This window comes from Salminus brasiliensis, chromosome 23, assembly GCF_030463535.1.
Source record: "Salminus brasiliensis chromosome 23, fSalBra1.hap2, whole genome shotgun sequence".
Classification (NCBI taxonomy): domain Eukaryota; kingdom Metazoa; phylum Chordata; class Actinopteri; order Characiformes; family Bryconidae; genus Salminus; species Salminus brasiliensis.
The window spans coordinates 23,513,216-23,574,163 of record NC_132900.1 but is presented as its reverse complement, the minus strand read 5'-3'; the positions used below and the strand labels follow the sequence as shown (position 1 = coordinate 23,574,163).

Here is a 60,948-nt window from a genome sequence, read left to right as displayed (position 1 = left end):
ATACAAATTAAGTAAGGGCCTGAATCGTATAGCCATAGCAGGGGCCCTCGTGATCAAGGGTCCTCTAATGGTATGCCCTGCTCTTCTCTTTGTGTTCTCTGGCAAATGCCAATTGCCCTGCATGGTGTTGGCTTTCATACCATCCTCATGGAGTCCTTTTCTGACAGGTTTAGTATTATTATTAAAATGCAATTGAGACACATTTCTAAATATACTAACAGTAGTGCACTTGATTAGCAGCCTGATTAGCCCTTTCGTTTGTGTACAACTCTAATATTCAGCTATTTTCAACACATTCCAAAAACAGTATTTTTTCAGGAGAAAAATAGTAGGAGAAATAGTAGTTTTGTTTTTGTTACATTGTTTGGATTGTTGGATGTCTCAAAATCTATAGAATTTGGAATTTCCTTTCACAGATGAGATGCATTTCATTCATTTTATTTATTAAATGTATTTCATTTTAGATTTTTTTGGGTGGAGGGGGAAAATTAATATCACAGCACTGACCCACGCATAAATTAAAAGAAAAAAAGAGAGAATTCATGTCTTTACATAATCTACACTTTTGTTTAGTCTTTCTCAATATAAGACTACACGGTATAATTTGTTGCTGCTGTAAAGCAGCAACAAATTATACCGTGTGTCGTGACGTCATTGATCAGATATTCGACATTGCTTTTTTTTCTTTTCTTACGGATAAAAACATGATGACTTTAACTCATATAAGCGAACAGACATCAAACTGTCGTCTGAAACTAGACGTATATGCTCTTTGTTCAGAGTTCCTTCCCAACCCCCTGTTTCCTCTGCGCTGGCGGAAGTTACTCTGTAAGCTGAGGCCTCTTATTTCCAATGGCGACCGAAAACTGGCTGACCAGAAAGCGGATCCAAGGCCGAAGTGAATAAAAACACACGACAAACTACAATTTTACATAGTTTCCGAACAGAAATAATAATCGAGCTGTGGCTGACGCGATGGACAAAAGCGGGGGTATTTCGTCTCTTGAATCGGGTGAGACACAAAAAGTACCGCTGGAGAAATGTTTACTTGCTGTTAGCTACCGTTTTGCATTTCATTGCATTTCCAATTAATGGTTTATTAAATGTTCTTCTCTTTTGTAGAGCTATATTTCCTGATTTCACGTTTTTTGACAACTGGTCCTTGTCGGAGAGCGGCTGAGGTAGCTAGCTAAGAGTGTTTGTGTGACGTGTGCGGCGCAATGTGCTTATTGTCCTTTAATATTATGGTTAGTATGAGAGCTCATTAAACTTGTCCTGTTATCTGTTGCAGGCTCTCGTCAGTGAGCTGGAGGAATATCAGGTGCGTGTAGGTTTGTAAGTGGTCGTGTAGATTGCTTGTGAAATCTTGTTCGATATAGACCGGTTGGATTTACTGTTTTTTTTTTTTTTTTTTTTTTTTTTTTACTGATTACATTGCTCTCAGTAGATTATTATTGTTGTTGTTGTTATTATTGTTGTTGTTGTTATTGTTGTTGTTGTTATTATTATTATTATTATTATTATTATTATTATTATTATTATAGCCATCAGCTAATAAACTTAATTTAGTCCGTAATCTTATTGTGATTTTTAAACTGGCTGTTCTCCTCTACAGCTCCTACCACGGAGGCTGGATTGGGAAGGGAACGTACACCCGAGATCATACGAAGATTTAGTAAGTGTCGAAGCATTTAGAATTGCATAGTGTATATTCACAGTGGCGAGTATGTTTAAAATATGCTACGGTAACCAATGCACATGTCTGTTCTCTTGTATGCCTTTTTCCTGTTATTTGGTTATGATTTAGTGTTGTAGTACAGTTAGGGCTGAACATCGAGGGGGCATGGCGACATCACGCTTAAACTGTAGCTACAGTTTGCGGCTTCAGAGCTGCGTTGACTTGTTTTTAATCGTGACCTGCGTCTCATTAGCTGATGAGGGAAACGTTTTTGCAACCTCTGAATTAAGATTGTTTCTGTTTCAAATACATTGTAAGAGTTTATGTAGGTCAAGAGGGTCATGGCTTTTCCTAAATGAGATGTACTGAGTACATTTATTACTTATGTCTAGTCCTTAATTGGTTTACTGTAATTTGTTACCAGGTAATGTCTGAAACCTGAAATGTCTAAATCTTGCTAATCATGTTTCAGACATTACCTGGTTATCCAATGATCCAGATGTATGGACAATAGCCAGTGTACTTTAACAATTTATTGTTAAAGTACACTGGGTATTGTCCATACATCTGGATCATTGAATTGCATGATCAATATAGACCAAGTTGAATAAACTGAGTTTGTAATAAACAGTATACCAATCTATAAGTGCTATTCTACAATGTATGATGTGAAACTAATCTTAAATGTTTTTTTTTATTGATGTGTTACTATTAATATGGCAGATATTTAACCTATTATTGTGTTGATATTTTTACTGTTAATATTTGGCTGTTCTGTTACTATTGTCTATTTAATTTTTTTTACAAGCTTTAGAAAATGAAATATTGTGATGCATATGTATCCTTAAAAAGTACTGATTTTTGTGTGGTTATATTTTTGTTTCACAAGATTGCTGCCAACAAGCATATTGCGCCAGACCACTTACTGCAGATATGTAAGCAGATTGGTCCAATTCTGGACAAGGACATGCTGTCTGGTGTCCCAGGAGCACGTTCTCTTTTGGGGGTGGGAAGACACTCCTTACTCAGCACAGCTAAGGGTAAGGTCATACTTGTTCAAAACTTTTTATTCTATACTTGTGTACCTGAAATGTTCTCACCCATCATGCTATTGTCTTGTTACAAAGATTGCAGCACTAGGGTATGGAGAGGCTCGTCCTTTGCTGCACTCCACAGAGGGAGACCACCAGAGAGACCTTTCTGCTGCAAGGATACCCCTAATTTAGGTGAGTTCTTTCAGTTTTATTAAAAAGCTATTTTGTTTTGACTTTTAGCCACTAATAGGCAAACATTTTATGATGCAAGTAATTAGTTAATGTGGCTTGAATGGCAAAAGGAACATTTGATGTGAATTTTATTTTCCCTAGACAAACAGCAGAATTTGATATTCTGACCAGTAAAAAATATAAATATTGTGGAAAAAGTTCAAAAAGGTAAACAATCATATTTTATATTCATTACACAGAAAGTGTTGTAATTTTGTATTAGTATGGCTTATGAAAAATACAAATCCAGTATTAGACATTATTAGAATGTTTGTTTCATAAGATAAAACAGAAATGGCTGTACAATACAGAAATGTCCAACTTCTGATGAAGTATGTTCATTCATACTCTCTATACTTGGTTGTGGCTCCTTTACCATGAGTTACTGTGTCGGTGCAGCATGGAATGGAGGCATTCAGCTTGTGGCACGGCTGAGATAAGATTGCTTTGATGGTGGCTTTCAGCTCAACTGTATTGCTGGGTCAGGTGTTTTGCATCTTCCTCATGACAGAACATTATGGATTCTGTCTGGGTCCGGTTTGGTCTAAATTATCTGACCAATCACACACAGTAATATTGTCGTCAGCAAACCATTAGGTAGTAGTTTTGACATTGTCCTGCTGAGGTCATCAGCATCTTAACCTGTCAGCAGATGGAAGCACAAAGTGCTCTAAAATGTCCTGGTAGATGGCTACGTTGAATATGGACTTCCAGTCCAATGGACCAACACCAGGAGATGACATGAAACTGCACAGACTGCGAAAATGCTGGATTCAGATATCTTGAATTCTGTGACTCTCCACTTTTCCTCCAGACACAAGAAAGTTGAATTCCAAATAAAATTCAAAATTTCTTTTTGAAAGAGGACAGTATAAATAAGCAGCAGTCATTTTCTCCCTAGCCCTCTGGTTCAGGAGGGGCCTGATATTAGAGATGCAACAGTTGTAGTCCTTTTTCTGGAGATGTCTTTCTGTGGTGGCTCTTTCAGGCTTGACATTTCTTGAGGTCAAGCCTGGTCGTCCCTGTTGCTTACAGATTTTCCAACCACATTTTCTGTTTTTCCAGACAATTTCCAATTAAGATGCTTTGATTCAGTACTTGAATGTTTCAGCAGTGACCTCCTGTGGTTAACCTCTTTGTGGAGGGTGGCCATGATCTGTTTTTACAGACAGACAAACAGTCATTATATTACATTGTGTTAACATTGGTATCATGTGGTAATGTGGCAGCAATGAAACGGCGATATAGCATTTTATTCTTTTCTGTGGACTTGAATAATAGAAAAATAGTGAACCAAATGTCTGAACCAAAAACCTGATCAATTGAATGTTTACATGTTTGGGGGAGAATAATAAGCAAAGTCCATAAAACCATTTTTAATTATTTATTTCCAAACTCCACTGATTGAGCGCATTGACAAATCTGGTTCTGGAGTTAGATATTTTTATCCCCAATATGCAGTGATTTGTTGTAATAAAATATTAACATAGCTGCTAATAAAGATAAAAAGTTTCAATCTAACTGCCTGATTGCCTGTATGTGCTTATATGCAAAGAGGTTTAATGAGTGGTCACCTAGTGTCACTGTCTTCTACTGTCCAACCTTCACATGTTTGGTATCAAAATACTTGGTAGAGTCTGTATATCAATAATTATAATAGTAAAAGGTAATTAAAAGTTTACATTTATATACAGTATGGCCACCATATGCAAATGAATCCTTCTGGATCAGAGCCAAATTTTTCAACAGCCATTACATTTGAATGCTCAAGCAGCTTTCAGCTAAACCTGAGGCTTGTCCACCACATGATGCTATCCGGGCCAGTCAAGTTTGGCAGACATATGCCAAAAAGAGTCAGGGCCTTTAATGTAATAAGATTTTCAAGGAGAATTTGATACATCATTGATTATGGCTGATGTCAGCCAATTCAATTCAAACAGGCATTTCACTGGCTACAGAAATTCAAACAATAGCACTGCAATTTCTGAAGAGTGAACATATTGACACACATTTTCCTTGTGCTTTTTTGGCTAAAGTAATTATACATTACAATAATATACATTGCAATAATACAACCCACCCACTTTCTCTTAGTGTTTCAATATGAAGCTGCTTTCTGTCGCACACAATACACTGGATATTTTATGTCTGGTAGATAATGCCGGACTTGATACAATTTCAGGATTCCAGTACCTTCAGTCATGGGTGCGGACATGGGTTAAACATTGAGGGCATCCTGTTTGAGTTGGACCCATTGAGTTGGAGCATTGACTTAAGAGCAGTAATTGTGTTGAAATATATTATGATTTATTTTAGTTTTTGTTAAATTACATATGCTGTATTTATTAAAAGTCTTAAGTTACTGTGCTTGCCACTGAAGAGGAGTGTCTTTCTTGAAACTTACTAGTTGCTCAAACAAGCCCAAAAAGCATGTGTGAAAACAATGTTTACAACCATGTAAAAAGTGTTTGTTTTTTGTTTTATTTTTAAATCCAAAAATTGCTCAAATCACCATATTGCTCTACAGTGCACAATACTTGATTTGAAATTATTCGCCATAGTAGTGTTCTTACTGTGTGTTTTGTTTTATAGTGGAGGTGTTTAGAGGCAGGGAGCTGACGGGGGCTCAGCGGTTCAGCTTTGTACATCCAGTCAGCAACTATCAGCACATGAAAATGCACAGGAGAATTTTGGGACACCTTTCTGCTGTTTACTGCATTGCTTTCGATCGAACAGGATCCAGGATTTTTACGGTAATTTTTTTATTCAGCTTTCCAATGTTTGCGTCTGACAATTTTACAAAAAAGGGCCTTGAGGTGTGGGAAGAATTGGAGCATCATTACCCATGAAAACATCGTGATGTAGAATTTAAAATGACAATAAAAAAATAAATGTAATGATTTATAGCAGCACCTTAATGACTCATTTAATGTATAATTTTGTATTATTTTCCTTCAATAATTTTGATGTTCTTCAGGGTTCAGACGATGCCTTGGTAAAGATTTGGTCCTCTTATGATGGGAGGCTCCACTCCACTCTTCGAGGACACCATGCTGAGATATCAGACCTTGCTGTAAACTTGGAAAACACCCTGATTGCAGCTGGGAGCTGTGACAAAACCATCCGCGTCTGGTGCCTTCGTACCTGTGCCCCAGTGGCAGTCTTACAGGGACACAGTGGATCCATTACCTCTTTACAGGTGTAGTGTTGTTTTTTTTGTTTTTTGGCCAGGTCTACGAATTAAATTATTGGGGCTCTCTGCATGATATGTAAATGTATTGAACAGGCTTTATATTCAAATAAAAGTTTGTGATTGTTAACCAAACTGAAACTGCCAGATCAGGACAATGTCAGAGCATATGGTGATTGATGGTACTGTAGCCATGGCAATGTAATGTAAATAACTCCACAACTGCTGATGGTGCTGGTCTAAATGCTTAAAACTGGTCAGTGTTTATGACTAATTCAAGTGGAACCTCAGCCAGCATATATAAAACACTGTAACCCTAGCTTTCCAAAGCCCATTTTAACTTTGCACAGCAGACAAAAACATTGCTCACTAAAATCTCCTTTTACATTTTGGTGGAAAAACTTAATTTTGTAGTAGGGTTGAGCACAAAAGAACAGCAAACAAGAACTGAGGAACTCACCCCTTTTAAGGTTGTTTTTCTTTATTTTCAAAGGTAAAATATAAAGTTCAAAGACAGTTTGACTTTATTCAGTTCCCCTCCCCCTATAGTTTTCCCCATTTGTCAAGGGCTCGAAAAGGTATATGGTCTCCACAGGAACTGATGCAACTGTGTGCTTCTGGCAGTGGGATGTAAATAATACTAGTTTCAGGTAAGTGAGTGATAATTTACAGTCTAAATCATACCCCCCCCCCAAAAAATAAAATAAAACGATGATCCAAGTTGTAACTCCTTGTAACTAATGGTTTTCCAGTGATCGTCCCCAGAAGTTCACAGAAAGGCCGAGACCTGGTGTTCAGATGGTGTGCTCCTCATTCAGCCCTGGTATGGTTAAAGGATCTTGTGCTTTTGTGGCATTCATTTATTTTGTATAGATTTTAAATATATATTTGATATTTTAAATATTTTCCATTCAGGTGGAATTTTCTTAGCCACAGGCAGCACAGATGATATAATCAGGATTTACTACTTGGGCAGTGGAAGTCCAGAAAAGACAGCTGAACTTGATTCACACACAGTAAGAGCTTTTATTTTAAGTCACATGTTTTACATTGGCTACTTTTATAGACAAACTGATCTACACTACAGTGACAGAATCTGGTTCTAGCCTTCTACCCACAGTTTTTGTTGGTTTCCTAGGACAAGGTTGATAGTATCCAGTTTTGCAATACAGGAGAGAGGTATGTGGAGATTTTACAGACCTGTCTGAAAATACAATTTTGTTTCTTTTGAAGGGTTCAAAAGAAACAAAATTAAAAATTGAAATGCACTTTGCTTTTTGCGCATGTTTGTTATAAGTTTTCTCTGAATGGTAGATAGTGGCAGTTTGAATTGTTTGAAAAAAAAAAACAGTAAATAAAAATATGGTAATTGTGGCTCAGCCAAAAATTTTATTTTTTGGGGAAATTATTGTAAAGTCATAAATTGAACTGTCTCTCAGGTTTGTCAGTGGCAGTCGTGATGGCACTGCTCGCATCTGGCAGCTGCATCAGAGGCATCAGTGGAAAAGCATTTTGCTGGACATGTCAGCTACACTGCCTGGGTATAAGGTTTTCACAACTCTTTTCAATTATGTTCTTCGTTTCATAGACATGACTCTAAAAGTGTGTGTATATAATGTAACCCCTCCCCGGTCTCTTGGATTCACCACAGCTCTGTACCAGCAGCAGAAGAATGTTTTTTCAAACCCAAGGTCACCATGGTGTCATGGGATTGCCATGACAACACTGTCATCACTGCTGTCAACAATCATCTCCTCAAAGTGTGGAATTCCTACACAGGGCAGTTGCTGCATGTCTTAAAGGTAAAACTCAAAGTATCCAAAATAAACTACTTGAGTTCACAATTACTGGTGGGAGATAATGAAGAGTGACCACATATGTCACTAAAAGATGTTAATGTTAATCTTGTAAAGCAGTAATTAATTTGCATCATGAATCCTAAGAAAATAATAATGTTGGTTAGGTAGCTAGCTAGCTCGCTCTTTGTGACTGCTGATTACAGCATTTGTGCCACAAGCTGTGCAAAATACAGTATCAGTAAAGACCGCAACTTTTGTGGTAAAATTAACCGTAAAACATCAAGTTATATTAATCCTGTGTGGATTGGCATGTTGTGTATATTATGTGGAAAAGGAGCTTGAGCAAGCTTTAGTAGTTTTAGTTTGTTTTATAGCAAAACTGCAGCGCAAACACTGAAAATCTGCACATGGTCGTCAGGAGATGGATGTAAGAAAATCAAGTATTTGGGGACCTGTTGCTTCAACCAATCTTGACCTTCTATGCAGCCTTGGACTGCTACATTGGCTACATCCAGCAGCCTGTGGTCCTGGAATCTACCATTCCATCAGTCAACTGCAATCTACTCATCCAGAGGCTTTCATTGTGGCATGGGACTTTAATCACACCGATATGATCGGTGTTGTTCTTCATTGCCATCAGTATGTGAAATTTGCAACCAGGGGAAAGCACACAAGTCCTGGCCTGCAGCAATTTAAAGAGGCATTCAGGGCAATACCCTACCTGGATACGGCGAAGGGCTGAAAAACACTGAGGAGAGTGAACTCCCAGAAAGTGGCGGCCCCCGCCAATATTCCAGAACGGGTGCTTAAGGAATGTGCCGATCAGCTGTCTGAGGTTCCCTCAGACCTCTTCAGTACCTCGCTGGAAGAGGCTGCTGTACCATCATGCCTACATACTCCTACAATCATGCCAGTGGCCAAAAAAATCCACAATCTTCTCACTCAACGATTACCGCCTTGTAGCACTTACCCCTATCAGGATAAAGTTTTTCGAGAGGCTGGTAAAAGACCACATTACTTCCAGAATCCTTCCCACATGTGACCTGAACCAGTTTGCTTACTGCCCAAATCATTCAGAAGAGGATGCTATATTCCCTGTACTTCACCTGAGCTTAGAAGAAAGAATACACAAGTACCATGCTGTTTCTGGACTTTAGCACAGTGTTTAACATGATCATCCCTCAACGCCTGATAAGAAAACACTCACCTTCAACACTCACCTGTGTAACTGGCTGTTATACTTCTCAACAAACAGACCTCCGTCTGTGCTGGTGTGCACCAACTTCTCGAGTGTCCTCTTTAAGCACTGGCTCCCCTCAGGGCTGTGTCCTGAGCTCATTGCTGTTCACTCTGATGACCCATGACTGCGGGCCCAGGTCCACTACCAACCACATTGTGAAGTTTGCAGACGATACAACAGTTGTGGGCCTAATCCAGGATGACCTGGACTACAGAGATGAGGTGAACCATCTGGTTGACTGGTATAAACTAACAACCTGGCCCTGGCAGTGGAGATGGTCAGCAAAACCAAGTTTCTGGTGTACAGATCAGACACTTTGACTTGGTCCACTCACACTGAAGCCCTGGAGAGCTCATCGGTGCATGCACTTCCTGAGATGGATGCGAAGAGCAGACCTCCCCCTTGATTCTCACCACCTTCTACAGAGGTACTATAGAGAGCATACTGACCAGTTCTCTGTAGCCTGCTGTACTGGAAGTCCCTGCAGAGGGAGGTAAAGATACCTGAGAAAAGTATTGGGACTTCATATCCTCCCATACAGGATATTGCGACAAGACGCTGTTCGGCCAGAGCCCATAATATACACAGAGACCCCTCCCACCCTCACCATGGACTGTTTTTGCTGCTGGCCTCTGGAAAGCACTTTTGTAGTCTTCAATGCAGAACAGCCAGGTTCAAAAACAGCTTCTTTCCACATGTCATAAAACTGCTGAAGTCTACATAAAAAAGCTGCTCCATTTCTACATATTTATTTGTATACATATTTATATATACTTTGCACTACACTAAATATACAGTGGGGAAAAAAGTATTTAGTCAGTCACCAATTGTGCAAGTTCCCCCACTTAAAAAGATGAGAGAGGCCTGTAATTGACATCAAAGGTAGACCTCAACTATGAGAGACAAAATGAGGGGGAAAAAAATTCAGAAAATCACTGTCTGATTTTTTTTTTTTATTTATTTGCAAATAATGGTGGAAAATAAGTATTTGGTCAATAACAAAAGTTCATCTCAATACTTTGTTATATATCCTTTGTTGGCAATGACAGAGGTCAAACGTTTTCTGTAAGTCTTCACAAGGTTGGCACACACCGTTGGTGGCATGTTGGCACATTCCTCCATGCAGATCTCCTCTAGAGCAGTGATGTTTTGGGGCTGTCGGCGGGCAACACAGACTTTCAACTCCCTCCAAAGGTTTTCTATGGGGTTGAGATCTGGAGATCTCCAGGACCTTGAAATGCTTCTTATGAAGCCACTCCTTTGTTGCCCTGGCAGTGTGCTTGGGATCATTGTCATGCTGAAAGACCCAGCCACGTTTCATCTTCAGTGCCCTTGTTGATGGAAGGAGGTTTGCACTCAAAATCTCACAATACATGGCCCCATTCATTCTTAAGGACCAGTCGTCCTAGTCCCTTTTTAGAGAAAAGGCCCCAAAGCATGATGTTGCCACCCCCATGCTTCACAGTTGGTATGGTGTTCTTTGGATGCAACTCAGCATTCACTCTCCTCCAAACACAACGAGTTGTGTTTGTACCAAACAGTTCTACTTTGGTTTCATCTAACCATAAGACATTCTCCCAATACTCTTCCGGAACATCCAAATACTCTCTAGCAAACTTCGGATGCACCCGGATATGTATTGGCTTAAGCAGGGGAACACGTCTGGCACTGCAAGATCTGAGTCCCTGGCGGCGTAGTCTGTTACTGACAGTAGCCTTTGTAACGTTGGTCCCAGCTTTCTGCAGGTCATTCACTAGGTCCCCCTGTGTGGTTCTAGGATTTTTTTCACCGTTCTTGTGATCATTTTGACCCCACGGGCTGAGATCTTGGGTGGAGCCCCTGATCGAGGGAGATTAGCAGTGGTCTTGTAGGTCTCCCATTTTCTGATTATTGCTCCCACAGTAGATTTCTTCACAAAAAGCTGCTTGCCTATTGCAGATTCAGTCTTCCCAGCCTGGTGCAGGTCTACAATTTTGTTTCTGGTGTCCTTCGACAGCTCTTTGGTCTTCACCATAGTGGAGTTTGGAGTGTGACTGTTTGAGGTTGTGGGCAGGTGTCTTTTATACTGTTAACGAGTTCAAACAGGTGCCATTAATACAGGTAATGAGTGGAGGACAGAGAAGCCTCTTAAAGATGTTGTTACAGGTCTGTGACAGCCAGAAATCTTGCTTGTTTGTAGGGGACCAAATACTTATTTTCCACCATTATTTGCAAATAAATTCTTTAAAAATCAGACAATGTGATTTTCAGATTTTCTCATTTTGTCTCTCATAGTTAAGGTCTACCTATGATGTCAATTACATCTCTCTCTTTTTTTTTTTTTAAGTTGGAGAACTTGCACAATTGGTGACTGACTAAATACTTCTGAAATACTAAATATTTCCCCACTGTATAACACTCTATTACAGCTGTTGTTGACTCCTAACCAGAGCCAATGAAAAAAGCTTCCACCCAACTCTGAAAGGGCATAGCATATAGTGCATGCGGTGCTCTAGCATAGCCTACAAGTTCATTGCAACACAAGCTAGCGTTCTGTCTATGAATGACTGGAGTTAAAAATAAGAACAAACTGCTTTAGGAGACAAAACCCTGCTAGTCTGCGTTGTTGGATTTAGTTGCTAGACATGTCCTCACTAGATTGTAAGTGGTTTTGCTTTGAAAAGGTTTCACAGAGGTTTCTCAAAAGACTGCCTTCTGCAAACCATGTTGAAAATGGGTTGCAACTGAAGTTAACAAACATTTTACCATCTGTGGACTAACCACCATGCTGAATATGAAGATAAAAAAAATTGGGAGTCTGCTGACTCAATCTGCTCACAACACATAATCTACATAAAATGCCCATGCACGCAGTTAGAAATCTCAAACTACCTTCTGAGATCACATAATTTGGTGGTCACAGATTATGGTCCAACAGGTCCTTGGCTGGTTTCAACTTGTAAGGACAAATGAGTAGCGGTGACTGTGTTGTATAAGACAGGTGTATCTTAGTCTTCGAGCAGGTCAGGCTGTATGAGTAGGTAGCCCTTTACTCAGAGAAGGTAAAGAGACTGAGTTAGTTCTGAGTGGATTTATGGAGAGCAGAGAATGTTGAGCAATATCAGTTTATATCAGATTTATATGGTCCATATTTTAAGAATGAAGTTTTGCTGCAGGCATGGGTGAGGCCACTTTTATTGTTTGTGGTGTAGTAAGCCATAGGCTATTGCCACGGTTATGTTGCTGATGTGAAACAAACAGTAACTTGATTCACTCTTTACAGGGTCATGAGGCAGAAGTATTTGTGGTAGAGCCACATCCGTATGACTTCAGAGTTATGCTTTCTGCAGGACATGATGGGAATGTTTTCATATGGGACCTTGTGAAAGGCACCAAGACCCAGCATTACTTCAACATGGTACAGTATCCCAGTTTAACCCTGCATACATTTGAAGTTTATTCATGTGGTTTACAGTTGCCTATAGTTTTTAAAATCTGTATTTAGCAAGTGAGTTTACCTTGAAGGTATCAACGATCAGGGGCATGATAGGAATAAAATGACCAGTTTGATTCAATACACAATACTACATTCTTAGAATATTTTGAGAAGAATCGCAATGAAAAAAATACTGCATTTAATCTAGCTTTTAAAGGACCTTAGAATGTCATGTATTTTCTTGTTCCTTGTTTGGCGCATGGAACTGACATTCTGTAACCTCAAACACTTTCTTTTTCAAGAGAAAGTAAGACGTTTTGTTCCTGTGCTCCCTTACAGGTGGGGAGTGTAATTCACTTTTTCACTTTTAGTCCATTGCAGTAAATGCAAATAGAGCTTTTAATTTATTGAACTTTGAGAGTATTAAGCTGAAGTCTTTTTAATGCTTTCTGGGCAGATTGAAGGGCAAGGACATGGTGCTGTATTTGACTGCAAATTCACTCCTGATGGTCACCGCTTTGCCTGCACGGACTCTCATGGTCATCTGGTGATTTTCGGGTTTGGAAGTTCTAGGCCCTATGAAAAGGTTTGTTTCTTTACAATTTATTACAAAACCAGACTGTTTAGATCTGTGTAAAACATGGGTGTCCAAACTTTGGGCTGTTTGCAGCCCGTTAACATTTTGAAACGGTTTGGGAGGTATTTCAGAAAACAAAAGTGAAAGTTGGCTCACTACTAAGCAAACATGAACACTGGGTCACTTTCATGTAAAACTGAAATGGTTCCCATCTCCTTTTCAGAACAATAACTACATTTAATGTTTCTGATCGTTTGGGTACATGTAGTGGCAAATTTTACTTAATTTGAAATTTATGAAAAATTATTTCCTTCATTGACTTTGGAGTTGTTAATAATATAAGGCATATACAGTTGTGCTCAAAAGTTTACATAGTTTACAGAATGTTTTTTTCAGAGAATATGAATGATAACACAATTTTTTTTCCCACTCATGGTTAGTGGTTGTGTGAAGCCATTTATTGTCAAACAACTGTGTTTTAAATCATAATGACAACCAAAAACATCCAAATGACCCTGATCAAAAGTTCACATACCCTGGTGATTTTATCCTGATAACATGCACAGAAGTTGACACAAATGGGTTTGAATGGCTACTAAAGGTAACATCCTCACCTGTGACCTGTTTGCTTGTAATTAGTGTGTGTGCTGAGTGAGTTTCTGGGATCCAGACAGACTCTTGCATCTTTCATCCAGCCATCAATTCAATTTATTGAAAAAGCTATTGAAAGAGACATTTAAGTGTTCTCAAGCCCTTTCTCTGTTGATGTGGAAGGAGTACAGGAGGAAGTGCAGTTGGAACTTGAAATGCTCTTCTCAGTCACCACCAGATTCTCCCACTCTTAGATTTTATCTGGTTTATTACATAGATCTGGCCCCCAACAACAAGAGTTTGGACACCCCTGTTTTTTTTTTGTTTGTTTTTTGATATAATTTATTATTTATATAAATAATTGTTTTAATAAACTCTATTAGCAAATAGTTTTTCACAGTTCTTTTCTGTCCTGTGGTTTGTGTCCATAGTTTTTCTCCCAAATGGCTGCAGTGCTATGTAATTTTACCCACATCTTAATATTGTGGTGCAAAAGTGGTACACAGCTTAGATTTCTTGAATCTTGGCCTGCATTTTAAATGCTCAGCCAGAACATTAAAACCACCTAAGTAATATTGTGAATGCCCCCCTTAAATAGTTAAGTCATGGACCCCAAAAAACAATCTTTTCAGCATTTGTGCTAAAGTAGCTCTTCTGTGAGATCAGTGTGCAAGACAGAGCAATATACAGGTGCTGGTCATAAAATTAGAATATCATGAAAAAGTTGATTTATTTCAGTAATTCCATTCAAAAAGTGAAACTTGTATATTATGTTCATCCATTACACACAGACTGATATATTTCAAGTGTTTATTTCTTTTAATTTTGATGGTTATAACTGACAACTAATAAACCCCAAATTTTAATTATTTATTTTATAAAATATTTTTAGAAATGTTGGCCAAATGAAAGTATGTACATGAAAAGTATGAGCATCTACAGCACTCAATACTTAGTTTGGGCTCCTTTATCCTGGATTACTGCAGCAATGTGGCGTGGCATGGAGTCGATCAGTCTGTGGCACTGCTCAGGTGTTATGAGAGCCCAGGTTGCTCTGATAGTGGCCCTTAGCTCTTCTGCATTGTTGGGTCTGGGGTATCGCATCTTCCTCTTCACAGTACCCCATAGATTTTCTATGGGGTTAAGGTCAGGCGAGTTTGCTGGCCAATAAAGAATAGGGGGATATCATGGTCCTTAAATCAGATACTGGTAGCTTTGGCACTGTGTGCAGGTGCCAATTCCTGTTGGAAAATGAAATCTGCATCTCCATAGAGTTGGTCTGCAGCAGGAAGCATGAAGTGCTCTAAAACTTCCTGGTAGATGGCTGTGTTGACCTTGGACCTCAGAAAACACAGTGGACCAACACCAGCAGATGACATGGCACCCCAAACCATCACTGACTGTGGAAACTTTACACTGGACCTGAAGCAACATGGATTCTGTGCATCTCCTCTCTTCCTTCAGACTCTGGGACATTGATTTTCAAAGGAAATGCAAAATTTACTTTCATCAGAGAACATAACTTTGGACCACATAGCAACAGCTCAGTCCTTTTTGTTGGCTTCTGACGCCGTCTCTTGTTCAAGAGTGGCTTGACACAAGGAATGCAACAGCTGAAACCCATGTCTTGCATACGTCTGTGCGTGGTGGTTCTTGAAGCACTGACTCAGTTGCAGCTGCAGTTAGGGCTGGGTGATATGGGGGACGGGGACGGGGACTCTCGATATGTCTAAAAGAAATGGCGATATACGATACGATGCGATATTATGTAAACCATAACAAAATATAATTTAAGTATTCCTGTTTATTTATAACACAAAAAAGAACATGCTGCATTATCTAACTCCAACCCACCTGGTAGGAGACTCTGTGATGAGTTAGTGCGCAGGCAGACTAAGATGTTGATGGAATGTACTTCCATATTTATCAGATACCTAATGATATCTCACCTGGTGAAACATGAGTATTTTTTCAGAGCAGGTTGCCAAGGCACTGTTTACTTTAGTCATGGAGAAGTTCCAGTATTATAGAATGTTGCTGCTAGCTCTCTCATTATAACTTGAGATTAATGTTACTTACCAATTGCTAAATGCAAGCAATGACCAAAACACTGTAACCTGATTTGTTTGTTCAAGCTGATGGCTTTAACAATGTTGCTCGCATTATATATGTGTAACTATGTAAGTCGCTCTGGATAAGAGCGTCAGCTAAATGCCATAAATATATTGTCCGTTGTGATACAGACTTGCTGTTGCTCTTGTAATCCCCAGAATTTTAGAGCATCTTTTAGTCCTTGTGCAGTGATTTCAGCTGTGTGGTCATTTGGAAAGTAGAAGGTTTGCAGGCAGTAACTCTTTAGCGTCCAATCTTCAATGTAATGTACTGTAAGGCTTATATATGGTTCACATGTTCTACTCGACCACAAATATGTGGTGGTGGTGAAGTACGTAGCTCGTGATGACGCTTGTGAAATCTCATTTTGAACGTCATTATGCAGTTTAGGCAGTGCCTGCTTCGTAAAGTATTTACGTCCAGGAAGCTCGTACTTGTAGTCAATAATTTTAAGTAACCTCTTGAATCTTTCTTTATCCGTTGTGCTTTAAAGGCACCATGTCTCTAACCAAATAGTATGCCACACACGTTATTTCTTGCCACATTTTACTGGTTTTCTCATATGGTATAACTCTCGAAAAAGAAGCTGCCAGTGTTACTTGCTTTCCTCTGACAGAGGAGGGGGTTTTATCTGACTTGGTCTGCTCCTCTTCGTGGTATTTCACCGCCTCAACAAACTGCTGTGGATGGTGTAGTTTGAGATGATGAAATAAATTTGTTGTGCTGCTACCTTTTGTTGCAACGTTTTTACTGCACTATTTGCACAAAATACTCTGTTCAGCATCATCCCTGCAAAAGCCAAACCACTTCCACACAACTGACCCATGCATGCGCTTTTTTGGAATTAAAGCTTTACCACTGGTTTTATTTTTGTCCATTGTTGACTTACTCACAGTTATCAGAAAGGCACACCTGAGGGAGTGTGATAAATGTGCTGAGAACCTCTACCGCGCCATACATGAACAATAGAAGGGCAGCGTGGTTTGAAGGGGCGAGCGTATGTGCGTATGAGCTGAACAGGACATTTGTGCACTATTTTGAACGTACTGAGATGGAAACCAGCGTATCCTCGGCATACTCGATATAACGAATATGGTCATTTTCAAAATCGTGTACAAAATACTATCGACAATATCGATATTTGTCATATATCCCCCAGCTCTAGCTGCAGTCCACTCTTTGTGAATCTCCCCCACATCTTTGAATGGGTTTTGTTTCACAATCCTCTCCAGGGTGTGGTTATCCCTATTGCTTGTACACTTTTTTTTTTTTTTTCTACCACATCTTTTCCTTCCCTTCCCCTCTCTATTAATGTGCTTGGACACAGAGCTCTATGAATAGCCAGCCTCTTTAGCAAGGACCTTTTGTGTCTTGCCCTCCTTGTGCAAGGTGTCAGTGGTTGTCTTTTGGACAACTGTCAAGTCAGCAGTCTTCCCCATGATTGTGTAGCAGAACAGAACTAGACTAAGAGACCATTTAAAGGCCTTTGCAGGTGTTTTGAGTTAATCAGCTGATTAGAGTGTGGCACCAGGTGTCTTCAATTTTGAACCTTTTCCCAATATTCTAATTTTCTGAGATACTGAGGTTTTCATTAGTTGTCAGTTATAACCATCAAAATTAAAAGAAATAAACATATGAAATGCATCAGTCTGTGTGTAATGAATAAATATAATATACAAGTTTTACTTCTTGGATGGAATTACTGAAATAAATCAACTTTTTCTTTCTAATTTTATGACCAGCACCTGTATTACTTTTCGACTAAAATCACTTATCTGATTCAAATAAATTAATTAAACCCTTTCTTTTGACCAACAGAAAAGTATATGTTAACAGAGTTTGGGCGTGTGTCTTAACTGTACTGTAAATCTTAACGATACTGATGGCGGCACATTTCGGAGTTGTTGGCATGTCTGAGTTACTGTGAACAACCTCTTTGTTAAACATCATGATTACAATGCCTCACCAGATTTGATTGATTGATTGATTGAGTTATTTTATATAAACATTCTTTAGCTTCCAGATCAGGTGTTTTTTCACACTGACTACCGACCATTAATCAGAGACTCCAATGGTTTCGTCCTGGACGAGCAAACTCAGCAGGCTCCTCACCTCATGCCCCCACCCTTCCTGGTAGATGTGGACGGTAATCCTCATCCTCCGAAGTATCAGAGACTGGTGCCAGGGAGAGAGAACTTTGCAGATGAACACCTGGTTCCACAGCTGGGTTATGTTGCAACAAGTAAGACATTGCAGAAATCTGTGCTCATAAGTTGATAATTACGCTATCAACTTATCCTATGATAAATTTATGATGTTGGTAATTTTGGACGACCTCGATAACGCTGTTGTGTTTATTTACTTGAGACAGACAGACAGACAGACAGATACAGACTTTTCTGTGTATTAATTAAAAAAAAACAACAACTTTAAAATAATTTTTGTGTTCGATCATCTGTTTTTTTTGTTACTTTTCCTGATGTTTTTGGTTTTTGCTGTATCATTTCAGTTTTTTTATTGAGATGAGTTTGGTATCATGACAACACTACTCTTTAGTGATCATGTAGGCACGGTTGTGTTTGTGGTACTGTGATTGATGCTTTTATTGATTGACACATTGCTCATTGTAAATCCTCCAATTTTGAGATCAGTCAACACAGTCTTGTCTGCAACTGGTTCAAAATGCAGTAGTCTTTAGAATGTTATGGTATTTACAAAACTTCTTCATATAATTCACATCATGTTGGTGCAGGTGATGGTGAGGTGGTGGAGCAGGTAATCAGTCAGCAGCCAGCTGAGAGTGAGGAACTTCAGGCTCGCCGAAGCATTCTTGATGATGCCATCCGCCAGCTCCAGGAGCAGCAGGATGGGCAAGCTGGGCAACAGGCTGTTGCTGCCCCAGGTACTCCCAGAAGAGGTACTTTTCAGCCCTTTTGATTATACAGTTGTTAAAGATTTTTACCACTGAACTGTCTGGCTGCTGTTGAGGTTAAACAAACTTTACAGAACAGTCCAATATATTACGATTGGGATTAAGCTTATTAAAAACTGGGGCAACACCTCAATTTGCATATATTTGCAGTGTTCATTCCAAATGTTTATTTTCATATGTTAAAACTTTTAGAATAGATTGGTGTACTATGTTATTTTTGTTATGTAGACAGGGATGAGGTTTACATTAGCCAAAATGGAGAATATTTGTGGGCAGAGCGTAGATAAAGTGTAATTGTGAATAAAAAATATTGAATTTGTGTCTTGGATGAACCACTGTTGAGTGACTGGTATAGCTTGCACCTGCACATTATGCATATCATATGTAACCATTTTTCTTTGTGTTTCCTGTTGGCATAGCTTACTGAAACCTCAGGTTAATTTGGCGGTTACTTCACCCCTAAGGCAATGAGAAACTTGACCGCCTTAAACAGTGTCTAGTTGTAGTGTATAGTTAAAAAAAAAAAAGCTAAAACTTTACTTTAAAACCAAACAAATAACATGGAAGAATGCCGTTCAAATGGTTTCAGAAATGTACTGTTTGGAGTAATGAACAACGTTTTAACTAATTTTAAAAAGGTCTGTGCAAAGTTGTATATTTTGTGTTTAAGATTGTGTTTCTGACCCCTAATCCCCCCCCACCCCTCATGCAGTGTCTCTAAATGAACGTTTGGAAGTTCAGTCTCCCCCTAATGTTGGGCTTCGGCGCAGTGGCCAGGTGGAGGGGGTGCGGCAGATGCATCAGAATGCCCCTCGCAGTCAGATTGCTACAGAGAGAGACCTGCAGGCCTGGCGTCGCAGAGTTGTGGTGCCTGAACTAACTCCCAGTGCATATAGGTAGAGCCCCCCCCCAATGCTAACCATCAGCCGATCTTTGTTTTTCTATAAATAATACCACCCCACTATTGCACTGTGCCATTACAAAATAGAAAACACCAGTAAATTCACTATTTTTGGTAAACAGTTTATATAATCTGACATTCTAAACTGACTTACTTTGTTTTGTAGCAGCTTTGTGACTGTTTTAACCTCTATAGGTTTAATATATTGATGATTAATATACATGACTGACCAAGTTGACTGACCTACATCTCCCAGTTCCATTAGAATCAAATCAGTCGAATCACAAATCCAGTGTTAGTGCATTAGCCGCCTTCTTGGATATGAATGCACCTTTCAGAGCTGGTTTAGGACCAAAGAAAGAAGTATACATGTTGCACAGCAACAACCAACAACCAAACTGGCATACTAATCCCCTTCTGACATACTTAAGATTTAACTGCAATCCTAAGGAACAATACCAACAGACATGATCTCCCACACGCGTAGGCACACATGCAGGCAGACACAGTGTGTCCCAGAAGTGTCCAAAATCAACAAATCAAATCACTATCACTATTTTTAAAAGCCACAGCTTTGTTGTTTCTAGCAATGCAGTACATTTTATATGTGTTTTAACATTACTCAATAAAGTAAAACAAAAAGTGCATCCTAATGCCTTTTTGTCTCTCCCACATGAGATGTATGGTTTATTGATTCATGAATGGTATCGAAATTGGTCAATGTGCAAAGTTTGTGTCGTAGATGTATCGTTTCTCACACATTAAATGTGCTCATTTGGAGTGAACTGTTTTAGGAGGACTAGAGATTTTTTAAGAACCTGGTAATAGTGTAATATAGGATTTACGTTAATATTATGTTTATATTATGTTTCATGTTCAAACAAAAAACATCCATGAGTGAAATTACTTGTCTTGAAGATGTCAAATGTATGTATGCATATGTTTGATTTCTGAGATGCAGTTTTTTCATAAACTTTGTAATTAACTGATGAGTTCTGTCATGTGTTTCAGAGCAACAAATCGCTAAATTACATAGCAGTGTAGCCCTTAAGGCTAAAGCAAAAAAACTAAAGATATGTAAAGTTAACCACATACATATCTAATGTCTTTTGCAGGGCTCAGGAGTCTTATCGGATCGCAAAAGGGGAAGAGGAGATTACTCTCTACAGTATAAAAAAATGCAGAATAGTACACGGGACATTTAGGGTAAAAATATTTTTCTATATAATGCTGAAGTAATACAAGTAATGCACAGCTGCTATCATAACTGGAATTGAGTAGTGATGTTACTGCAATTGAGGGCTGATTTATTCTTTAACAATGCTGGAATATTCTTAATGCATGCAATTAGTATTCAATTAGCTACATTTTGATTAGTACCTTGATTTGTATGTGTCTGTGTGATTACTGTTCCTGCAGGATGACTCTGATGATGACGGAGTGTGGACTAAGCAAGCTCAGTCCCGTAAGCGACCAAGGCATTTGGTGAGTAGAGACGGTGTGAAGGAGTTTATAGAGTACTCCTGTGAAGAGGGCGAGGAGACTGCTACCTCTGAGGTACAACACACTTTCACTTTTTTCACTTTTTTTTTTCCTTCCAAGATTACAGCTTTATTTTTTTTTTTAAACAGTTACATTAATTTTATAATATCTAATTAATTTTATTTACATTTAGAAATATCTACAGTTTTATTTTGACCAAAAGAATGAGGACATACTTTGTGTTATGTTATATATTTCCTAAAAAATAATTGTTGAATTGCTAGCTTCAGATTAATTAATTGCATCTTTTTGGTAGTATTTAGTATCTAGTTGTGCTGAAAAACGTATTGATATGCTGATTATGGTATGCATCACTGTTTAGGATAATGGAATGGAAGGTAGTGAGATGGACTCTTCAAATGAAGAGGAAGAGGAGTGGAAAAGTGACAGCTCAAGGTAAGCATACAGATTGTATGTTTTAGAATACTAAAGACAAGACAAACCCTAAATACAAAGATTAACTATATTACTTTTTGTTCTAAATCCAGCAGTGATAGTAATGTGTTTTCTTTTTTCTTAGTTTTTTCCTTTTTTAATTTAACAAAGTTACTGAAGTAGATTTACGTAGAGTATGGAGCCAGGCAAAGACAATGCATTTATCCCCATCTGGCAATGTTGGCACTTTCCAAAAGATTTTTGGAATTAGAACTGTTAATGTCTAGGAAGACACTAAAGCTAAAAAATTCCAGATGTTCAGCAAAAAGTGTTTTGTTTTGTTTGTTTTTTCTTCTAACTAACTGGTTTGTGTGTTCTTGACTGAAGCTGCTCATCCAGCGAGTGTTCAGACTGGATGGCTGATGCTGGAATCACTGTACATCCAGCTTTGGCCTCCCGAAGACGTGCACGCAGACAAATTAGCAGTTCGGAAGAGGAGGACGAGGACGACGGCAACCAGGACGACACAGATGCCGACGATGATGACGCAGATGAAGACAAGATATCAGAAGAGCAAACAATGCAAACCAAGGATAAAGAAGCTTCATCTCAGAAGCTCAAGAAGATGATGAAAAGCAAAACACCAAAGGTGAATTGTTTGGCAAGACACACTGGTAGGGTAAATGGGGGGGGGGGGAAGCAAATTCTAGAACATTGTGTCTAAATTTGTCTTTAGTATATGAGTTAAAATATATAAGTTGACTTGCTTGTTTTCTATGGAATTGAAGGTACCAAAACTACCACAGCCATCAAAGATATGAAAGCTTGTGATTTCTAAGCCTACATGTACATACAGGAAAAGGAACAGGTCTGCTGCATTGCATTACAAAAAATAATGAGATATATGTAATAAAATCAAAAAGTCTAATGATCAGGGGTGCTACATCCCTGCTCATAACAGTAGCGGGCCATTAGCAAGCTTTGAAGTGTCCATACTCTATGCACTGGAGTAGGTATCGTTTCAGAGGAATCTCGTCTTCCTTAACTCTTGTTTCTTCTAAAAATCTCAGAGTTCAAAACCAAGGCCAGCTGTGAACAGAGAGGTGTCTAGCGAGTTCCGTCCCTCTGCCTGGATTACTGACGTTGTTCCTCGGAAGTCACCCTTTGTCCCACAAATGGGGGACGAGGTTGGTTTTCACTGGCCTGCCGCCCTTATGTGAAAATCAGTATAACTTTTTACATTAGTATAAATGTTAGTATAAATAAACACATCTTATTATATTTGAGTGTTTTGTTGTTTGAAGGTGATCTACTTCCGTCAAGGTCATGAGGCATATGTGGATGCTGTATGCAGAAGTAATCTTTACCCCATTAACTTGGATAAGCAGCCATGGAGAAAGATGCAACTGAGAGTATGTGTGTTTTGTTTTGTTTTTTTAAATACTATCATATTCATACCTTTTAAGTAAACCAGTTACTCCAATTGAATGAGTAATATTACAAGCTGTTACATGTTGTGATTTGTCACAGTTTAACATTCTGGCCTGGCATGGTTGTCATTTAGTTTTAGCGATATGAGGCAGGGATATTATACTGCAGTATCTTCATATCCTTAGTTAAAAAAGCATTTCCAGCTCCTATAATGATCTTTATACCTTGTTTAATCATCAGGATCAAGAGTTTGTTCAGATAACTGGGATCAAATACGAAGTTTGTCCTCCAACTCTTTGTAGTTTGAAACTGACACAGATCGACCCTGGAACGGGCAAAATAACAGACAAGTCGTTCTCTGTGAAGTAAGATTTCTACTTTTAAGATTGATTTGTTTTATACTATTAAAACTTTGTGTTGATGACTGTGTAATGTAATGTTTCTGCAGGTACCATGATATGCCAGATGTCATTGATTTTTTTGTGCTCCGCCAAAGTTATGACGAGGCATGCAACAGGGTCTGGAGGCCAAGTATGTCAACAATGTACTTATTTTGTACTTATTGTATTTTTTACTCATTTCTTATTTAGCTTTCTATAGTTTGTTATATCTAGATTGATGTTCAATGTTTTTCCTGTGGTGATGCCTATTATTAGTTGGCAAAGCAGCCAATAACTAATGGGCTACTTTTATTTTTAGACTGCACAGTTCTTCCGTTAACATGTTCACACACCCAGTGAACATACAGTATGGCATGTGTTGGAGAAGGCGTGTGTTATGTCATTTCCGTATTAGTGTCGGGAGCATTGCTACTGCCATGGGGAGTTATTAATGGGTGGGTTAATTGGCAATGCCAAATTGGGGGGTGGGAACAAATTGACAAAAACAACAAACGAATATTTATAGTATATTTAATGTTTTGTTATTCTTTTTTATTAGGGACTCAATTCTATTTGTTATATTCACTTCTTTTTCTCTTCTTCATATGAACCTGTCGAATGGTAGTATGCTCTGGTGCTTGACGTGAGCTTGATCAGCTGCAACAATGTCAATTATTTCTAAATTCCATGGACTAGAGACAATTTTTACCTAATGCCTTGGCTTAAAAAAAAAAGTATTGTATTTTGGACTTTTAGTAAGTAAGGAAAAGTTTAGTAAGAACCCCTACTTTTTTGTTGTCTAATCCTTACAAATCTGGTATTAAACTACATGCAAGAGCCTTAACATCAACAGTCTACCAATGCACAGAACTATATTGTTATGAGTTATATTATTTTGGATTTTAGCTTTATTCTTATTTTTCTGCCTGATAACTTGTATTGTGGTTTTTGAGATGTTGACATCAGTTCCAGATTGTTTGAGGGAAATGAATGGGGTGCAAACGTTTCGGCTCTCTTCAGATGTCACAGAGATGAATCATTCAGTGTTTTTGGGGCAGGGACTGGGGCCGATCAATACTGATTGAGAATAAGGGAGACTGTTTAACCTTTATAGGCAAAGTTGGTAAGGATTGTTGTGCAGGGCTAATAATGTTATATAACAGAATTTTCTGTGCAGTGTGTCTATTGTAGATGAAATTTTAATTTTAATCATTTAAAATGCCTTTGAACTCTGAGCACTTGCTGAGAGAGCCTGTGAATTCCCCTGCAGAGCAGCTGTTTAGCTAAAAACAGCTGTTATAACAGTGTAATAACAGCCAAAAAGGGATGTTTATCTAACGCTAAAAGGTCACTTTGGACATGATTCCTTTAGCTTTTCTATTTGCAGCTGTACTTTTGGTCATGGTTTAATGAGTTCTGCACTGTTTGTTGGCTTTATTGTGTTTGTGGTGGTGTTAGCTAGCTCTGCTGTGTTCTGATACTCACTTTAATGGGCTCATGGGCACTCACAAATGGTAGCTTTCTCTAACTGATGAGACAACTGTTCCTGTGACTGACTTACACTAACATTCAGCTTCTGTCTGACCTATAACTCTTTATGAACAGTGTCAGTGTTTAGCGGTTGTTTTAACACTGCAGGTTTACCCAGTGCTAAAACTGTGCTTGTTAACATTACTGGAGAACATCAGGTTGTATCTTAGTATGTTTGCAGTTGCCAAAAAAAAAAAAAAAAAAAAAAAGACATTTAGGTTTGCGAGAAGGCCTGGTACGACCAGCTAAAAGGCTATACTTTAGCATTCCCACCAGTCTCTGGTAGTACTAATAGTAACTACCAGTCTCTAGTCTTAGTTCTACATAAGAATTAGTAACTGAGTAATAAATTAGTGATTCAGTGGGTTAATATACGATGGTGTTTGCTTTTTACGTCTTAAAAGTAATGTAAAGCAACACTTCTTTTGGGTTCACTGTATCTCATTGCTTTTATTTCTTTGAATTCCACAGAGCTATATACACGGTGTGCAGAATTATTAGGCAAATGAGTATTTTGATCACATCATCCTTTTTATACATGTCCTACTCCAAGCTCTATAGGCTTGAAAGCCAACTACCAATCAAGTAAATCAGGTGATGTGCATCTCTGTGATGAGAAGGGGTGTGGTCTAATGACATCAACACCCTATGTAAGGTGTGCTTATTTATTAGGCAACTTATTAGGAAACTTCCTTTCCTTTGGCAAAATGGGTCAGAAGAGAGATTTAACGGACTCTGAAAAGTAAAAAATTGTGAGATGTCTTGCAGAGGGATGCAGCAGTCTTGAAATTGCCAAACATTTGAAGCGTGATCACCAAACAATCAAGCGTTTCATGGCAAATAGCCAACAGGGTCGCAAGAAATGTGTTGGAAAAAAAGGCACAAAATAACTGCCCATGAATTGAGGAAAATCAAGGGTGAAGCTGCCAAGATGCCATTTGCCACCAGTTATGTTTCAGAGCTGCAGCGTTACCGGAGTATCAAAAAGCACAAGGTGTGCGATACTCAGGGACATGGTCGTTTTTCAGCCTTCCTTACCTTGGCCATGTTTGAACAAGAAACATAAGATAAAAAGAAATATGTTAAGACTGATTGATTATTCTAAGGTTTTATGGACTGATGAAATGTGAGTGACTCTTGATGGGCCAGATGGATGGGCCCAAGGCTGGATCAGTAAAGGGCAGAGAGCTCCACTCCGACTCAGACGCAAGCAAGGTGGAGGTGGGGTACTGGTATGGGCTGGTATCATCAAAGATGAACTTGTGGGACCTTTTCGGGTTGAGGATGGAGTGAAGCTCAACGCCCAGACCTACTGCCAGTTTCTGGAAGACACCTTCTTCAAGCAGTGGTACAGAAAGAAGTCGGTATCGTTCAAGAAAAACATGATTTTCATGGAGGACAATGCTCCATCACACGCATCCAAATAGCTTCACAGCGTGGCTGGCCAGTAAGGGTCTAAAAGAAGAAAAAATGATGACATGTTTTTGAATGTCAGAAATGTTTATTTCTAAATTTTGTGTTATATTGGTCTACCTGGTGAAAATAAACAAGTGAGATGGATATATATTTGTTTTTTATTAAGTTGCCTAATGATTCTGCACAGTAATAGTTACCTGCACAAACAGATATCCTCCTAAGATAGCCAAATCTAAAAAAAAAAAAAAACCCACTCCAACTTCCAAAAATATTGAACTTTGATATTTAGGAGTCTTTTGGGTTGATTGAGAACATAGTTGTTGTTCAATAATAATAATAATATATGTAATGACATTGAACAGATCATTTGTAAGTGTAACGTCTTCATCTACTCTAATATATACCGTAATAGGCAGTGGCTGCTTGGTGAACCCTGTTATTAAATCCACAAGTCATGAGTAACCTGGTGCTCTAACCTGGTGCGTTGTTGTTATTCAAACTAGGCATTAATAACTACGATAGTAAGGCAATCTTCATCCCTTTTACAGGCTTCTTCTTAAAACCTACACAGATGTTGAGTGTTGTGGGAGCACTGACAACGCCCACAATAAGTGAATTGTGTAATTTATTTTGTTTTTTTGATCAAACGGTCATGTTGCACTCCCCCATACACATTAAATAGTTTCTTCATATGAACTTGATTACATTTTGGTGCTTGCTTTTAGATGATCGCTTCCGGTCCGTGATTGATGACGCATGGTGGTTTGGGACCATTGTTTGTCAGGAGCCATATCAACCTGAATATCCCGACAGCCATTTCCAGTGTTTTAAAGTCAAGTAAGGCACAGATATTTCTTCTTTGTGGTGTGCTTTAATGTATTTGAGCAAGGCTTGACACAATGGCATCTCTGCAGGTGGGACAATGGAGAAACTGAGAAACTCAGTCCATGGGACATTGAGGCCATTCCAGAAAATGGTAAACTTCTCTGATTACTCGTATAATAAATACTAGGCCTTTATATAAATTATGCATCTTCCAGGACTTAAAATTAAAGTACAAAATCCTTTTTGTTCAGATGTTATAGGTATAATTATATATTATATTATAGGTATAATCCGGTATAACCAAATGTATATTGCATTCTGTATATGCTGTGCATAACTCTGTTTGATTGCCATTATTTACATTCTGGTTTCAATTTAAAAATGGTGCATCTTTGATATTGTGTTAAGACTTCTTGTATGTTACTGTTAACATGTTTTATACAGAGAAAACGTATCACCTGAAGATTCTGTACCTTGAATTAATATCTTGTACTCCAGTGATATGAAGTTTTTGTGTCAGTTTTCCTTCCAGATTCTCATTGTACATTATAAAATGAGGCATAATGTAATACGAATAATCAAATATAGACCAAATACTTTCACAGCACTGTACATACGACTGGGCTTTGTAGCTTCTTTTTTTTTTTTTTTTTAGCCCTGCATCCAGAGTCAGTGGGTGCAGGACTACCGGTCACAGATGAAGAGATGAACGACATCTTGTACAAGCCTCGAGAGGGTGAGTGGGGAGTAAGGAGCCGAGAAGAGGAGAGCATGCGAATCATAGCAGGCATAGACCAGCTCATAACAGTGGGTATGGACCATCTTAATTCTCCAATTTTACATTTACACTCCATATCGAAGATCGAGTCTGCACTTCGGACTGTTTTTGATGTCAAGAAATGACAAACATGGCAAATGTTTTGATTTTTCTCAAAACAAGACTGTACATGCAACAATAACTTGGTCAAATTCAATCATAATACAGTATCTCCAGGCAAACATGACCTGTTCTGGGCATGAGGACAGGCTATTTATTTTGTAAGGAATATGTTGTGTGACATGTTTGATTTAAGCCACCAATTGTTTATAAAAGCATTCATAAATATGATGTTTGAATCTAAACTTTCCACATTTATTTTTTATGTAATTAATATTACCATAATCTAAGCTTTTTCCCCTTCTCTTTTGTATACATTATATTTTCAACTACTGTTTTATGTCTGGCCTCAACAGATATTGCTGCACCCTTCTCTGGACCAGTGGACCTCATACAGTATCCTGCCTACTGTACTGTAATTGCCTACCCCACTGACCTGGGAACTATCCGAATGAGACTAAAGCACAATTTTTATAGGTGAGCCCTTGTAGTGTCATGTGGGAAGCTGCCCTGTACCACCTTTACATCCTTACTCTTAACTTCTAAAAAAAAAATAAATCCCACTGTAGTTCCCAGTATATCAGTATAGCATTAGGTATGATTTGATGACATTCTGGATAGTTTTTGTCTGAAAACTGAAAATTACAATCCAAAAACTGGTTCAAATTCTGTACAGATTTGGCTCCCCTTCCTGCATCATAAAGGGCATTCTGGAAGTATATTAAATATTCTATGTGGAACTTTAAGCAGCATAGGGAATCTGATGTACCTTGAGAAACTATAATTTTTTGGAAGTGGTTCTGTAGCACTTAAACTTCCATAAATATAAAAACACATCACATACCTTTTTTTTTTTTTAACAATTTTACCACATAATCTACCCAATTTAAAAGGCCAATTACTCAATCCCTTTTCATGTAAACTGATGTGAGGAGGAAGTGCCATCAAGGCCAATTGTAATTTTGGTTGTCTATTTAATTGTACTATTTTCTTTTCTCCTCTCTTTTTGTCTTTTTTTTTTTTTTTTTTGGCAGGAGACTTTCTGCACTAATTTGGGACACAATGTATATCTTTCACAATGCAAGAACTTTCAACGAGCCACGGAGCAAGATTGCACAATCAGCAAAACTCATTACGGATGTTCTTTTAAAGTTTATTAGGTGGGCCTTTTGATAATATTGGTGTCGTGAATAAAGAATAGAATTGTTTTCTATTTACAATATGCTTGTTTATTTCACCAGCAAACCCCACTGTACTGATATTATGGACATCTTTAATGCAATTGAAAACATGGAATATACTGAGGATGAGGTAAGTTATTTTTATTTTATTTATACATATATATATATATATATATATATATATATATATATATATATATATATATATATATATATATATATATATAATGTTTCCTTTGATGTTTTAACTTAACATTCTTGCTACATGATTTTTCAGGATCTGGAAGATGTTGATGCACCATGTACCTCTGCTGGACTGAACTCGCAGCAGGTAGCACTTAACATTCCCCATAATGAATTACACTAGGTCACAACAGTTTTTTTTTTTTTTGTGAAGTCATTGACCATTTATGAGTCAATTGATTCATTTGATGAGTAGTTAAGTTCATGTCCAAAATACCCCCTTGATGTTCTTGGTATTAGGGCCTTTTTCCAACTAAGTTTAAGTCATAAATTTATAGTGGATCAGACAAAGTTGATGTGTCAGCACTGTTGAAAAGTTGTAAGCTATAAACGTGTTAATGTTCACAAACTACAGGTTGTATTGACTGCCTTGATGAACTATGGAACAAACTAACTTGCACTACTGAGGTTTATTTTTAGTTGTTTCTTGTTCACCCCATTGTACTAAGCGGTTACCAAACCATGCAAAATTACCATGCAAAATGCAGGTGTGCAGTAGGTTCACCCCTACTTGGTGAATTTTTTTGTGCTCATGTACATATTTATTTTTTTAGAAATTGGAAGACTGAACAATTGATATTTAAAATAGTATCCCTATTTCTATATTGTTGACTAATGTGTACATTTATTTTATCATACCTCTTTACTATTCTGCCATGCAACCCTTGTCTAAATAGTTAGAATATGAAATATTAGAATATTACATGACTGTTTAAGACATTGTTTTGATAGAAGGAAAAATAAGCATGGGAACGATCTCACTCCATGGTGGATAGGCTAAATTATATAATTATATCACATAAAAGGTCATAGGAAATATGAAATTATAAAATGAAATGCAAAAGGAACATTTCTAGTATACCTAATATTATACTAATATTAACTTTATGATCTTGGATTAAATGTTTGACAGCATTTTTATTGGACAACTAGCAGGATAACACGGTCACTTGATAAAGGTGTACAGTATGCTTAAGGTGTATTTCTGCTCTCTGATCTTTGTTTAGACAACAATAGAGGTGTTACAAGACAGGGATGCCTGGAAGGATGCATGCAAGCGGCTACTGGACTACATGTTTGAGTGTGAGGACTCTGAGCCCTTCCGTCAGCCTGTAGATCAGAATGAGTATCCGGTAAGAGTTTAACCTTTGCTCCTTAGCACTCGGCGACCCCACTCTGTAACCTTTTCAAAGTCTGCCACTTTGTGGTTGTTTCTGTAGTTCCTTAATGCTTCCACTTTTCAATCTCACCACAGTTAATTGTGTTTTATCTAGGAGAGAAGAAATTTCACAAACTGTTGTCTGACTGTGGCTGTGTTATAGTACCATACTTTCACTTTGAACATTTATAAAATATAATAAATACATTTTTTAATTACTTGGAAGTAAGCAGTATTAAATGTACTAAAGTATCATACAATTAGCATCAATTTGATCAGAATTAAGCTATCAGCAAATATCCTAAAAAAGGCAATGTTTTGTGTTTGTCTGTTCCAGGACTATTCAGATATTATAGATACTCCCATGGATCTGGAAACTGTCCGGCGAATCCTTGATGAAGACTGCTATGAAAACCCTACTGACTTATGCAAAGACACAAGACTCATTTTTGCAAATGCTAAAGCTTATACACCAAACAAACGTTCAAAGGTTTGTGGACTGCTTCACATACTGTATAGCCTTATAGCTGGACACTGGTTAAATTGTTTAATACAATTCTTCCTTAATGGTGCTTCTTTATCCTGCTACTGTTGTTTTTTCCTTCTTTTTTTTTTTGCTTGCTTTTTTTTCTAATGTAGTAGTATGAGATTAATGCATGTCTGTTTCTAGGATCATCCTTACAACATATTTGCGTATACTGGGCTTTGACTTTACTTGACTTTACTTGACTTTACTTGGCAAAAGATTTGTTTAAATCAGCTCTGCCCCTGAAACATGTTAAAGAAAACTGATCTAGACATTTTATTTTCATTTTAAAAAAGTGCTCAATAATATGAAAAAAGGTTCATATGTAAAAAATAAAATAATAATAATAAATGTACAAGATACACAATATTTCCAGCTTATGAATCCAGAGTAATTAAAATTTAATTAATATAATAATTCATTTTAAGCTTTAAGTCAAAGGGAAGTTTAAGTTTTCTTTTTAGTAGCGTTTTCATTTTTGTGAAATATCAGTATGCTATTGAAAATAAAGCTGTTTTTTATTTGTCACAGATTACTAGTGCATTTTTTTATTTTATTGTGTTTATTTAATTTTTGCTTTTTGGCTGGATTTGTCTCCCATACTCACAAGCCCTCTTATGACGCAGTAATTATAAAATGGCCTTTGTCAACACATTCAGCTTAACATTCTGTTAGCTGACCTGATGGATGATGTGCTAAATGTTAATTTTTTCTATAATTTACAGATTTACAGCATGACGTTGCGTTTGTCTGCACTGTTTGAAGAACGCATTCGGAAAATCATGTCTGACTACAAGACTGCAGTGAAAAGTAGCTCCCGGCTGCGACGTAGTCAGAGGTTCAGAAAGAGGCTTCAGCAGCAGGAAACCACTGTTCCACTCCCCAGCCTGGAATCCACTAGGTTAGCCTTTATTATTGCATACAAATTTAATTTACAAATTTCCCTGTTAAAATGGCCTTTTAAGTAACATATATGGATACATAAAGATTTTGGGTAACAAATCTGTATTAGCAGATAATTGCTCAAGTAAGAGTATCAGCATTGGACAGACATTTTAAATTTGTTGATCGTACACAATGACAAAAAAAAACAAACAAAAAAAAACCTTTACACATTTGTTGCTGAGCTGGGAGGTTTTCAGCAGAGGTTGCTTCACTTGAAATACAACAACTCCAGAAACACTCAAAGATTTAGCAGGCTTTGGAGTGGTGGTGCACTGTTCTAGTGTGCAAAGGTACTGCAGTGAGCTAAGGTACACTATATGTGAAAAAAAAAGTATTGGGACACCTGCTTATTCATTGTTTCTTCCAAAATCAAAGGTATTAAACAAGATTTCATCCAGTAACTGTCTCTACTGTTCAGGGAAGACTAGATTTTGCAGCATTGCTGTGTGGATTTGATTGCATTTAGCAACAAAAGTGTTAGTGAGGTCAATATGTTGAATGATCATCTCACCAACTCATCCCAAAAGTATTGGATTGAGCACAATCATTCCAGAGAACAGTCCACTGCTCCACAGCTCAATGATGAGGGCTTTATACTCTTCTAGCCTAAACCTGGCATTAGGCATTCAGCCAATAGGTTCAAGGTTCATCTGCTCCAAAATGATTCTATTGGCAATACATCTCTACATGGACTAGACAAGCTGTGTGCATTTGCATATTTGTGTTAGTAATATTAAAGTAGCTGAATGCATTCATTTGAAGGATTGTCCACAAACATTTGGACAAATAGTGTATGTTTAAAAGAAAAAAGGGTGCAAAAGATCACAAAAAGAATGCCTCCCTAACTGTTGTGCATAGGGGTGAATCAATTATGCTTTTGGCTTGTGTTGTAGCCACTATTGTGTTGTAGCCAATATTATGAATATTAAGGCAAGTAAAAGATATAAATTATGTAAGATATAAATTATGTGGTCAGCTGTAGTCTTGCTGATTTGTCCTCAGATATTTGTGGTACTTTAAATCTCATGACTAAAGGTAAGTGACAAAAAAGAATTAAACTATGTTCTTTGTCTTCTTGGTCAAAAAAGGACTGCTATTAAAACTCAGGAACAAGTGGAACTGCCTGCAACCAAATCTACCTCAGCCAAAATATCTGCACCAGAGCGTTGTAGCAGAGGAAAGCAAAAGCGCCACGGTTCAGCCTATATGTCAATGGAGGGAGATTCTGAGGGCTCCAATAAGGCTCCATCTACATCAGGTAATGATCTTGAACAGTGTAAGCTAATGATCTATAAGAATCTAGCAAGCTATAAATATTATTGAGCTGTTTTCTCCTAAAATAGAATGACACCCAAACATCAACAAACTGAACAGGAAATGCGTTTATAGATATTAAAAACTGCAGTAGTAGAAAACATTGTCACTATGGACAGTGTTTTATTTTTATTTTTTATCCTGTATTGTATTTTCATGACAGATTCTTTACATGTTAAGGGGGTCTGTATATGTTTTTGTAAATGTTAATTGTATTTGTAACATGGTCTCCACTTTCTCTGTGCTGTAGAATGTAGTGATGCATATAGTGGTGCATCTTTTAGTGGTTTGGATGAAGACAAAGGCCCTTCATCTTCTCGTCAGTTCAGACGAGAGACCAGAGCAACAAGAAGGGCCATACAGAACAAAGAGTCAAAAAGAAAGCAGGGTAGGTCTACTGTTGGGTTATATGCACCAATGTTATAGTTCTTTGTCTTGGTCTGTTTTTCAAGGAGGTATAACTAAGAACTTTAATTAGTTCACTTTACATTTATGTATTTGGAGGAGAAATTACCAGCAGTTTGGTACTAGATAAGAAAATACTGATGTAGGTTAAGCTTACTGTGACTTTTGGCCACAGTTTGTCTTCAGACAAATATTTTCTGTTTCCATTACGTTTTATTTTTTCTATGCCCAGTAATTGTGAGCCGGAGTGAGAATGACTTCAGTGATGATGGTGGGGATTCAAGCTCATTGAAACGGCTTCAGTCAAGCAGGAGCAAAAGTGGGTCTACAAGACTAACTAGGAACTCTGCAACTGACCAGAGAAAGCAAGGTAATTTCCTCTCATCTTTTTAACTGGTCTTTAGTTTAGCTAGTAACCCCAGGAATAGACTTATAATGGCTATCAAAACTGTTATGTTCAGGTGAACCATACAGCTCTCTGTAGTGGGCTACTTTTCAGTGAAGTTATCCTATTGTGTGAACAAAAGCTGGGTTCTAAACAGTCCACTGTGTGTGCCTACTGAGCTAAGTCATAGACACAGTTCATTATGATGACAAAGCCTGACCAATAGAAAGACTAATGGGAGTAAATATTTGTTGATGAAATTCTTTATTCCGTGTGCTCTAGTCTGGCAAAATATAACACAACCTTATTATACCTTTTATATGGGCCTATACAGTTGTGACAAAATCCCTTAAACAAGCTCATTTGGCTGCAGATACTTTGGGCCCTTTTTCTTTTATAATGTAAAACTGTAGATGTTGATGATTTGGGGTGCCCAAACTTTTGCATGCCAGGTCAGGCTGTGGATCTGAAAAATTCTTAAGGATACATAAAAAATGTTCCACAGTTTGACCTTATCAAAAGAACACAATAGCTTGGTGAGCTCAGTGGTTGCTGGCTTGGTGTAGTTATTGCAGGCAAGACATATACATGGTTATGTGCCTGTTGTCGGTGCTTATAATGGTGCACGAGAGGTTAGCATGGGTCACTAGTCTCTGGTTACACTGCCAACATACACAGTAGCGTGCGATGTACTAGGTATAGTGACACATTCCACCCATAACCATAACAAGTAGTTTAGAACTAGTTTAAACTATTAATAAACGTTCAGTAAAATAATTATTTTACAAAAACTAATGCGTTATTTATGCTTATATAATCACGTCAATGAACCTAATGAATCCCACAGCTCCGATGATGGCATGATTTTTGTTAAAAATGAAACAAAATGGCTCTTCTTCCCATTTGGTTCGGCAAATCCCTGGTCTAGGGTATATTAGAATATAAAAAAACAGTCAGTTTTACAGTCTGCGTGTTTGACGTGGTGGGAAAAGGGGCAAACATAAAGCGCATAAATCGAACGCAACAAAAGCATAAAATAACTAATGGAATAGATGTTATATGTTGCCTGTTATGTTGATCATTTGCTATAGTTCTCTAGCAGAACTCTGTTGTGTGTCCCAGAATGCAGTGGCCAGGTAAATGGGCTGAGCAGATCACGTGTGGAGCGCAGGAGAGTACAACACAGAAGTGGCTCTGATGGAGAAACTTCTACTAGTGACAAAGACTCAGAACCGCGCACAGGCCGGAGGCCAAGGAAAACTGCCATGGCTGCAGTCAGTAAGATGAAACTGATTGATGCCTCTGAGGAAGATGAAGGTTCAGAGCAGGAGGATAGAGCAAAGAACAGCAGCTGGCAGGCTCTCCACACCACCAAACGTGCTGCAGTCATCCAGAGCAGCTCTGATTCTGATGAGCAGGACCATATGGGTATAACAGACTGCTAAGTGAAGTCATTAGATGATTCACATACACTTTGGGTGTTTTTTTAGTTACAATTACTTTGAATGTACATTTAGTTGTTTTAGAAACACCTACTATATATATGTGCATTTAGTGATTTTACTGTTACAGACTGTAGCTTAGCTTCAGAGTTCTTCTTGTTAATTCTCTGCATAAAATGTTTGTTTTAGCAAAAGGCAGTTATGTACATTCATAAAAACCATTGCAAACAAAATTCTTATTGATAGAATTCATATTTATATTCTCTAATCCCAGTGGGTTTTTTTTTTCCACCTACAGCATCAAATAACAAAGAATTTGTCAGCAGTGAGGAGAAGAGCGAGGACAGTGCTGACAATAACGTCTCTTTTCTGCATTACAATGGAGAGAATAAAAGAGTTGTCCATAAATCATCTAGAAGGACAGTACCAGAAGAAGGTGAATAAAATTTTTGTTATGCATTCCAGTAAGTGATTTATTTGTGAGTGGATTTTTTTTCCTCCTCATTACCGGTCACTATATGTGCATCAGTATGTGTGCAAGAGAAAACATATTGCCCTATTGACTTCAATCAGTATTGAACCTCTAATATTTTTATGTTCATATTTTCCTTCTTATTGTGTTCACACATTTATATTAAGTTATTTGTTCATGTACATTTAATCCAGCATAACTTAAAGTGCTTTTTGGTGCACTTGGCAATGTCATTAGCAGATGCATACTGTCGTAAGCTGTGATGTTGCACAATTTCATGTTTTAAAAAATCTGTTAAATTAGAGTTTTGTTTTATTATAGATGATTCTCATGTCAATGGCCGCAGCCTGGAAAAGGAGGAAAGTGAAGAGAACGATGGAAGAAATAGTCCAAATGAAAGCATAGAAAATAAGGAGTCCACCAACCGAAGGAAGTTTGTCAGGAAGACCACAAGAGCGATGGTCAGTAAAATGAAGTGGCTTAATGACAGCGATGCGGAGGAAGAGGAGAAATGCTGCAGAACTAGACGACAGAGATTTCTTCCAAGCAAGCGAGATATCCTAAAAAGCTCTGATGAAGAAACCGAGCTTCCAGTACCTGAGAACCTCCCACACCATAATGGACAAAAGTTGGATACACAGGACCCTGAATATGTTGGAAAAAAAAGCAATATGACTTTTAAAAGTAAAGAACAGGCATCTGCATCAAAAGCATGTGCATTCTCTGCAGTCACAGCAGCATTTAAATTCAGTCCTCAGAAATCTGAACAACTGAGCAATGTTTCAAAGTGGGCCAGTGCTTCAAGAAAAAGAACAAAATCTGAAGATGAAGGAAATGGGCAGAATGAGAGCAGTAATGGAGAAGAGGAGATCCCAACCAAAAAAACATTGTTGAAAAACAAATTAGGAGCAGCGATAAAATCTGGGAGTTTGGATGGCAGGTCCAGTTCTTCTGATTCTGAAAGTGAAGTGCTAAACTGGAGACGTAAAAAGAAGAAAGAGACTGCTTCTTCTGAAGACTGGCAGCAGAATGATGAATCAGAAAATGAACAATTTTCCCGAAGACGACATACTCTCAGAGCCCTTCCCAAGAAGAAGTATATCACAGACTCTGAAGATGATGCCTGTTTAGAGAGAAATGAAAGGAGCAGTATTCTCTCAGGTAAAGATGGTGGAAAACAACCCCCAGGAAACTCCTCCTCATCCAAAAGGAAACGTATCTGGAGTTCGAATTCAGAAGGTAAAGAGGAAAAAGGCATGATCAGTGCTGAAAGTGAATGTGAGAAACCTGTAAGAAGACAAAAACGCTCCAAGTTATTCAAACAAGGTTCAGAAGAGTCAGAAAGTGATTGTTTTAGTAGAAGGAAAACGGATACTGCTCTGTTACGCAAGCAGCATGATATATCAAATGAAGAGCTCTTTAAGAAGTCCATTTGTCAAGGAAAACAGAGAAAAACAAAACTAAAGAGCAGCAAAAGCTACAGCAGCAGTGATAGTGGGACAAACTCTGACAGTCAAGAAGAGTCTAGCAAAGAGTCCAGCTCAGGGTCACAAAGCAGTCCAAAGAGACACGGCAAGGGAAAGCTGAGGAACCGCAAACCAGGCACCAGATATTCAGACATGGAAAGTGACATTTCCTATGGGACGCCTCAGAGGGCCAGAAAAATTCGCACCAGAAACCTAGGCAAACGAACTGTGTGTTACAGAGACAGCGAATGAAGGACTTTTGTTTGGTTGGGCCATGGAAGAGCGACATTAACTGGAGACATCGAAGACAACTTGATTGTCACAGGGGTAAAAAAGAAAAGGTAATCGCACTGGATTCTTCTACATACTGTGAATCAGTTTCAGGGATATTTATATTTTTCTGTTTAATTTTTGGGTGCTCAAACCCTGTTCTATTTTTGTTTTTTTTCTGTTATTTGGCCAACAGAAATGACTTATATAGAGGAACATTGTCTGCTTGGGTGCTATCTTTGATATACCTCCTGCTTAAATTAAGCATATTTTGCTGGCTTGCACTAAAATGGCACACTGTACTGAGGTATTTCATACACTAGTTCTGCTTTAGTCTCTCAGGGGTCAACTATGTTTACCATTTTCACAGACTTGCAGACTTCCGTGTGTATGTGTTGATCAACGCTGAGATTTTTCTGTCTGTGTATGTGTTCCATTTAATGATAAATTCTTCCTTGATTTGACACTCCTTGAAAAAGCCACACAATTTATTGTACTCTTTAAGGGATCATTGAGCCAATGCTTTTCTTTTTTGGTTTATATATATATATATATATATATATATATATATATATATATATATGTGTGTATGTGTGTGTTTGTGTTTGTTTTTCCTGCATTTTTCCAGATTTTTCTGAGAATCACTTTGTAGCAAAGCTTTTCATATTTAAGTTTGTCAAACATTATTTTGTATGAAATTCCAATGCATCAACTTGCCATACAGTATAAATTGGTACGCATTTGCTAAGTACAGAAAATCAAATCAGTATGTACTGCAAAAAGTGTGATTTCTCATATTGGGAAGACATTTTAGTAACCTGTTATGTACTTTCAGTATTATTTCATTTTCAGACTTAACTTATGAACAGTAAATAATTTTTGTATCAATCTGAATTTAGTAATGGTGGCATTCGTAATAAATACAGCAGTAATGTTTTTTCTTTAATGCCTTTTGCATAAAGTCAGCTCTTTAATACAGGTTTCACAGATGTTAAATTTGATGTGTTTTGAAGTGATTGAGTTTATGATGAATAAAGTAGCCTGCAGTTTAAAGACAGAATTGATTTGATGCTTCTTTTTTATTATATGATGGCTAACTGACCCTGTGCTCATCGTGTTTTACTGTTGAGAACTGTTTGGGATTAACCTTTAGTTCATGTACAATTTCACACATCACACTTAGGAAAATATAGAATATCCATAGAATTCACAAGATTAAATTGCAAACTTAATCAGCTAAAACTAACAAGAAAAAAAACAGCAATGGCGTCATCATAGTCCATGGAGCAATGAGTTGTATCATTTTTTTTCCTTTATATATTGTTCTCAACAATAAAGAAACGTTAATTTTTCTTGGATCATGTGTGTTACTGTTGGTGTTTTAATGATATTGACTGTAGTCTTGGTATGCTTAATTGGAGTCCAAAAACTAACTGTGTTGAACAAAAGCATAAAACTTAATTAGTAAGGTAACTAAGGAAATGTCCTACTAGCAGTTTTCCAGATTTTTCTGAGAATCACTTTGTAAAGCTTTACATATTTAGGTTGGTCAAGCATTCTTTTGTATGAATTTCAAACGCATTATCTTGCAATACAGTATAATTTGGTATGTATATACCAAGCATAGAAAATCAAATCAATATGTACTGCAAATAGTGTGATTTCTCATATTGGGAAGGTATTTTGGTAACCTTTTTAGACATTTTAGTATTAGTCCATGATGGATGAGAGGGATTTGCTGTAGATGTCTTTGATTGCAAAAAAACCTAGTGAATAATTTTTTTGGTCACCGAATGCAGGTCAGTGTTTAACCATGTACCATTATTGATTTGCCATTTTTATTTATTTATTTTATTTTATTTTTTTTTTTAGTATACTGCATGGAATATAAGTTAAAGCACGCTATGCCAACTAACATTCATACACTTCTGTACTGTAATTGTATGAAAGCAGTTGACAAATCCTCCATAAATATAGCATGTTCACAATATAATTCACGATTAACAAATCAGAATGTGATTTAGTGGGAATATATACACTGCCCAAAAAATAAAGGGAACACTTAAACAACACAATATAACTCCAAGTGAATCAAACTTCTGTAAAATCAAACTGTCCACTTAGGAAACAACACTGATTGACAATCAATTTCACATGCTGTTGTGCAAATGGAATAGACAACAGGTGGAAATTATTGGCAATTAGCAAGACACAATAAAGGAGTGGTTCTGCAGGTGGGGGCCACAGACCACTTCTCAGTACCTATGCTTTCTGGCTGATGTTTTGATCACTTTTGAATGTTGGTGGTGCTTTCACACTTGTGGTGGCATGAGCTCATCCAGGATGGCACATCAATGCAAGCTGTGGCAAGAAAGTTTGCTGTGTCTGTCAGCATAGCGTCCAGAGGCTGGAGGTGCTACCAGGAGACGTTGAGGAGGCCGTAAGAGGCCAACAACCCAGCGGCAGGACCGCTATCTCTGCCTTTGTGCATGGAGGAACAGGAGGAGCACTGCCAGAGCCCTGCAAAATGACATTCAGCAGGCCACAGGTCTGCAGAAACGTTTAGAAACTCCATGAGGATGGTATGAGGCCCGACATCCAGATGAGGGTTGTGCTCACAGCCCAACACCGTGCAGGACGCTTGGCATTTCCCAGAGAACACCAGGATTGGCAAATTTGCCACTGGCGCCCTGTGCTCTTCACAGATTAAAGCAGGTTCACACTGAGCACATGTGAGACCATATGCTGGTGCGGTTGGCCCGGGGTTCCTCCTAATGCAGAACAATGCTAGACCTCATGTGGCTAGAGTGTGTCAGCAGTTCCTGCAAGATGAAGACATTGAAGCTATGGACTGGCCCGCCCATTCCCCAGACCTGAATCCGATTGAGCACATCTGGGACATCATGTCTCGCTCCATCCACCAACGTCATGTTGCACCACAGACTGTCCAGGAGTTGAATTCAATGCCAAAAGCAATAATCTGTAAATCTGCACCTTGGTCTTGTTGGTCATGCTGATTAACAAGCTTGGTCAGACTGTTAGTCTAACATGGTCAGTGTGTTCTTTCTTGTAGACCAGCAAAACCATCAAACTCAACCAATAACATACCTTATAAGGTATGTTATTGGTTAGCTATTGTTCAATAGTTAAGCGGATCATACTGTTTTTAACACAAAAGTGCCATACTCTGCCATAAGAGAGTTTACAATGGAATAAATGTGTGTTTCTAAGTTTTGACGTTTTAGCAGCATTTCTCTTGTTAAAATCACACTACACGTGTAGTCCTTATCCATATCCACTTAGATATATGATGGGACAAATTCTGCGTTACTATTGCTACTGTTAAGCACATACAATAGAATGATTATATCATAATAGCCATACACATACAGGGACGGGCATTTTCCCGGTGGGCCGACGTGCTATTTGGGCCGACAGTCCCAACACTTTTTTTATTTATATATTGGTCTGGCCGGCCCATAAAACCAGTAGCTCAGCGGCCCAATCACACTGTTAAAGACCAAGTCCTTTCGCATAGATCCTGCCTGCGTAAAACATTCGGCAAAAAACAGTCAGCGCAAGAGTTTGTTTCCTAACCGGCCCTTGAAACACGCTAATCTGCGGCCCATTGGTTACTTTCTTTACTGACACAGCGTTGGCCCAATCATATCATGAAACTCCTCATCCCTCCTCCTGTGCGAGGTAGTAGTAGAACCTGCGGTAACTGGAAGACTTTCAGAACACTTAGGCTATGTAATGAGTAGGCTTAAGCAACCTAACCCCTTGGTAAATCTGATTAAATTATAAAACCTCAATAATTTTTTTTTAATGTTTTATGACCAAGTTAGTTTGTATTGTGAAATAAGCCAATAACGTCCATATCACCAGCGGCTATTTATAAGATATTGTGTACATTGAATGGATGAGAAATAAGCCTAGGCTAGTACTTTCATATCTTCCATCCTGAACAAAATAGTAATACATTTGAGAACACTTTTTAAAACCACCATTCACCAACAAAAACAGTAAGTCAGCAGCAGCATTCTAATTTAATTTATATATTTATATTGTGTGTGTTGTGGGTAGAAGGCTAGGCTAAGGATAAGCTACTTTTTAGCCCTGGAAAAATTTTAGGTAGTTTTTATGTAATGCTAGGTGGTTAGGGACAATGTACGTAAATAAAAGAAAATCACACATTCCTAAGGAGTTGTACAGTTGGTATACACAAATTAAGAGACCGAAAAGGTGTGCGTTATTGAATGAGGTTGGCAGGTCTGGTCCAAAATGCCAGGGCCGATTTTTTGTCCCAGGCCACCCCTTTACACATTTGTGGTGTTCAGGTGACCCCATATTGTTTAGTAGTAATTTGTAAGTAATTTACATAATTTACGTAATTTACTTTAGTTGTTTTGACCAAAATAGGACAGGTCCCCCTTATTGCTTTGACACACTATACAACTTGTAGAGTCGTCAGGAGGCTGTACTGTTCAAACTACACTACTCAATCTCTTGTCATAGTGATGTTTAAATCGTTGTGGTTTGCACACTACACGACGTGACGCAGGTCACGAGTGATTGGTGAGCCGGTCGGGTGGGGTCGCGTCTTTGAACAATTCACACATAGCGATCTAGAGCTAATTTTACCACGAGTTGCCTCCAAGCTGATGTTTTTCTTTGTGACCTCCAAAACTTGTTAGCAAACAGAAAATCAGGGCTAAAATCGTGTAGTGAACTCTGCATTATGCTGATCTTTTTTTCTTATCACAATCTTAGATCAGAATTAATAAATGTATTAAATAAAATATAAAATGATTGTAAAATGTGGTTCCTATCATCTCTGTTGTGAACAATTCTGACTAGTTTGGACAAGTTTCCCTAGAATTCACAACAAAACCCAGTTACATCTCATTGATATTTCTTTCAGCAATTTTGAAAATATAAAGCAAACTTCCTTAAAAAAAATAAAGGTGTCAAAAGGTTTTGGAGCAATGCAATAGAAGAAAATATACATTAAGAATTTATTTGGGAACTATTGTATATACAGTCCCATTTTATTCAATTTGTGGTGGAGTGAGTAAAATAATATTAAACACAATGTTCTTAATAATAATTTTAAAAAGCAGATGAGATTTTTTATCATGCCGATAGGGCTGATGCCCTAATCTCATGTCAAGATGAAATATTACAAATTCCAAGTATGCTCAAAACGCAAAACTTGCAGTACATAGCATATACATTGATTGGTATATTAGCAGCTAGCAGATTTGAGTATCTGGCAGAACCCCACCCTTTTCATACAGTGATGATAAAAGACCTTATCAATTGAACTTTGAACTTCGAACTTTGAACTTTGAATTGAACTGAAGATTGTGACACACACCATTTCAGCTATAAAACTAAAAAGACTTTGTTCAGCCTCTGACTACATTCCAACCTCCTCACATTCAACTACACACACCGCTGCACATTTAGCATCACAATGCCAGCTGACTATAATGGACGATGGGAGATGGTGAGCAATGAGAACTTTGAGGACTTCATGAAGGCTGTGGGTAAGTTTGCTTTCTTGTCGATTTCTTTCTGACCACACACATACACACAAACAGGGGCTGTATAAAAAAAATACTGCCTGTGACCTGAGATTTTTTATGCTTTTCATTTTATGTTTTTAATTTTAGCATATTTACAATAATTAATTTGATATAGAGGGGGAAAAGTAGCAACTATATATGTAACTAGTTGCATAGTAGTCCTATTTTCCATTTCACAATGAATACAATTCAGAATTATTCACAAAGCTATATTGTGTATGTCATTGTGTAACACAATGAAATACATGTTTGGTCAAAAAACACTTTTTAGGCACAGTTTTCTACATGCTCTATGTTAGAGTACAAGTCCTCACTAAAAGGTGCATAAGACTTGCTGATCACTGTGAAATTTTAGACCCCATACATAGACATCAGCAAGCATGGATTTATTAAAAATGGGCATATAACATTCATCAGAATGCGTACTGTGCAGTAAGATAAGTTGTTTAAGTAAAACAAATATTATCAGTAAAATACTCATTAAGGAAAACCTTTAGGCTGTTCAGTTCAGTTACAGTTTGATGATGTCATGAGCATTTTAGTTCCTGTGATTAGATAATTGGGTTTACCATTTGAGAGTTATTTCAGGATTAGTGAACTCTACTAGTTGGACAACTATTTTGATTGCTCCAGTTACACATTGATTTTCTTTCTTTTAGACATAGACTTTGCCACCCGCAAGATTGCTGCCCACCTCACACAGACAAAGGTTATCGTACAAAACGGAGATAAGTTTGAGACCAAAACGCTTAGCACTTTTAGAAATTATGAGGTAAACTTTACTGTGGGGGAAGAGTTTGAGGAGCATACGAAGGGGCTGGACAACAGAGTGGTCAAGGTAAGTTAGTGCTTATGTGTGAAATAAAAAAAAAAGATTCCCCCACATATTCTCTGTTTACAAAACCTAAATACATGCATTTTTTTCTGATTGATAGCTGTCACTATCTGTCACTACAGTTCGAGCAGATTACTTCCAGGCTAGCTAAATACAGATGAATTCATTTTCTCATCTTAAATGGCAATACAAATAAATTAAATGTAATCTATGTCCTATTGTCATCAGAAAAAAATTCTGGGGCGATGTCATAGAATAATCGCTTTTGGTTCCTCACAGAACCATTCAATAAAAAACTTTACACAAATTAAATGCTGTAAAATTATTTGGGAATCTTTATTTTTATGAGTGGCATAAATTTCAGTTCAACATGAAACAATGTGGTGGTCATTTACCTTAATCTAGCAGTAAGATGTTTCTGTTCTAATTTTTAAACAAAACATCACTGATATTTAGAGCTTACAGCTTTTTCCTCCAATGTAAACATTATATGTACACATATTAAGACTTTCTTATACATAGTCTTGTGTGGAATGTGCTTGCACTATAAAAAACTTATGGAAGAAAGCATTTTTAGCTTTAAGTTATGCAAGATGATCACCCAGTGACACTCAGCACATCTCATTTTCAAAAATGGTTCTTGAAAGTGACAGTTCAACAACATGCAACATTTATTAACATTATGCATGTTTTAGACACTGGTTCAGTGGGATGGAGAGAAGCTGGTGTGTGTGCAAAAAGGTGAGAAAGAGAACAGAGGGTGGAAGCACTGGATTGAGGGAGATCTTCTGCATCTGGTAAATACAAAGATACAATTCTAACATTGATATTGAATAGAGAATTGTGTGAGTGTTTTAAGCAATCTGTCTAATCATTGTCTTTGTGTGTCACTATCAGGAGATCACCTGCCAGGACAAAATCTGTCATCAAGTGTTTAAAAAAAAGTAAACATCTTAATCATTCTTGTGCGTATGATTAATTATTTTTGCCTGGTTGTATTTGACATAATTGTACATATATACATCCAATTTTAATAAAGAATAAGTGATTCAACTTTGCACTACAAAGAGTGTTTTTAGGTTAATGTAGCACATCAAATAGGTTACTACATATCTATCATATATGTATCATTTTATATATATATATATATATATATATATAAAATGTACATATATATTTTAACGATTTATCACAGTTAAACATAATTAAGACTGTGGGGAATTTTATCGCTGGAGATTGTCATGCCACTTAGGAGCGTTTGTTCACATTTTGAGTAGTCTAGAACATTAACTGTTATAAAAAAGCCAAAGGTCAAACTTGAGTATTACAGATACATAAAACTAAAATACTTTTTACTCCAGTGCACTAATCAAGAGTAATAAATGAGCAGTTTTTGCTGAAGATCCACACTATAAATCTACTTTTGTAGATAAGCTGGAAGCTTTAAGTGTGACGGCGGGATCCTGCCACATGTACAGGTCACCTTTATCGTTCAAATGACTTTTGATCCAGTCAGAAGACACTCTGAAGTACATGGATCTTATTAGTAGGTGATCTGCAGTCATTTCCCAACCAGAGATTGCATATACCGTTTCATTAATGATGAACCAAAAACAAGGTTTTCTTTCATTTTAATCACGGCAGACAGAAATGCTCAACGATTGTACTGAAGCTAAAACATTACTTCACATCTGGAGATTATATATATATAGATGGAGAGATTTTTTTTACCAAGAAAGGTTTGCTATTTTGGGTGAAACCAGTACACAACTATACATCTGGCCTCAACCCATAAGTAAGATTTTATGACCTACAGTCTGCCGTTTAAGTAATGATTTGCAATCTGCAATAGGTCATACATCGTATTCTAACCTTTCATGTTTTTGCGGTTCCTCTCAGGACGTGTAGTATGAAGTGGGAATGGGAAACTAAAATGTGTAAGAGTTACATTATATTTATTACAGTTTAGGACCATTTCTTCTGGATATGCAATTTCAGACATTTAACTTCAGAAATACTATTTATGTAATGACACATTTATATGGGTGGGAGTCTGTCAATGCGTTACTCAACACATTATTTTAGCAAAGACTTATCAACAAGACAGACCTTTTTCTGTTTCAGCACAGGCTTTTTTCAACATAGTGTTTATTAACACACAGCAGCACAGTCATCAAAATTATTCCTAAGCTGCAATTAATAACCTAAAGTAATGTAATAATAGCAAGAATACCATTTGTTGCATTTTCATCACTTATGGCTAAACACAACAACAAAACACTACCAAGTTCTTGATGTGGTTTCAGTGTTGTTTTCCCTGTTCAGGCAGAGCTGTGCGTTGTTGTCTGTTCATAAACCTGTAAAGCGAGCTTGATAAATCCAGCTCTCTGAGACTCAGAATCAGCATAGATCTATAAAAGGAACAAGACAGGATCAATTTTAACCAAGATAACATTGTTGTGAGACAGAACAAAATTAACATTAAATAAAATTTGCATTGGCTGGTTTATTGAAACTCAGACAACACTCAGAATGACCTTAATTCACAACACAGCAATTTTTGTCAAGAAAAACAGCTTGTCTCTTGAAAATGACCCGATATACACAGCAACACTACAGCATTGCACAGGAAACATGACATTATGATTACTATAGAGCATACGATTTTTCACCATCAAACTTTGTTACTGTGAATTATTAAGCAAGCAGAAAATGAACTGATCTCCAAAAGGCATAGAATTAAACAATGAAACAATCAACATTTTAAGCAAGGTGTAGGTTATGTTTTATAATTGACAAACGGAAGTTTGTCAAGGCGCTGTTACTTTGACCAGAAGATGGCTGGTTTGAATCCAGTCATACTGCTAGCCATCAGCACAGAGGCCCAGAGAGAGCACAACTGAATTGGATTGGATTCACTATAAAACACCTGATGTGTTAAGATTTTAAACTATTAGGCTTCCTTCTCTGCTGGAAGGTGCTTCAGCAACTGTTGCTTCCCTTCTCCTTCAGTATAGATCCTGTCAAAATTCTGAAACAAGGACATCCTGAAGATGCACATGCATTTTGTATATTACACATTATCTGCACAAGTACAAATTCTGAAAAAAACAAAATCCATTCAAACAGTATTCTGTCATTTACTAAATGCATGAGTTCAGGGGTAAGCATATGCCAAAACAAAACTCAAAAAGAGGGGGAAAAAAACCCCAAAACAATGTGTTTGATGACATGTATCAAATCTAGCAAGCCAAGAGTGGACAGTGGCAGCGCAGAGTTTGCACTTTAGTTGACATGCATGAATCCCTGACCAGAGGCATGTTTGGAGGAATAAAGGCACTCAACCCCAAGTACATTGTACCATCTATTACACATAATGGTAGTTGGTGGTGGGGTTTTACTGCTGCTGGAACTGTTATGTTGTACAAAGTGGATCAAATAAATTTCTGCCAGAAGCTTGTTTATGGCTACCAAAAGACAGGGGAGGGGGGCTACCATTGGGAAGGACCCACTAGCTAAGAAGAATGGGTGAGGACCAAAAAGGGAGAGGAGAACGTAGACTTGATTAAACACAGTACAAGTCGAGTAGAGGAGTATAAAACCCTAACTAAAAATCTGAATTTCAGAGGTTAAAAAAAAAAAAAAAGCATGAACGAAGTTGCGGCTAATACACTGTGTATAGCTAAAAATGGCAAAACGCTAGCACCAGTGTCAGTCTGTCAGAAACACACAGATCACTCTGTACTTGATTAAAGTGTTGCCAAAGGTAAAGATAATGGCCAAAAATGTAGTGATATTTAATATCTTGCACGACCAATTTTCCTTTTACTGTTAAATGTGTATAATTATTTGACATGCTTTTGTATTGCAGCAAAGGTTAATCTGTAAAACAAAACTATTAAACTGCATGTGTATACATGGCACCAGCTCTAGCAACAGCAGGTTGCAAAAGGGGTTGCCCATATGTGAGTGTTATTACCTTAAGAAGTTCCATGCCATTGGCTTGTTGACTGTGAGCTTGCAGTGCACAGTCACTCTGAGGATGCACCAGGTTAAATAGATGCACCAAATTTACTGCATCCTCCAACCTGCAACCAGGGTCATTTCAGGACAAATAAGAATGACATTACTGAATATTACTGACCACCAAATTTATACACCTGTAACACACAAAAAGATGGGCAAGACAGTGGGCGTTATGCATCCAGGAATGTCAAATCTGATTCAATCATCAAACAGGCATACGGTCACCTTCTTGTAGCTTCAAAACAAACTTTACAAGTAAAATGAACCTTAACAGTGGAGGTCAAGGTAGAGTAAAAGATTTAAACTTTGATTTCATATTCCTTGCAACTTGCAAGGACCACTGAACATCAAATGAGATGTTTTTGCATAAAACGATATGCTAACTCAATATGACGATATGACTCTCAATACAATGCTATGACATAATGGCCGAATGGCCATCCTGCAAGGGACTAGAAACGCGAGGGAGAATGACAACCCCATCCAGGACGCAAGAAGAAACACTGCTCACATGTCAGAGAGAAGGAAAGCTTACAGTGGCATTCAGAAGGAGCTGTGGGCAAAAGGGGACCCTTCCTTTATGATCTACTCTGTTTCCCTCTGGGTGACATTTTAAGCCAAAGAGCAGTCATTTACAACAGTACGTGTGGGAATAGAAACAACCTATAAAAGTTGCAAGTTAGACATTTTCTTCAGACTGGGAGTAGGCTGTATCTGTATGCAAATAATGATTTTAATCCCTTTGATACAGATCAAATGCATAATCTTGCTTTTCACAATTACACGTTTTGTTTTTCTTATTATTATTTTTTTTTACCCTAGCTTAAAAACAGTCTTAAAAGTCAGGTTAAAAACATTCAAGGAAAAGAATGACGACTTTGAGGGCAGAATGAAAAGGGGGAATGGTTGGTTGTTCATCCACGTCAACAATCCAAACATTTTTTTGAAACTTCTTAGAAAGAGACATTAAATGAGCACACCCCCAGATGGCCCAAAGGGCCCAAACAGTGGCAACCTGCCGATCCCAGGTATCAAACCCACAACTCGGTCATCAATAGCGTGGAGCTCTAACCGCTGAGCCACCACTGCCCCTACCCACAACCCTGAGATAAAAAGTCCCATGCTCTGCCAACAGAAGGAATATGCTACAAGTGCTGATATCTTAGCACACTCAATTGCATTCAACTTCTATCTAGACCTCATCCTTGCCTGCCTGTTAATCTGCAGCCTGTGCCAGGACCCACTACTTTATTGAACATAACAGCGGATTTAAGATTGAACTGTTTATGTTTCACTAATCTTGCTCCCATTGTTCCCCTATGATCCTGTGAGGAGAAAGAACAATAAGATCAACTTTCAGACTATTACTGGGGTATTTTTGAAGGCGAAACAAAGCATGCAGTGGGGCAAAATAGCATTTAGTCAGCCACTGATTGTGCAGGTTCTCATCTTTCTAAGTATGAGAGGTCTAATTTTCATCCTAGGTCCACTTCAACTATGAGATATAAAATGAGAAAAAAAAAAAAATCCAGGAAATCACATTGAAGAATTTTATGGTTGAAATAAGAAGGCTGGCTGGGAAGAGTGAATCTAAAACAGTCAAGCAGGTTGGTGTGTATAAATCAACTGTGGGAGCAATTGTAAGAAAATGGAAGACATACAAGACCATTAAAAATCTCCCTTGATCTGGGGCCCCATGCAAGATCTCATCCAGTGGAGTCAAAATAGTGAGAACGGTGAATAAAAGTCCCAGAACTACACGGAGGGACCTGGTGAATGACCTGCAGAGAGCTGGGACCAAAGTAACAAAGGTTACCATCAGTAATACACTATGCCGAGAAGGACTCAAATCCTGCAGTGCCAGGCGTGTCCCTCTGCTTAAGCCAGTACATGTCTAGGCCTGTCTGAAGTTTGCCAGAGAGCATATGGATGATCCAGAAGAGGATTGGGAGAATATCATGTAAAGCATGGGGGTGGAAACATCATGTTTTGGAGCTGTTTTTCTACAAAGGGGACAGAGCGACTGATGCGTATTAAGGGAAGAATGAACGGGGCCATGTATCGTGAGATTTTAAGCCAAAACCTTCCATCAGTAAGAGCATTGGAACATGGCTGGGTCTTCCAGCATGACAATGATCCCAAACACACTGCTCGGGCAACAAAGGAGTGGTTCTGTAAAAAGCATTTCAAGTTCCTGAAGTGGCCTAGCTAGTCTCCAGACCTCAACCCCATAGAAAATTTATGGAGGGAATTGAAAGCCTGTGTTGCCCAGTGACAGCCCCAAAACATCACTGCTCTAAAGGAAATCTGCATGAAGGAATGGGCCAAAATACTAGCTACAGTGTGTGCAAACCTGGGAAAGACTTACAGGAAACGTTTGACCTCTGTCATTGCCAACAAAGGTTATTTTACAAAGTGTTGAGTGGAACTTTTGTTATTGACCAAACACTTAAGATAAGATAAGATAATCCTTTATTAGTCCCGCAGTGGGGAAATGCTCAGTGTCACAGAAGAAAGGGATAGCAAGACACTCAGTTACGAAAATGTAGATAAATAATTTACACTAATTTACACTTATTTCCAATTTACAATTAAATTCTATAAAAATCCTACAATGTGACTTTTTGGCGGGGTTTTTCCCCCTCATTTTGTCTTTCATAGTTGAAGTGTATCTATGATGAAAATAACAGATCTCATCTTTATAAGTAGGAGAACTTGCAATCAGTGGCTGACTAAATACTTTGCCTGCATCTACAACTGTAGATGCAAGCAAACTGCCAGACAGCATTCTTAGAGAAAAGTCATCTTTCTGATAACATGATCTCAACTTAAAACACTTTGCAGAGGTGTACATTTTACACAAAACATTATTACAGACACAGAGGAACAACGTTTCAAAAAAACAAAATCAATTGATGGCTCTGTGGCATTCAAATCACAAATGTGCATGCACCGAACAAAGATTATTCTGGATTTATTAAAAGGATCAATAATATAAATACAGTACAGTTTTTGGCTTTTATTGGCAAGAGATCTAAACGGTGTCTCGTCACAGCGCATAGATGGACAACCCGAATCTAAAGCTGCCCTCCCCAAAATGAGTAAGATGATTAGACATCAAATTTAATCTTGAATTAGGTCTTGTAGAAGTGGGGGAAAAATATGTTTTCAAGACAGAAAAAAACCCCACAATGGTCACAGAATTAACTTGAATCGGACAAAAGTAATAATAAATAGAATTCTATGAAAATGATCAAAAAATCTGACACCGATTTTGAACCATGCTTCAACCAAATAATTTAAAAGAAAAATAATAAACTCATGAAACAGGCCTGGACAAAAATGATGGCACTCTTAACTTAATATTTTGTTGCACAACCATTTGAGGTAATCACTACAATCAAACAATTCCTGTATCTGTCAATGAGATATCTGCACTTCTCAACATGGAATTTTGGCCCACTCCTCATGAGCAAACTGCTCCAGTTGTCTAAGGTTTGAAGGGTGCCTTTTCCACACGGCATGTTTCAGCTACTTCCAAAAATGCTCAATAGGATTTAGGTCAGGGCTCATAGAAGGCCACGTCAGAATAGTCCAATGTTTTCCTCTTAGCCATTCTTGAGTATCCCCCCCCCCCCATTTTATTTCATTTCATTGTACCCTGCACAGATTCAAGACACCCTGTGCCAGATGCAGCAAAGCAGCCCCAGAACATAACAGAGCCTCCTCCATATTTCACAGTAGGGTGTTCTTTTCTTGATATACTTCATTTTTCTGTCTGAACATAGAGCTCAAACAACGAAGGATGGTGCGATCCGACAGTGATGTTCCTGGAGCTTGAAGTTCACCTTTAATCTCTTTAGAAGTTTTTCTGGGCTCTTTTGTTACCATTCATATTATCCGTCTCTTTGATTTGTTATCAATTTTCCTCCTGCTGCCTCGTCCAGGGACGTTGGCTACAAGTTCTGAATAATATGTGCAACTGTAGTCACAGGATCATCAAACTGCATGGAGATGGTCTTATAACCTTTACCTTTAACATGCTTGTCTATAATTTTCTTTCTAATCTCATGAGACAACTCTTTCCTTTGCTTCCTCTGGTCCATGTTGGGTGTCATACACACCATGTCACCAAACAGCACAGTGACTACCTGTAGCCCTATATATAGGCTCACTGACTGATTACAAGATTGTAGACAACTGTGATGCTAATTAGTGGACACACCTTGATTTAACATGTCCCTTTGGTCACTTTATTTTCAGGGGTACCATAATTTTTTTCCAGGTCTGTTTATTGAGTTTATTTTTTGTAAATAATTATGTTTAAGCATGGTTCAAAATCAATGTCGAATTTTCATTTTTTCATTTTCATAGATTTTTTTTATTTATTATTACTTTTGTCAGATTCAAGTTATTTGTGTGTATGTGAAGTATGTTCCATGTTTCCATATAGGGGGTAAAAGTTGAGTGTGCAGTAGCGAATGCTATTGGGCCAAGGGGCCACTTTAGATAAGATAGGGTGTTCCTAGGTTGGAAAACATGGGTTAGTTCGGGCCGGAGGACGTTGTTGACACTTTGAGAGATAAGCTTTCATAAACCTTCTCTCAAAGTAGTAAAAAGGTTATCACAGGAGATCCTAAAGATAGACCCATGATGACCCAGATGAGGGACTTAATTTAAAAGATTACTTTTGAGCAACACAAATGAAGCCATTGCTAATGTGGATCCAGAACACTACATGCACTTGCTGGCTTAACATAGATGAAGGAGAAGAAAAAGGGAGGGGGAAGGGGGGTGCACTTGGAACCTTTACATGCTTTCCCATTTTTCTGAAAACTGCCTTCGTACATCTACGCAATATTGCCAAACTGCATAATGTACTCATTAAATGATGCTGAGACGTTGCACACAATTATAACCAAGATTAATTACTGTAACACCCTTCTGGTTTAAAGTTTTTGCAAATCCTTAAAAAGTTCCAATTAGTACAGCAGCTGCTAGAGTGCTCACTAGAAAAATTGACCATTAGTGCCTACATTGTTTACCACTTTTGCATTAATCATAAAATACTCCTACCTTACGTCACTCAACGGTTTGGCCCCACAGTATCTTGGGGAACATCTTAAACCCTACAATTCCTTCTGTTTACTTCTTTCACAGGACACTCAACTTCTGTCAGCTCCTTGCTTTAGACGAATCAACACTGGGGAAGAGTCTGATATGTCAAATTTCAGTTCTGAGTTTCGTACAAGGACAAATAAGCTCATTCCCCCCCCTATGCATTTAACCGTGCCACTGGGTAGGGCACTGTGGGAGCTCACTAATAAGTGATGTCATTCCCTGAAATGTTACTGAACACAGTCAAAAGCAATCCTAAGAACAATTACTTGTCTTTGTGCTCTTAAATATATGGTTTATGTGTATGATCTGAACCTCAGTTAGCTGGAACATGGTCTGTGCTATGGTGTTTAGCCTGCTAGCCAGCCACAGCAGAGGCTGCTCATTTCGTTTTTCTGTTACTCCTAACAAAAAGTGGCCTGCAGATGCAGAACTTTTACTGCATGATAACACTGTATGGAAAAACGAAGTAAACAAAGAACCATCTGCGCCAAGTCAACTGAAGCCAACAAGAATGTCAATCTAAGCTATCATCTAAGGATTAATTATCTACAAAGGCTCCTAAAACTTGACAGAGCAAAATCAAATCTTGTAAACAAAACAGAACTACTGGAAAATATAAACCAATGGCATAAGCTTAGTGTAAATCTGTAAACACACAGGCCACAGGTTGCCATGTTAGCACAGTCCATGCCATAGCTTAGAAAGCTAACGCTAACGTTAACACCCAGAGAGCCAACACCATTAGTATCAGTGCAATAACGCACAATAACCACAAAACACATTTCATGTCTTATTGTGGGTTATTAGGCTCTTAACACTCAAATGTACACAAGCATGGAAGCTTTCCTAATATGTCCTCTTTAAATGAAAATTCAGCAATTAACACTGATGCTTTCTACATTTAGGCACTTATCCATAACTTACAAAACCGTTTAGTTGTCCACCCAAAACCCAAATATCATTAGCTAGTGTGAGACTAAAATACCTTGGACCATGGACACTGCAAACATGTTGGTTTTTGCTTTGTCAGTTAGCTGTACATTGCAAATGTTTGTAAATGACAGACAAATAATGGAGTAGTGTGCAGTTGCTTTTTCTCTTCAGGCTGAAGATAATCAATTGTGCTCAAACCTCCACTTAAGCATAGTTCAACAATTTGATGAATCGCATGCAGACCTCATACAACATTATGGTTGCTCCAAGCTGCACTCTATTCTATGCAAGTCTGATAAACAAGGGCCACTGTCTGTGTGTTTTGCGGGTATGGAAAGGAGAAACCAGAGACAACACCCCCCTTATTCATTATTTGTTTTTACAAGTTTCTATTATTTTCCCAACTTACTACTTATTAAGAGGGATGTGTGATCTTTAATATGTAATGTGACAAGAATAAAAGGCCTTGGGGATAGTTTGGAAGATGGAGTTTGTTCTTAAGAAGACTGACTATCCAGCGAAAGACACGGTCACTATAATCAGAAGCTAGTGCATTGAAGCTGGGATATTCTTTTCAGTTTTACAGTCAATTATTAGGACAGTGTTTTCATACAATTTTTATCTTGGTCATACTGTAGTAAGAAATATCAAACATGATCTCTGTTTAAATACATACAAGCATGCGCACACACACACACACACACACCACTCACCTTTCTCTCTGCAGCATATCTGCCAACAGCCCATCTATTCTATGGCTACTGACCAAGTACCAGACAAGACCACCAAACAAGCGTGAAGACCAGAGCAGGACATATTTTCCATGCTTGTCAATGTCCTCATAGGTCAATGCATGCACCTTTGAACATAACACACAAACATATTAAAGAGTAAGCGACTGTGTCCATAAGGTGCCTTTCATGGTAAAGTGGTGAAACACACTACAGTACGAACCTGCAACAACAGAAGCAACATGTTACAAAAAAAAAAAAAAAAAAGTACTGCAGGTACTACAATTTAGAAGTTTATTTACTGCTCAACGCCTTAGTAATGAACCATGTTAGACTTTTATTGAAACCAGCACCGCTGTACCCACACATACCCTCTTAAATTCTGCAGAGTCAGGTTCAAACTGGACAAGAGAGTAGTTCAAAACTTCCTGATGTCTGTTCTGTCCAAACATAACCTATACAAGGAACATGGGAAGTGCAGGCATTGTTTATATTTTCCTTATTTAATAAATTTTGAATGCAGTTTTACTTAACATCAAAACATACTTTTAGGTTTTCCTCTTTAAACATAGGTGGTGGTGTAAGCTTGCGGTCCTTTTTGGGGAAGTAAACTTGTACGAGTCTGTCTCTCTCTTTCCATGATGCCTTTCTTAATGTACCACTCGGCTCTCTCACAACAATAAACCGTTCCTGCACAGAAGAAAGAGTATGAGATCAATGAGAAATGAGATCAATATTATTTTGTTTATAAACCTAGCACAAAAAGTAAAAAGAAAATTGTTTGGTAGATTATTTCTTTGTTGTAACAATGCTTCTTGACAATAAATCTGTTGGAAAGCCTGTTAATTTCCCTATTAAAACGGTGCCACATTTGTACGGAACATGCATTTGTGTGATGAGCAGTAGAGCGGAGTATGTAGGTTGAGGGAAGGAAAAAGAAAAAAAAAAAAAAGAAAAAAAAAAAAAAAAAAAAACATTCTGCCATTGCCAAACAGCTTATGTTGCTGTTGCTATTGCTACTTGTTTTAAGCTTCTAGTACCCCCAGAAGCACCTAGGCACCTGATTGGCAGCATCTGTGAGCATGGGCCCTACAGTGGTCAGTAAGTGTTTGACTGATTTGAATAAGAAGAATGGTATGCCATCCCACAGCAGTGCGTGACCAGGCTGGTGACCAGCATGAGGAGGTGGTGCCAGGCTGCTGTGTATGGTTCTTCCAAACACTACTGAGGCTCCTGTTTGTTAAATGAATAAAGTCCACCAAACAAGTCAATTGCAGAATTAGCTGTTTGGCATTGGCAGAGAGGATCTGGCAAATTTTTCAAGGGTGCAACCCCATAGGAAATTAACAGACTTTCCAACACTAAGATTTATTGCCAAGAAGCATTGTTCCAACAAAGAAATAATCTACCAAACACAAGGTTCTTTACTTTTTGTTTAAAGTTGAATTATTTTATTTATTTATTTAATCTATCTACTATTTACTTACTTATTTTACATATTATTTCTTAACCTTCTCAGTCAGAAAAAAAACATCATAAAAACAAAACACTGTATACTACACTGTGTGCAGAATTATTAGGCAAATGAGTATTTTGATCACATCATCCTTTTTATACATGTTGTCCTACTCCAAGCTCTATAGGCTTGAAAGCCAACTACCAATCAAGTAAATCAGGTGATGTGCATCTCTGTAATGAGAAGGGGTGTGGTCTAATGACATCAACACCCTATATAAGATGTGCTTAATTTTTAGGCAACTTCCTTTCGCAAAATGGGTCAGAAGAGAGATTTGACGGACTCTAAAAAGTCAAAAATTGTGAGATGTCTTGCAGAGGGATGCAGCAGTGATCACCGAACAATCAAGTGTTTCATGGCAAATAGCCAACAGGGTCGCAAGAAACGTGGGGCGGAGGAGGCGCAAATAACTGCCCATGAATTGAGGAAAATCAAGCGTGAAGCTGCCAAGATGCCATTTGCCACCAGTTTTGCCATATTTCAGAGCTGCAACATTACTGGAGTATCAAAAAGCACAAGATGTGCGATACTCAGGGACATGGCCAAGGTAAGGAAGGCTGAAAAACGACCACCTTTGAACAAGAAACAAGAAAACGTCAAGACTGGGCCAAGACTGGGCCAGTCTTACGACTGATTTTTCTAAGGTTTTATGGACTGATGAAATGCAAGTGACTCTTGATGGGCCAGATGGATGGGCCCGAGGCTGGATCAGTAAAGGGCAGAGAGCTCCACTTCGACTCAGACGCAAGCAAGGTGGAGGTGGGGTACTGGTATGGGCTGGTATCATCAAAGATGAACTTGTGGGACCTTTTCGGGTTGAGGATGGAGTGAAGCTCAACTCCTAGACCTACTGCCAGTTTCTGGAAGACACCTTCTTCAAGCAGTGGTACAGAAAGAAGTCTGTATTGTTCAAGAAAAACATGATTTTCATGCAGGACAATGCTCCATCACATGCATCCAAATACTCCACAGCATGGCTGGCCAGTAAGGGTCTAAAAGAAGAAAAGATTGACATGGCCCCCTTGTTCACCTGATCTGAACCCCATAAGAGAACCTGTGGTCCCTCATAAAATGAGAGATCTACAGGAAGGGAAAACAGTACACCTCTCTGAACAGTGTCTGGGAGGCTGTGGTGTCTGCTGCACGCAATGTGGATCGTAAACAGATCAAGCAACTGACAGAATCTATGGATGGAAGGCTTTTGAGTGTCATCGTAAAGAAAGGTGGCTATATTGGTCACTGATTTGGTTTTGTTTTTGAATGTCAGAAATGTTTATTTCTAAATTTTGTTATATTGGTTTACCTGATGAAAATAAAGAAGTGAGATGGGTATATATTTGTTTTTTATTAAGTTGCCCAATAATTCTGCACAGTAATAGTTACCTGCACAAACAGATATCCTCTTAAGATAGCCAAATCTATTTAAAAAAAAAAAAAAAAACCCACTCCAACTTCCAAAAATATTAAGCTTTGATATTTGAGTCTTTTGGGTTGATTGAGAACATAGTTGTTTAATAATAAAAAGAATCCTCTCAAATACAACTTGCCTAATAATTCTGCACACACTGTATAGAGTAAGTCAGTCAATGTTTAAAGATTATTTAACACAGCAGAAAATGTGCTTGCCAGGCAATAAATAAACAGATAAATACAGTTAAACAGAAAAATGTATGAAGTTGTCAATATATTTGAAGAATAAGAATCCTTTATTAGTCACACAGTGGGGAAATTCACAAGTAGGTTTGCACTTCATGGTATAGTGTGTATTTTCTTAGATGTTAGCAACCAAACTGTATCCTCGATGAGAGGTGGATAACTTGTTAAACTAATACACTGAAAAAGAAAAATACATAATCTTCGTATTGACTTCAATATTAATTATAATCTTTGCCTATATCTTGTAAGTTGAAGTGAGGTCAGTAAAACTACTTGGTAATGTACATTCCCTTAAGCATGCCTTAAACATCTTTAACAATCTGCTGGTCAGTGTCATTTTTTATTTAGTAATAAAAGTTAATGTATTCTCTTACTCTGTGTGGGATGTTGTAAGTGATGTCTGTGAAGACATATTTTGCCTTGTCCATTCCCTCAAGCATCTTATCTTCACACAAAACATCCTTAATGGGCTTCCTCTCAGGTAATACTGGGGGCATCTTCAGCAACTTCTTGGCCTGTGCCTGTGCCTTCTGTGCTGCCTATACACAGTCAGCGATAAGGATTTAAAAAATAAATACATTTATTAATTTAATCCAACATTGATAACATTACATGCATCAGGAAAAAATGAACTACAATGGTTACCTCTTCAAGTTGAGTGTCAGTTAGGAGTCTGTACTTTGGTGGTTTCAGCTCCTGTTTAACAGGCTGAAACACTTTATTTAAGTCCAAACCTGCGATTCTGGTCAAAATGTCTTGAACTTCAGCATCTGCAAACTGTGCTGTTTTAAGACGCTCTGCCCCTTGGCCTGGTGTGGGTAAAGGAGTCAAAAATTACAAACAGCAAATGTTAACTATGTAGCAAATACTTGCCAAATGGCTCCTAGATCAACTAAATAAGTGAGCCCTTAGCTAAAAGCATTCTGCATAGTTAGATGACTAAAAGTTTACCAGAGACAACGTTGCGATGCCATTTGTATTGAAAATAATCTAAAAGCAAAAGTATATATTTCATTTAGTTTTTCGACTTTGTCTTTGTCTAATTTTAGCACATTTTAGCACATACCTGAAATTCACAAAATCAGGACAAAAAACACAGTGGTTGCAGATGTAGCACTACGTTACTGCAGAAGGGATTTATAGCCGAATGATGTCAAAATTAACGTTACTGCGATCAGAGACGCCCAGAGATGAGCAAGGTCAATATACAAACATCCACAAATGAAATGAATGCTAACATTTACATCTCATTAGTTTTTTTTTCCACTTACCGTCGTTTGATAACAAACTACAAGTCAATCGCTTAGCCCTTTTTAAAATCTCTCCTGTATCATGATCCACACTTGTAATGCCACGACAAGCTCTAAACAAACCCCGTGCAACACCGAGCGCAGCCATGTTTCATGTCCTCCTTCTGCTTCTTCTTTTTCTTAAGAATTTGATTAACCAGTTGTAGGCATATCGCCACCTAGTGTTAAGCGCTGAATTTTACACATTCAAATGACCTTTGATTTGTTTTATTAAAACGTATGCGTTCAGAATTTTACAGATCTAAATCACTGATTTCCCCCTAATTTGAACTGAACCCTGACAGTCTATACCTCAACTTGCTCTTCATGTTTTGATAACTGTCCTCCCTCTAAAATAATAAGACATACAGATAGAATATAGAAATGATAAACATAAAAGCAAATATGTCAATTAAAACATAAAATAAAACGTAAAGTACAACAAGAGAATATGCCACTCAATGCTGTGCAGTTGAGCAGGTCATATAGTGATTATAAGTGATTAATGTTCAGTGAAAAGTCCTGTGTGTGATAAATGTCTTAATCAGAAGCAAAAAGTAATAGCAGAAGGTAATAAGATTATTTTGTGTAAAATCTGTTTGTTTATGTGTGGTGGTGGGGCTCTTAGATGTCTGTTGGTGTGGCAAGACGATAATTCCGTGAGAAAGTTGGAGATCCAGTGACGCAAGAATGAATTAAGTCCAAGATCTTCCAACTTGGTAGTGAGTTTGGAAGGGGATACTACTGTTAAATGCTCAGCTGTAGTAAACAAAAAGCATTTTAACATAATTTCTCCGCCTAGTGTCCAGGTGAGTCAACTGATTAGGGAAGTACTCACAGCCCCTTTCAATGTCCCAGCTCACACACACACACACACACACACACACACACACACACATACGAGAGAGGCTGGCAAAGCTCTGACAGATCATCAGTGTTGCAGCAGCATTGCAGCACATAGCACACGCCACAACATCTGGTATGGAGTTGGCCTCTGTTAGCTGGAACACTGTGCTGTGGTGTTTAGCCTGTTAATTTATCTTAGCCTAGCTGGTTGGCTACGAGTCCAAGCACAACATAATCTGTCACATTCGCCTTTTTTATTTTTAGCAGAAATACTTGTCAGTTAGTCAACTGTAACTGCACTGAGCTGTCTGATACTCAGTGTATCTGTAATCAAACTAGCTAAGCAAAGAGTGGCAAGAATCTATAAAGAACAGTTTTACACATTTGACTTATACAATACAAATTGATAGGCAGACTTTGCAAATCTCAATTGCTGAGAAATTTCAAGTGGGTTATCAAGCACTTCCAGATGGCATGTGAGATCCTTTATTTTGTCTGTTTGTGATAGATAGAGTTGGTT

At 37.9% G+C, this 60,948-nt stretch overlaps 3 protein-coding genes across 4 annotated transcripts; 2 read left to right on the top strand and 1 right to left on the bottom strand.

Annotated features, from left to right (window-relative positions):
* Positions 1-803: 803 nt before the first annotated feature.
* brwd1 (bromodomain and WD repeat domain containing 1) lies at positions 804-39,242 on the top strand. The gene is made up of 43 exons (XM_072669227.1): positions 804-1,012; positions 1,123-1,181; positions 1,292-1,321; positions 1,616-1,675; positions 2,568-2,718; positions 2,806-2,904; positions 5,536-5,696; positions 5,921-6,142; positions 6,683-6,783; positions 6,886-6,956; positions 7,049-7,149; positions 7,272-7,312; positions 7,573-7,674; positions 7,785-7,935; positions 12,435-12,569; positions 13,045-13,173; positions 17,884-18,109; positions 18,620-18,784; positions 19,512-19,695; positions 20,816-20,906; positions 21,120-21,257; positions 21,565-21,638; positions 22,005-22,266; positions 22,688-22,804; positions 22,922-23,029; positions 23,289-23,413; positions 23,497-23,579; positions 27,100-27,211; positions 27,289-27,350; positions 27,855-28,010; positions 28,433-28,553; positions 29,111-29,236; positions 29,318-29,387; positions 29,535-29,588; positions 30,508-30,633; positions 30,997-31,149; positions 31,911-32,086; positions 33,219-33,388; positions 33,695-33,832; positions 34,082-34,219; positions 35,357-35,662; positions 35,975-36,112; positions 36,470-39,242. Exons 1-43 carry the CDS (start codon positions 976-978, stop codon positions 37,864-37,866), a joined length of 6,666 nt encoding a protein of 2,221 aa, XP_072525328.1. The 5' UTR covers positions 804-975; the 3' UTR covers positions 37,867-39,242.
* A 4,121-nt stretch (positions 39,243-43,363) lies between these two features.
* On the top strand, positions 43,364-45,258 carry rbp2a (retinol binding protein 2a, cellular). The gene is made up of 4 exons (XM_072668599.1): positions 43,364-43,436; positions 44,135-44,313; positions 45,006-45,107; positions 45,208-45,258. Exons 1-4 carry the CDS (start codon positions 43,364-43,366, stop codon positions 45,256-45,258), a joined length of 405 nt encoding a protein of 134 aa, XP_072524700.1.
* Positions 44,623-59,706, bottom strand: mrps22 (mitochondrial ribosomal protein S22). 2 transcript variants are annotated; one of them, XM_072668598.1, is made up of 9 exons: positions 59,565-59,706; positions 58,939-59,102; positions 58,668-58,832; positions 55,668-55,811; positions 55,493-55,576; positions 55,104-55,249; positions 48,290-48,398; positions 46,595-46,721; positions 44,623-45,104 (listed from the first exon to the last, which is right to left on the bottom strand). In XM_072668598.1, the coding sequence occupies exons 1-8, from the start codon at positions 59,689-59,691 to the stop codon at positions 46,632-46,634; spliced, it is 1,029 nt and encodes a 342-aa protein (XP_072524699.1). In that variant the 5' UTR covers positions 59,692-59,706; the 3' UTR covers positions 44,623-45,104; positions 46,595-46,631. The 2 variants fall into 2 exon arrangements, with proteins under 2 accessions (XP_072524699.1, XP_072524698.1); XM_072668597.1 differs by having other exon boundaries at positions 44,623-46,721.
* Positions 59,707-60,948: the final 1,242 nt, after the last annotated feature.

Excerpts from the sequence above, each read along its gene's own strand:
- rbp2a (XM_072668599.1), top strand. The coding sequence starts at position 43,364 with ATGCCAGCTGACTATAATGGACGATGGGAGATGGTGAGCAATGAGAAC. Across the intron at positions 43,437-44,134 it reads GGACTTCATGAAGGCTGTGG|ACATAGACTTTGCCACCCGC; the intron begins GTAAGTTTGCTT and ends TCTTTCTTTTAG. Across the intron at positions 45,108-45,207 it reads AGGGAGATCTTCTGCATCTG|GAGATCACCTGCCAGGACAA; the intron begins GTAAATACAAAG and ends TGTCACTATCAG.
- brwd1 (XM_072669227.1), top strand. The coding sequence starts at position 976 with ATGGACAAAAGCGGGGGTATTTCGTCTCTTGAATCGG. Across the intron at positions 7,675-7,784 it reads ATGTCAGCTACACTGCCTGG|CTCTGTACCAGCAGCAGAAG; the intron begins GTATAAGGTTTT and ends GATTCACCACAG. Across the intron at positions 23,030-23,288 it reads GGAGAAAGATGCAACTGAGA|GATCAAGAGTTTGTTCAGAT; the intron begins GTATGTGTGTTT and ends TTTAATCATCAG.
- mrps22 (XM_072668597.1), bottom strand. The coding sequence starts at position 59,691 with ATGGCTGCGCTCGGTGTTGCACGGGGTTTGTTTAGAGCTTGTCGTGGC. Across the intron at positions 55,812-58,667 it reads CTTACAACATCCCACACAGA|GAACGGTTTATTGTTGTGAG; the intron begins GTAAGAGAATAC and ends TCTTCTGTGCAG. Across the intron at positions 55,577-55,667 it reads TTAAAGAGGAAAACCTAAAA|GTTATGTTTGGACAGAACAG; the intron begins GTATGTTTTGAT and ends TTCCTTGTATAG.